Source organism: Rana temporaria, chromosome 12, assembly GCF_905171775.1.
Source record: "Rana temporaria chromosome 12, aRanTem1.1, whole genome shotgun sequence".
NCBI lineage: Eukaryota > Metazoa > Chordata > Amphibia > Anura > Ranidae > Rana > Rana temporaria.
In genome coordinates, this window is record NC_053500.1 from 24083012 (window position 1) to 24149859 (window position 66848).

At 45.8% G+C, this 66848-nt stretch overlaps 1 protein-coding gene across 1 annotated transcript; it reads right to left on the reverse strand.

Moving 5' to 3' along the window:
* Positions 1-1138: 1138 nt before the first annotated feature.
* Positions 1139-45537, reverse strand: VAPB (VAMP associated protein B and C). Its single transcript, XM_040331608.1, has 6 exons — positions 45376-45537; positions 17491-17643; positions 12131-12234; positions 11921-12001; positions 10382-10558; positions 1139-1427 (listed from the first exon to the last, which is right to left on the reverse strand). The coding sequence occupies exons 1-6, from the start codon at positions 45431-45433 to the stop codon at positions 1269-1271; spliced, it is 732 nt and encodes a 243-aa protein (XP_040187542.1). The 5' UTR covers positions 45434-45537; the 3' UTR covers positions 1139-1268.
* Between the last annotated feature and the right edge of the window lie 21311 nt (positions 45538-66848).

Genomic DNA, 66848 nt, shown 5'->3' on the forward strand with positions numbered 1-66848 from the left:
TCAGGAGATACGCAGTCGTATCTTCTTTCTGAATCCGGCCCAGTGTCTTTAACAATATAGACATATCACTGGTCTGTTTTTTATACATCAGAAGCAGTACCGCCGGCAACCACTGGGTGGCGCATGGATACACACAGTTGTACAGAACTGTGAGAAAGATAAATACATCAGAAGCAGCACCGCCGCCAACCACTGGGTGGCGCATGGATACACACTAGAGTTGTATTGAACTGTGAGAGAAGCCCAGGCTGCTGACGTCTGTTCCGATATCGGCGGCATTTGCGTTTCACGCTGGTTACGTGGAATGGCAGTGACGCATAAGAATCGCGGGTCATCCCGCGGGGAGATCGCAGGCGGGGAGAATCGAGACCGCGATTAATCGTGCAGCTCTACTTTATATGTTCATCAGACAGCCTAGAAAACAACTATTCTTGAGTCTACCACTTGGTCCCTTTTCAGATACAGTTCTGTAGCACCCCACGTTCAATATTAAGAGACAATCACTGTACAACACAGCCTTCATCTATTAGTAGGTACTGCCAAGGAGGACTGAACGCAAACCAAAGCAACGAAGCTCTGTAACTACACAACCTTGACAATTGCAATGCCCAACAGGTTCCTGAACTGGATGGCCTACCCTATCGGGAGAAAAAAAAAAAACACGATGGGCTTTGTGCAAATCCGAGCAGGCGCAAGATGGGCTGGACAACTCAGGAACGCTGGCACATGGGTTTCATTAATCATGAGCAGCAAGAAAGATTATTTTATTTATATATGTATATATGTATATATTTAAGAAAGTGAATCACCCCCCCCCCTCCAACCCCCCCTCCCAAACCCAACTACTGAACACTGGCGATGCCATGGCACCACCTAGAGAGATAAATTCATGAGAGATTGACATTTTTCTTAAAAGAGGTAAACCAGAAACACTTATCCGGAACTTTAAAAGTGTTTTTTTCTTTAAAATGACATTTTACAGTACGACGTTTTTTTTTTTTTTGAAGAATTAGTCGTGACAATACAGAATTGATCATGGTCTTTCTAATGAATTGTTCTGTACAACTGATCGGACCCTAGAAGCGGGGAAAAAAAAAAATTAAGCGGGAACGAACGTAAAAAGGCAGGACCTGTGAAGTGTGGTACGGTTTTTGTTTTTCTCTCGTTATGAATAAATTTAATTTTCTTGCTAAACCATCAACAGTATGATTTTTTTTTTTTTACATTTTTGTGTTTTGTTTTTCTCCTCTCGTTAAAGCATGCTCCGTCTACAAGACCACTTTCCCTAAAATGACACCGATGATAAAGAACACGACGATTATAGCGAGTATCCGGTTATTTAGGCCTTCCTCTTTTACAAGGCTAGAGGATGTAGACCCGAGGTTACTGGAGATCGGGCTCTTTCTCATCCTTGGACCTTCTTCCTCCTGAGAACAGAAAAGAGCAGGGTTATTGTACCACCTAGTGGTCAAAGATGAGAATCACAATCTAGAACAGTGCACCAAAACTTTTCTGTGTTAGAAAGAATAGAGATTGGTTAAAGCGGGAGTTCACCCGAATTTTTTTTTTTAACATTAAATTGATGCTCATTTTGTCAAGGGGAATCGGGTAGTTTTTTTTTAAATCGAAGCAGTACTTACCGTTTTAGAGAGCGATCTTCTCCGCCGCTTCCGGGTATGGTCTTCGGGACTGGGCGTTCCTATTTGATTGACAGTCTTCCGACAGTCGCATAGATCGCGTCACGAGTAGCCGAACGTCGGTGCAGCTCTATACGGCGCCTACGCTCCGACAATCGGCTACTTTCGGAAAATCGTGGACGCGATAGATGCGACCGTCAGAAGCCTGTCAATCAAGTAGGAACGCCCAGTCCCGCAGCCCATACCCGGAAGCGGCGGAGAAGATGCATCTCTAAAACGGCAAGTACTGCTTCGATTGTAAAAAAAAAAAAAAAAACGATTCCCCTTGACAAAACGAGCCTCAATCTAATATTAAAAAAAAAGGTTTTTGGGTGAACCTCCACTTTAACCACTTGCCAACCAGGCCGAATCTGACATTTCTCTCCTACATGTAAAAATCATAATTTTTTTGCTAGAAAATTACATAGAACCCCCAAACATTATATATGTTTTTTTTAGAAGAGACCCCAGACCAGGGGTCTTCAAACTATGGCCCTCCAGTTGTTCAGGGACTACAATTCCCATCATGCCTAGTCATGTGTGTGAATGTCAGAGTTTTACAATGCCTCATGGGATGTGTAATTCCGCAACAGCTTGAGGGCCGTAGTTTGAAGATCCCTGCCCTAGAAAATACAAGGGCTGTCATTGCAACTTTTTATGTTGCATGGTATTTGCGCATCAATTGTTCAAACGCATTTTTTGGGTGAAAAAAAAAAACAGTTTCAGGCTTTTTTTTTTAAATAATAATAATAATAAAAAAAAAAAACAGTAAAGTTAGCCCAATTTTTTTACATACCGTGAAAGATGAAGTTGCGCCGAGTAAATAGATAACCAACAAGGCACGCTTAAAAATTGCATTCGCCCGTGCAATGGTGCCAAACTTCAGTACTTAAAAATCCCAATAGGCGACACTTTACATTTTTTTTTACTGGTTACATGGTTTGAGTTACAGAGGAGGTCTAGGGCTTGAATTATTTCTCTCGCTCTAACGTTCGCGGCGACACCTCACATGTGTGGTTTGAACACCGTTTTCATATGTGGGCGGGACTTCTGCGTGCAAGCACACGTGGACAGGGGCACTTCAAAAAATTTGATTTTTTTTGTTAATTTTACTTACATTTTTTGATCACTTTTATTCCTATTACAAGGAATGTAAACATCCCTTGTAATAGGAATATGACATGACAGGTACTCTTTACAGTGAGATCTGAGGTCAATAAGACCCCACATCTCACCTCTAGACTGGGAAGCCTGAAATAAAAAAAACGATCTCCGCTTCCCAGCCGAGGCGGCACCTTTTTTGGAATGCAGAGGCCGGGCGTGATGTCATAACATCGTGCCCGGCCTCAGACGATCATAGAGACTCCGGCCACCATCTGGTCTGCCGGAAATCTCTATGGTGGACATCCGGGGACAGCGGATCAGTTCTCCGACTCACCGATCGCAGAGGTGAGTCGGTAGAAGCACCGGACGGCAACAGGAGGGGGCGTCCCCTTTCGCCGCCTGTAAGAACGATCAAGTGGCTGACCAGCTGCTATGATCGTTCTTATGGTGTAGAAAATCGCTGATATCTGAATGAGGTCTGTATCTTCAGGCATCATTCAGATATACCGCCACAAAGCCCAGAAGGTCTTTAGACGTCCAGCTGTCGGCAAGTGGATAAAAAACGGGGTTACTTACCGGTAACATCCCTTTTCCTGGAGTCTTTCAGGACAGGTACTGTAGAGAGACACAGGCTCCTCCCCTCACAGGAAACACCGCCTTCCAATTAAGAATTTAAGCCTCATCCTCCCTCAGCTCCTCAGTTTTTTCCAGAGTACCTCCGGCCAGCTGGGGAGACACAAGAACACGTCATAAAAGTATAAAATTACATCTTACCTGACGGCCTCGTCTGATGAGTTTCCATAATATCCCCTACAACAAAAGAGGGTGGGTACCAGTGCTGTCCTGAAAGACTCCAGGAAAAGGGATGTTACCGGTAAGTAACCCCGTTTTTCCCTGTTCGTCTTTCAGGACAGGTACTGTAGAGAGGATAAGCGAGCACCTTACCCTAGGGTGGGACAACTGCTTGCAGTACTTTGCGTCCAAAAGCCTGGTCTTTGGTTGAAAGTAGGTCCAGTCTGTAATGTTTTACAAACGTTGAGAAACTAGACCATGTTGCAGCCTTGCAGATCTGCTCCGGGGAAGCACCAGCACACTCTGCTTGGGAAGTTGCTACTGCCCTGGTGGAATGAGCCTTGATACCCTGTGGAGGCTCTACTCCCCTAGAAGAATAGGCTAGAACGATGGCTGCCCTTAACCACCTGGCTATCGTGCGTCTAGAAGCCCTAGACCCTTTCTTGGACCCAGAAAACAAAACAAATAGTGAATCAGCTTTCCTGAACTGACTTGTGTAATCCAAGTATTGTAGGACACACCTCCTAACATCTAGGTTGTGAAACTTGTGTTCCTGTTCCCTCACAGGATTTGAACAAAAAGAAGGCAATGTTATTTCTTGACTTCTGTGAAACTTAGAAGCTACCTTTGGTAGAAAAGCCGGATCTGTCTTAAAAATGATGCGATCCGGAAAAACTTGAAAAAAGGGGACCCTAATAGATAGGGCCTCGAGTTCGCTCACTCTCCTGGCAGTAGTGATCGCTACTAAAAACACTGTTTTGAGAGTGATCACTTTTAAACTACATTTGTCTAAAGGCTCAAATGGTTCTACTGTAAAGGCTTGAAGAACCAATGAGAGATCCCAAACTGGGAAGTTGGAGGTTTTAACAGGTCTCCGTCTACTCAAAGCCTTAAAAAATCTAGAGACCCAAGGGTCAAATGCTAGTTGTTTTTCAAAAAATACACTTAGCGCTGACACCTGACCCTTCAGCGTGCTAGTTGCCAACCCTTTATCAGCTCCAGCTTGAAGAAATTCTAAAACAGCCACAGAGCTGTTGACACTGAATGAGCTTTCTGCACACCAGATGTTAAACCGTTTCCACACTTTTTGGTAAATGGCTTGCGTCTCCTTCTTTCTACAGCTTAGGAGTGTTTCAACCAAGCGTTCTGAAAACCCTTTGCCCCTCAGCAGCTCTTCCTCAGAAGCCAGGCTGCCAGGTTCCATCTCTCTACCTGCGGGCAGCAGATTGGACCCTGCAAAAGGAGATCCTCCCGAATTGGTAGAATCCAAGGAGATTCTATCGATAGATTTTTTAGGATAGAGAACCATGGTCTCCTGGGCCAATGAGGTGCGATGAGAATGAGTGTTGTGTTCTCCCCCTGCAGTTTCCTCAGGACTGCTGGTATTAGAACCGGAGGGGGGAAAGCATAACACCTGGAGAACTTCCAGGTTTGGGCCAGAGCGTCCACCGCCAGAGCTCCATCCCATCTGTTTAGGGAAAAAAAGAGCCGAGTTTTGGCATTTTCTCTTGAGGCGAATAAATCCACCTCCGGAAGACCCCATCTTTGAGTGATCGCTCTGAAAACTTCCTGATTCAGAACCCAATCGCCCTCCCTCAGTTTCTTCCTGCTGAGGAAGTCTGCGACCTGATTTAATTCTCCCTTCAGATGTATGGCTGAGAGGGACAAGACATTGGCCTCCGCCCATATGAGAATAGATTTTGTCAGATCCCATAAGGACTTGCTCCTGGTGCCCCCCTGCTTGTTGACATAAGCTACTGCCGAGGAGTTGTCTGTCCTGATTCGAACATGCTGTCCCTGCAGCTCCTTCTGAAAGGCTTTGAGGGCTAACTCTATCGCTTTTAGTTCTCTCCAATTCGAAGATTTTTGCGAGTCCTCTTTTGCCCAGCGACCCTGTGTCAGAAGGGAGTCCAGGTGTGCTCCCCAACCGGAGCCACTGGCATCTGTTGTCACTGTTCTGGAAATCGGGGAGATCCAATCCAGGCCCTGTAAAAGGTTCGCCCCCTTCCTCCACCACCAAAGGGACCTCTTGATGTGAACCGGTATGGATATCAGGGAATCCAAGGATTCCGGTTTGTGGTCCCAAATGTTCAGTATGAACAGTTGTAGAGGTCGGAAATGCAGACCCGCCCACTGCACTGCAGGAAGACAAGATGTTAATAACCCCAGAGCTGACATGACTTTCCTTATCGGAAGCTGGCAACTGCTCTGAAGAAGTGATATTACGTTGTCCACCTTCTGAACTTTTTCTATTGGGAGAAAAGTCATCTGTCTGGTTGAGTCCAATACATATCCCAGAAAAGTGACTCTTTGGGAGGGTGTCAGGCTGGATTTTTCCAGATTGAGTAACCAACCTAGGTTCTCCAGAATCCCCTTTGCAACCTGGAGGTCCTGGGACAACCGTGTCGGAGAGTCTGCAAAGAATAGCAGATCGTCCAGGTAAGCTATCACCAGGATGCCCTTGAGACGTAGAAAGGCTAGTACCTCCACCATCACTTTGGTGAATATGCGGGGGGAAGAGGAGAGCCCGAAGGGGAGTGCTTTGAATTGCAGGTGAAACATCCCCTCTCTGGACCTCACGGCCAGTCTGAGAAATCTCTGATGGCATTCCGCTATTGGGATGTGTAGGTAGGCATCCTTTAAATCTATGGATGCCATGAAGCAGTTCGGAAGGAGGAGTGTCCTCACGGAATAGATGGAATCCATCCGAAACCGTTTGTACGTGACCGAGGTGTTTAGAGGTTTTAAATTCAGTATAAGCCTGAATTTCCCTGAAGGCTTGCGGACCACAAATATGTGGGAGTAGAAGCCCTTTCCTATCTCCTCCGATGGAACCCGAACTACCACCTCCTGATCCTCCAACTCCTGAAGAGAGGAGATCAGAGCCACAGATTTCTCTTTGCATTGGGGCAAATTGGTGACTAAGAGTCTGGATGGGGGGGGACTTGAGAACTCTAGTCTGTACCCTCTCCTTATGATCCCCAGCACAAATTGGTTGCTGGTGATCGTCTCCCATTGTGGGAGAAAGGCCCCCAACCTTCCTCCCACCTTGACTCCGTCATTGAGGTTTTTGGGGCTGTTCAGGAGCACGAAAAAGTGCCCCGGCACGGCCTTTCCCTTTTGGTCCCCAAAACTTTTTCTTTCCCTCAGGTTTGGGGACTTCCACCTTCTTTTGGGTCCAGAATTTTTTCTTTGTCTGTCCCCCAAATTTTTTCTTTAAGGGGAAAGCCTTCTTCTTGTCGGCTGTACGATCTAAGACAGCCTCCAAGCCTGGCCCAAATAATAAGTCTCCTGTAAGGGGGATCCCGCACAATTTAACCTTTGAGGCGCTATCCCCCTGCCATGTCTTGAGCCAGAGAGCTCTTCTTGCAGAATTAGATAGAGCTGCAGATCTGGCAGACATGCGGATTGACTCTGCTGAGGCGTCCGCTACATACCGTACGCCACTCAGTAAAGTTGGAAAAGAGGAAAGTATAGTCTCTTTTGGCGTTCCGGCCTCAATATGTGCCTTAATTTGTAAGAGCCAATGCTCTAAATTACGGGCCACCACTGTTGCTGCCATAGCTGGCTTAAGGTTCCCCTGGGAAGCATCCCAGGACTTTTTTAATAGCGAATCCATCCGCCTGTCCATGGGGTCTGAAAGGACCCCCATGTCCTCAAACGCCAAGTCCGTATGTCGGGATACCTGCGAAAAGGCGGCATCTAGTTTGGGGGATTTGTTCCACACTGAAGCCTCCTCTTCAGAAAAAGGAAACCTCCTCTTCAAAGAGTTTGAGAAGAAAGGTTTCCTCTCTGGGTCCTGCCATTCTTTTTTGATGGCATTGACCAGTACTTCATGGACTGGAAAAACCCTTTTCTTTTGTTCTCCCAAACCACTGTACATCTGGTCATGGAGTGACAGTGTCTTTTTCTCCTCAACTATCCCTAAAGTAGCGTGGATAGTTTCCAATAACTCTTCCACCTCTTCAAGGGAAAGCTTGTAGCGAGAGACCTTTGAGGACCCTGCCTCTGTCTTCTCACTATCTGACTCCTCTTGGGAGCTAGAAGCGGCACTGTCTTGCTCCTCCTCAGCATCCTCTCTGATATCCGCAGGTTTCTCTCTACTCCCAGAGGGAAGAACCTCAGGATTCGGTGGAATTACCTGTTGCGCTACAGAAGGGCTGCTTTGGGGCAATTGAAAATTAGCAAAAATATCTTTAAACGATTGAAAGGTGCCAGAAAGCTCTTTCATAGAAGCTGCTAATTCAGATGCCTGCTCTGCCTCCCTTTCTTTAACCAGCCCCTCAATACATCTCCTGCAAAGTGCTTTGTTCCAACTCTCACTAAGTGAAGATCTGCAGGAAGGGCATTTCTTCCTGCTGTGGGCTGATTTTTCTGTGGATTTCTGAAAAACACAGAAGAAAGTGGTAGATTAAAAGAGAGACCAGCGCATAACACAGGTAACCACCAGGAGTGTTCTAGGACCAACCACCACCAGGGTTCCAGACACACTACACTAACAAACTCCCCGACCACCAGGAGAAGAAAACAAAAAAATCACCAGTGAAGCTGTACAACATGATAAGGGAACACCACCCCAGGGTTCTCCTTACCTTAGAGTGGCTGGTGCTGTCGTCATCCGGAGGTGCACGGGAAGCCTCTGCTTCCGACATCTCGCTGAGGAATGTGGTCGCGACTGCCTGCCAAAACGCCGACCCTACGGCTGAGAAGAGAGAGGCCGCACCAGCCCAGCGTCAGGCCTTTTCACACTGCAGCGTCCGGGACCAGTGACGCGTATCCGGCGGAAGTGCCCGCCCCCCCCGGAACTGACGTCACTCGTCATCCGGTCCGGCCCAGCTCCTGGCCGACTGTGAAATCTCACAGGGAGCGTGCACCCCGCCTGCAGCGCCACCCCTGTGCATTGAGTGAATAGGCCTCCGCGGCTGAATCCACCCCAGGAATGTCCGCGGGACGCTACACGGCGATGTCCTGGGTAAGTGACTTCCCCAGTCAACCAGGACGCCATGCGTTTAAAAAATAGCCCTGAGCCCAGGGAGAACAGGTCCCCCCTCTCAGGAAAACTGGCCTCAGCTTCCCCAGCTGTCTGGCCCTTGGCCCCCAGCGGTGTCTCCCCTCCGGAGGAAACACCATAAACTGAGGAGCTGAGGGAGGATGAGGCTTAAATTCTTAATTGGAAGGCGGTGTTTCCTGTGAGGGGAGGAGCCTGTGTCTCTCTACAGTACCTGTCCTGAAAGACGAACAGGGAAAACCTATTTTTTTAAAGTGGAAGTTAACTCTCCTTGTGTTTTCAGGCAAGGAAGCTGTCATCTTGGCCTCTGTTTGATCTTCAACTGCCATGATGCTGCACATGTGATCAGTTATGACACCAGCCATTGGATGGTTTGACAATTCGGTTGGGAGCACAACCAATGGGACAGTTACATTTCTGGCACGTGTTGGGAATGTAACTGTTTTTTGACCACTTGACCTCCGAAATATGTACCCTTCTTCAGGACCAGGCCATTTTTTGGCGATGCGGCACTGAGTTACTTTAGCCACTTATGAACTGGAAGGATTTACCCCCTTGACCACTCAACGACCCCTTCACGCCGATATACGTCGGCAGAATGGTACGGCTGGGCACATCAACGTATAGGTACGTTGTCCTTTAAGCCCAACCGTGGGGGTCGCAGGCGGGCGCTCCTGCGACCCGGTCCGAAGCTGCGGGACTCGCGGACCCGATCGCCGCTGGAGTCCCGCTATCGGTCCCCGGAGCTTGAGAACGGGGAGAGCCGTGTATAAACACAGCTTTCCCGTTCTTCACTGTGGCGGCGCATCGATCGTGTGTTCCCTTTTACACAATCGATGACGTCACACCTACAGCCACACCCCCCTACAGTTGTAAACACACTTGAGGTCACACATAACCCCATCAGCGCCCCCTGTGGTTAACTCCCAAACTGCAATTATCATTTTCACAATAAACAATGCATTTTAAATGCATTTTTTGCTGTGAAAATGACAATGGTCCCAAAAATGTGTCAAAATTGTCCGAAGATGTTTATATCCCTTGTAATAGAAATAAATGCGACACAATTTTATTTTCAAAAGGACAGTGTAAAAAAAAAAAAAAAAAAATATATGAGTGTCCCATCTTGTGCGCACAAGCAAACTCATATGAAAACGGTGTTCAAACCACACATGAGATATCGCCGCAATCGTTAGAGTGAGAGCAATAATTCTAGCCCTAGACCTTCTCTGTAACTCTAAAAAAATTTAGAAATTTTAAACGTCACCTATGAAGACTTTTAAGGGTAAAAGTTTGTCACCATTCAATGAGCGGGCGCAATTTTGAAGCGTAACATGTTGGGTATCAATTAACTTGGCATAACATTATCTCTCACAAAAAAATAAAAAAAGGAGTTTAAACTTGTAAACACCGAGTCTAAAAAATTTCCCGGTCCTTAAGTGGTTAAAGGCTAAATTGACAGATTGAAAAGTGAAAAGCCTCTGTTTTTGGTTCTGAATGTTTTTTGTCAACTGCGCTTTTTCTACGAGTCATTGATGGCAGACAGGAGTTTTTTTTTACCAAAACTGGACTGAAAAATCTGGTGCAGTTCTGCATAGAAACCAATCAGCTTCCAGGTTTCATTGTCAAAGCTGATTGGCTACCATGCCCAGCTGCACCAGATTCCGAGTGCTCCAGTTTTAGTAAATCAACCCCAGCATGACATGCTCATATTCTGTCCTCTGTATAAATTAGAGGGGATATTTCTATAGCACCCCCTTAGCCACCCAAACCTCACGCTGAGCGATGGGGAACATCTTACCTTAAACGGTTTGGTCTCCTCCCGTAGCCTCTGGATTTCAGTCTGCAGTCTTTTGTTTTCGTCTAACACCTTCTTGTACTCGGAGTCGTCCAAAGTGGCGCTAAAGGATTTGAACATGGTAGTGGATTCTGTCTTTGTTACATTGCTAGATACAGACTTGTTTACTTCCCCTTCATGCTGAAAAACAAAACAAAGACAAAATGAACAGGCTGCATGGACTGAAAATTAAGTGGATCTCGAAGTATAACTTTTTTTTCTAGTTTGGAATAGAATGCCGACAATTGTTCCACTCACAATGGTCCAAGAGGGAATTTCCACTCACTTTTTGTCTTCTCCATGACCACTTAAAGTGATTGTAAATGCTTTTTTTTTTTTTATTATTAAAACAACAAACATGTTATACTTGCCTGCACTGTGCAATGGTATTGCACAGAGCAGCCCCGATCCTCCTCTTCTCGGTTCCCCCGGCTGACTGGCCCCATAGCAAGCTGCTTGCTCTAGGGGCACTTGTGTGCTCGTTCCTGAGCCCCGCACTGTGTGTCTATTGACACAGAGTGTGGCTCAGCCCTACTACCCCCCCTCTCTGTCTGTGATTAACAGCAGCAGAAACCAATGGCTCCCACTACTAGAGGGGGGGAGGAGCTGCATGAAAGGCCCCCCCCCCCCTTAACCACTTGCCGACCAGCCACCACAGTTATACTGCGGTAGGGCGGCTCCATTGCATGAATCACCGTACAGGTACAGCGTTTTGTGTTATAGATACAGCAGGGCGCATCCGATGTGCACGGCCTTGATGTCTGCCGGCCACCCAAGATCGCTTCACAGAGAGACAGAACGGGAATCTGACAATGTAAACAAAGAAGATCCTTGTTCTGTCAGGGGAGTACAGTGTGAACGTCTGTTCCTAGTGATCAGGAACAGCGATCACTCTCCTCCTCCAATCAGTAAACTCCCCCCCACAGTTATAAACACCTCCCAGGAAACACACCTAACCCCTTGATCGCCCCGCGTTAACACCTTCACTGCCATTTATACAGTAATCAGTGCATTTTTATAGCACCGATTGCTGTATAAATGTCACTGGTCCCAAAAAGGTTTCAAAAGTGTCCGATCTGTCCGCCGCAATGTCGCAGTCCCGTTAAAAATCGCTGATCACCGTCATTACTAGTAAAAAATAATTCCATAAATCTATCCCCCATTTTGTAGATGCTATAACCATTTTATGTGGGTACAACGTTGCACGACCAAGCAGATGTCAGTTAAAGCGACTCAGCGCCGTATCGCAAAAAATGGCCTGGTTAAGAGGGTAAATCCGTCCGGGCCTGAAGTGGTTAATGCAGAGTATACATTAAAAGGTACAAAACCTTCTGCCTTTAGAACCACTTTAAAAGTGGGTACCTTGCAGAGATCACAAGCTCCACCTTAATAGAAACTACTTTTAGCAACAGCTGTACAATCCATGAAGAGCTGCATCAGTAAACACACAAACTATTAGCCTGGGACACAAAAAAAAAACAGCAAGAGAAATTAAGTACTCACCGGTTTTTCATTCTCAGAGGGTAGCTCGAAGAGACACCGGAGTTTGGAGTCCATGAGGTCGTCCGGCTTTGCGTCTTTCCACTAAAAACATTAAAAATTACGATTTAGAAGCAACAAAACTATATTTTCAATATAATAAAGTTGTGTGATACCATTCAGGGCCTCCACACCCTCAGGTGCTACTGTTCTGCACTATGCATGCATACTTACTACAGCTTCCATATCGGTAATGTCTGATGGAGCAAAGATGGACTGCACCATAAACTTATGCTTGCTCTTCTCATTGGGGTCGTAGTCAAAAGGTTGGAGCATAACTGAAATAAAAGAAAAGAAAAATGCATCACTGTTTAGAGAAGAATGGATAAAAACAGACAGAAAGAACAGACAGGAGCTAAAAAGCTCAGGCTGGACTCCTCCTTGATCAGGAAGTCAGATTTACATGCAACAGCACTTTGTCTATATGTAAAGGCAGTATTGGGGCAGGCTAGGGTAGTATAAAGCAAGGCTAGGGTAGTATAGTATAGGGACAGGCTAGGGCAGGGTTTGACAAATTTGCTTGGAATCTAGGAGCCAGCTAAAAAAGTTAGGAGCCAGAAAACGCACCCCGTCCCGACGAGCTTGCGCGCAGAAGCGAACACATACGTGAGCAGCGCCCGCATATGTAAACGGTGTTCAAACCACACATGTGATGCATCGCCGCGATTGGTAGAGCGAGAGAAATAATTCTAGCCCTAGTCCTCCTCTGTAACTCAAAACCTGCAACCTGTAGATTTTTTTAAACGTCGCCTATGAAGATTTTAAAGGGTAAAAGTTTGTCGCCATTCCACAAGCGGACGCAATTTTGAAGCGTGGCATGTAGAGTATGAATTTACTCGGCGTAACATTAGCTTTCATAATATTAAAAAAAATGGGGATAACTTTACTGTTGTCTTATTTTTTTATTAAAAAAAAGTGTAATTGTTTCCCAAAAAAGTGCGCTTGTAAGACTGCTGTGCAAATACGGCGTGACAGAAAGTATTGCAATGATCGCCATTTTATTCTCTAGGGTGTTAGGATAAAAAATATATATAATGTTTGGGGGTTCTAATTAGAGGGAAGAAGATGGCAGTGAAAATAGTGAAAAATGACATTAGAATTGCTGTTTAACTTGTAATGCTTAACTTGTAACACCACCAGATGGCGCCAGCTCACACATCTGATGGTAATAACTTGTAATACCAACGGCCACCACCAGATGGCGCCAGCTCCAAGCCAAGTCGCCAGGATGCCATTTCTAGTCGCCATGGCGACCTGGCGCCCAGGATTTGTCGAGCCCTGGGCTAGGGTAGTATAGTATTGGGGCAGGCTAGGGTAGTATAGTGGCCGGCGAAGGGGGGGGGGGGGGGGGGCGTTTGTCATCATGACTGCTGGTAAAAAAAAATGTGGTCGTCAAATTGCTGGGTAAATATAAAAAGGAGAGGTGGCCATGGTTTAATTTGCTGCTCCTCTCAAAGTGCTGCCTGGGTCCAATGGACCCACTGGGACCCATAGTAGGGCCGGCCCTGAATACAGGCATTGAAACAAGAACTGTCTGTGCTTCACACCTGCATGAAACCTATGAAGACAAATCATTTGTCTAAACAACCAATCCTCCATTAGTGTGTACCCATATCAGTCGCTACAGATGGGAAACCTCCGATTCATGCTCAACACACATCCAACACATCCCATTGCCAGTGAGTTATGAAGACCAGAGGTCATCTAAAGTGAAGCAGTCAGTGACATTTTACACACAGTTACTTCCTCTAACAGTATAATTACCAAGCATGTCTCAGGGTTGCAGGAAGCTGCCGACTTGTTCACAAATTAGGCAAGAGTTCACTATCGTTTCTACCATAAATAAACCTTTGTTAAGCTTAAGCCTAGTACACACTATCATTTTTTTCCCCCGTTTAAACTAGCGGGCTGAATGAAAAAAAAACTGAAGAGCTCGGGAGGAGATCTGTACTAACTATGCAGTGTTAGTACAGCGATCTCCCCCGCTGAGCTATTGTGTTCTGACAGGGGACCCACCCTCCCCCCGCCAGAACACAACGGTCAGCGCCTTCAGCCATTGGTCAGCAGACCTTTTTCCGGTCATGCTCCTTCAACAGAAGCTGGACATTCGGTCGGCTTCTGTTGGACCGCCTGCCGTGCACACAGGCCGAACGTTGGCCGATTTCTACTGAACCAGCGGATGCAGCCTGACATACAGCCTGTCAGTGGCTACCATCGGCAAATCTTCAACACAATCTCTTTAAAGAATTCTGCTCTGATTAAAGATCAAGATATTGTTTTCAAATGAGGTGCTGAGGAAATTACAAAATACAATGGCTTTACCTGGGAAACAGAATGTAATGCTGTACTTTATGCATATGTACCCCACTGACACCTACCATTCATATTCTACTAAAGAAGTATTTTTTCTATTAGAGCAGTGATTCTCAATTGCTGAGTCAAGACCTTCCACTCTCACAGGCCTACAGCTAGCTATAGATCACTTAACCTCCCAAAGTTCCCCCCAAGCTACCATAGTAGCCTATGGGCCCCCTGAGAGCCCTGCTTCAGAGCATTCTGCCCTCTATAGTGCCCCCAGCCTCCCACAGTGACACCCTGCTTGCTTCAGAGCCTTGTGCCCTCTATAGTGCCCCAACCTTTCACAGTGGCACCCTGCCTGCTTCAGAGCCTCCTGCCCTCTATGGCGCCCCTAACCTTCCAAATAAACCTCATCCCCTAAAGAGCCACTAAGTCTGCTTCACTCCCCTAGTCCCACAACCTCCACCAGTGACACCAGACCATCCATGTTTTGATCACACTTTTACTTTCCCAATTAGACTGCTTCTCTGCCAGGAGCATCCTCGTGTGCTACCTGGAATTTCAGATTCAGTAGGCTTTAAAGGAGAGAAAGAGAGAACGAGAGAAAGAAAGAAATGAAAAGAAAGAGAAAGAAGGAAAGGAAAAGAAAAGAAAAGAAAGAGAAAGAGAGAAAAGAAGAAAGAAAGAAAGAAAGAAAGAAAGAAAGAAAGAAAGAAAGAAAGAAAGAAAGAAAGAAAGAAAGAAAGAAAGAAAGAAAAGAAAAGAAAAGAAAAGAAAAGAAAAGAAAAAGAAAAAAAAAAAAGAGAGAAGAAAAGAAAAAAGACAAGAAAAGAAAAAAAAGACAAGACAAGACAAGACAGAGAAAAGAAAGAGAAAGAAACGAAAAGAAAGAGAAAGAGAAAAGAAAGAGAAAGAGAAAAGAAAGAGAAAGAGAGAAAAGAAAGAGAAAGAGAGAAAAGAAAGAGAAAGATAGAAAAGAAAGAGAAAGATAGAAAAGAAAGAGAAAGAGAGAAAAGAAAGAGAAAGAGAGAAAAGAAAAGAAAAAGAAAAGAAAGAAAGAAAGAAAAGAAAAGAAACGAAAAGAAAGAAAGAAAGGAAAAGAAACGAAAAGAAAGAAAGAAAGGAAAAGAAACGAAAAGAAAGAAAGAAAGAAAGAAAGAAAAGAAAAGAAAAGAAGAGAAAGAGAAAGAAAAGAAGAAAGAAAGAGAAAGAAAAGAAAAGAAGAGAAAGAGAAAGAAAAGAAGAAAGAAAGAGAAAGAAAAGAAAGAGAAAGAGAGAAAATAAGAAAGAAAGAAAAGACAAGAAAAGAAAGAGAAAGAGAGAAAAGAAGAAAAGAAAGAAAAGACAAGAAAAGAAAAGAAAGAGAGAAAAGAAGAGAAAGAAAAGGAGAAAGAAAGGGAGAAAAGAAAAGAGAGAAAAGGGAGAAAAGAAAGGGAGAAAAGAAAAATAGAAACAAGGAGGGAGAGAAATAGTGAGAGAGATACACTGGAGGAAAAAAATAAGAGAGAAAAAGAGAAAGAAAGAAAGAAAGAAAGAAAGAAAGAAAGCGCGAGAGAGAGAGAGAAAAACAGAAACAAGGAGGGAGAGAAATAGTGAGAGAGATAGACTGAGGAAAAAAAATAAAAGAAAGAATGAGAAAAAAAAAAAAAAAAAAAAAAAAGGGGGAGGAGAGAGGGGGGAGACACGGATGTGAGAGATATGGGATCAAGAGAAAAGATCCATTTATGCTGGAAGGGTGAGCGGGTATCCGACCAGCACTGTACATAACCATCTCTATTCCTGCTGACAGCAGTTTTGCCCACTGGCCAAACGGTTCCTGGAAAATGCCGATGTGGTGGATTTGGGTAGGTGTAGCAATTACGCTTTAATTCCATTTTCATCTGTCTGTGATTGATTCAGTTTGAAGGTGTTCTTTCTGTAACCCTTTATTTAGCTTGGACTCTGCCTACCTTTCACCAGCTCAGTACACAGGGAGTTCCATCCTAGCAGTGTGTATGAGAGATACAAGAAGCCAATGCTTTGCGCGGTGGAGAGGAAACACACGATGAGGTGTTGTCCTCGAGTGCCGCTGCTCAGGAGTAAATGCCGAGCTCAGCAGATCTCCTCAGCCTGTGTAAAGTCAGATCACAAGACGCATGTAGTGCATCCATTTTGTACGCATTATCCTTTTCCACAACCAGCTCACTGCTCCATCTAATAATGTCACCAAATCCTGTCCAACAAAAATGGAGGAAGATTTCCCCAATAATTATCTGATCAACAGCCATTGAGGGGAGGAAGCAAAACCCTATCCTCTACCAAGATGGAAGCCTAGAATCAAAGACTCGGTGGTCAGCTTATTTCTGCATTAAAGCGGGGGTTCACCCTTAGAGGGCACTTTTCCCCCTTAGATTCCTGCTCGTTATTACTAGGGGAATCGGCTATTTATTTTAAAATATGTGCAGTACTTACCCGTTTACGAGACGCATCCTCTCCGTCGCTTCCGGGTATGGGCTTCGGGAATGGGCGTTCCTTCTTGATTGACAGGTTTCCGAGAGGCTTCCGACGGTCGCATCCATCGCGTCACGATTTTCCGAAAGAAGCCGAACGTCGGTGCGCAGGCGCAGTATAGAGCCGCGCCGACGTTCGGCTTCTTTCGGCTACGAGTGACGCGATGGATGCGACCGTCGGAAGCCTCTCGGAAGGCTGTCACTCAAGAAGGAACGCCGGCTCCCGAAGACCCATACCCGGAAGCGACGGAAGAAGATGCAGCTCGAAAACGGGTAAGTACTGCACATATTTTAATATAAATAGCCGATTCCCCTAGACCGAACGAGCAGGAAGCTAAGGGGAGATTTTTTTTTTTTTTTAAAATGGGTGAACTCCCGCTTTAACTTAGTGTATATTTGTTGCGAGGTCTACTATAAGGTCACGCAATGCCAGATTTCACCATTAGGTGGCAAGCAAGTCTTGTAATTACATGTTCTTGGAATGGAAAACCCTGGACCCGCGAAGGGTGTTCTCTTCATGCTGAAAACAGGGAGATGTCTGAAATGAGGACACAGAATTTCCAGCTTTTCTGGAATACTCATAACAGTCTACCTGCCTCAAGCGATGGGAGAAAAAAAAAAAAAAAATTTTTTTTTTCTTTGATCATGGAAAGTAGGAAAATAACAGTCTGTAACTAAGCCTGCATAACAAATAAAAACCAAGCGATGGGCAAGGTAGAAAACGGGAGCTCCTGGCACAGCACTTACCAGACACATTGACGGAGGAGCCGCCTTCAATGACCCCGCTGTTGGGCCTCACACAGTACCTACGAGGGGCCGTGGTCTTCACTTTGAAGCAGATGTTTTTCTCTGTGGGGTTCATGAGTTTCAGGTTTGTTGTAACGACATCTGTGAAAGGACCTGAAATGAGAAAAGACGCTTGTCAAGACGGCACAAGGATTACGTGGTGGCATGAAGATTGGCCTTACTGACAAGTAGCGCTCAGCTTCTGAATGGGAGCCCAAGCTAGGTCTCCGTCAACGTGGAGAAAGTCCTCCCCCTCTGAGTGTTCCCCCAGGGGCTTCTTGCATCTCCCACAAACATACTAGGCCTTGTTTATGAGACCATAGTGCAAGATTTAGATGCACTTCCAAGGACCAATAAAAATCTGTATTTTTTTTTTTTGCTAGAAAATTACTTAGAACCCCCAAACATTAAATATATATATTTTTTTAGCAGAGGCCCTAGAGAATAAAATGGCAGTCGCTGCAACTTTTTATGTCAATATGGTATTTGCGCAGCTGTTTTTCAAACGCAATATATATATATATATATATATATATATATATATATATATATATATATATATATATTTTTTTTTTTTTTAATGAATAAAAAAAATATAACACACCACAGTATATAACCCTTTTTTTTTTTTGTAAAATATGAAAGACGATGTTAGGCCAAGTAAATAGATACCCAATATGCCGCTTATAGAATGTCGCTTAAAATGTTTACAGGGTACCAGTTTAGTTACAAAGGAAATATTGCTCTCGCTAGAACGTTTGCGGCGATACCTCACGTGTGGTGCAAACACCGGTTACATTTGTGGGAGTGACCCAAGTATGTGTTTTCCACTGCACGGGACGCTTTAAAACATTTTTTAAATATTAAAAAAAAAAATTACACTGTCCCCTAAAAATGTATCACTTTTATTGCCGTCACAAGAAATGCAAACATCTCCTGACAATAAAGCATGACAGGTCACCGATATGGAGAGATCTGACCCCAGAGACCCCAAATCTCTTCTTCACAATAGAAAGCATAATAAAAAATAAAAAAAAGGGGGCTTGTTTATATCAGCCGTGAACTGGAAGCGACCTCGTCCCAGCCTCCTGGGCCATAGAGATGCGTGGAGGCCATCTTTCCTATGCTAATCTCTATGGCCAGTCACCGCCAGATTGGTTCCGGGGCGTCCTGATGAGCCAGGAAAGCCAGAGATCAACGGGAAAGTGGCAAAAAAAAGGGGGCTGCAAACCCACTCACTGCTAATCCAGTAGTTAGTTAGCCACTCGTATTACTTTTAGCAGAAAGAGCAGCGGCAGAGGAAAATGTTATCACCGGGGTTGCTGCAGCTATAGCCCTGGTATTTTACTGTAAATTAATGACATTTTCCCAGTTAGGCGGTCAGCAAGTGGTTCAATAACCCGACCCCAAACATATACTCACCTTTCTGCACCATTCCAGACCAGCAGCCTTAATCAGCCGTGAATCGGAAGCGACTTTGCTCCCAGCCTCCTAGGCCATAGAGATGCGTGGAGGCCATCTTTTCTCTGCTAATTTCTACGGTCAGCCACCGCAAGATTGGTTCCCAGGTGACCACCAAAAACTGAAGGGGGGGGGGGCTGCGACCCCTCTCACTGCTTTTAAAAGTGATCCAGCCGTTAGTTAGCCACTCGTATCACTGTTAGCAGGTGTGGAGGAATATGTGACAGCAGTGGGTGAATCAGTGGACTCCACAGGCCAATGCAAGCTACAAAAGGGCTTTCCTTTCACTTCCAGCAGCTGAACAGAGCGGTGTAAGAGAGAAATAAATCTAACTATGGAGTGCTGGGAAGGGATGAGTTAAACACAAAAACTGCATAGAAAAATCATATATTGTGTGTGTCCAGGTTGAATATTCCCCTCTATCTGCTTAGACATTTGCCATCATACATAGAGGAACACAAGGGCAGAAAAGAGCCGTTTAAGGCAATAAAGAGGCTTCCAGGACTAGCGCCGTTTTTAGAAAGTTCCCAAAAGCAGAACTAACTAAGTTAAAGATGGAAGAGGCCCTGGCTGGATCTTGTGACATAAGCGACTTCTCTTCTCCAGTCCTTCAAAAAATAATCTGGTCATACGCAGCAGCTAATGTAATTTGTGAGGCTCAGCAGGAACACATAAAAGTTGGAGCAGGCCTGAATTCGAAAAGTGAAGATTTTCTAAGCTATAGGAACATGTAGAAATGATTGTGGTGCCTAAACCGTACCCTAAAATTGTTCGGTTTAACCCCACCTTAAAAAAAGAAGGGCATTTCCCGTGCCTAGATAATCATCTGTTTATCTGCTGTGTGAGATAAGGCACTGCTGCCTTTGACTGCTAGTCCCACCAGATTAGTAAATGTCACTGCTATGCAGCTTACTGTTCTCCTTGCTGGAGAGGAGGATGTACCTGAGGATATGAAATGCAAGGATCTCCCTGCTTCATACATTACATAGTTACATGCCCTCTCCATCTGATGATTCTTGAAAAATGTTGCCGCTATTTATCAGATAACCAGTCATAGGAGATATGTTCATTTTTGAAGCTTTTTCAGAAAAAACACCTAAACCTGCCAAACGCTTGTTACAGTGTTTTTTGGCATTTTTACAGCCCCTGGACGCACATACTGTCGTTTATTTTCTACTGCCCCTAAATGCCTCTGAAAGTTTAATGTGTGTATGGACACATAGGCTAACATGGAGGGGTGTTTACAGGCAGTTAAAAAAAAAAAAAAAAAAAAATGTCAGACCATCCTAACAGCAGTTGTAAAAACGTCCTGTGTGCATGAACCCTTAAAGTGTTACTGAACCAAGGACCCTGCATTCACAATATGTGGCCCCCCACAGTACACAGAACATGAAAATATTAATTTTCACAAAGTCTGCTGCTTCAGTGTTTTTAGATCTTTTTGTCACTATGGTATACTGAAGTATAAATACCAGCATTTCATAAGTGTCAAAGGCTTTTTACGGACAATGACATGAAGTTTATGCAAAGTCAATATTTTCAGTGTTGATCCTTCTTTTTCAAGACCTCTGGCAATTCCTCCTGGCATTCTGTCAATCAACTTCTCGGCCACATCCTGACTGATGGCAGCTCATTCTTACATAATCAATGCTTTGAATTTGTCAGAATTTGTATTTTTTTGTTCACCTGCCTCTTGGCGATTGACCACAAGTTCTCAATGTGATTAAGGTCTGGGGCGTTTTCCTGGCCATGGACCCAAAATGTTGATGTTTTGGTCCCCCAAGCCACTTAGTTATCACGTTTGCTCCATCATGCTGGAAGAGGCATTGTTCTCCCAACCATCCAAGAACGGTTTGGTGAGGAAGTTCCTCTCAGAGGATGTTTTTATACCATTTCTTTTTAATCGCTTAGACAAGACCGCCATCAGGGGGGTACAGGCAGGACACCTGTAAGGGGCCCGGATGGCAACCCCCTTTAAAAAAAAATATTTTTTTTTAAATATATTTTTATTTTATTTATTACAGGGCCAATTTTTTTTTTTTTAGGTGGTCCGGAGGTCCCCAGGGGCCCGGATGACAACCCCCCTTTTTTTCATAAAAAAAAAAAAAAAAAAAAAATTATATATATATATATACACACACATACACATATATATATATATAATTATTAAAGGGTCCAGAGGTCACCAGGGCCCGAATGGCAACCCCCCTTTTTAAAAAAAAAAAAAAAAAAAAAAAAAAAAAATTATATATATATATATATATTATATATATATATATATATATATATATATATATATATATATATATATATATATATATATATATATATATATATATATATATATATATATATATATATATATATATATATATATATATATTTTATTAAAGGGCTCAGAGGTCACCATGTGGCAAACCGCCCCCTTTTTTTTTTTATATATTTGTTTTATCAAAGGGCCCAGAGCCCTGGATGGCAACCCCCCTTTTTTTTTTATTAAAGGGCACAGAGGTCCCATATGGCAACCCCCCTTTTTTTGCAATTTCTTTTCATTAAAAACAATTATTAAAGGGCCCAGAGGTCCCCAGATGGCAACCCCCCCTTTTAAAAATAAATATATATATATATATTTTTTTTTTATTTATTTATTTATTTAAGGGCCCAGAGGTCCCCATGGTCCTGGATGGCAACCCCCCTTTTTTTTATATATTTTTTTTTATTAAAGGGCACAGAGGTCCCATATGGCAACCCCCCTTTTTTTGCAATTTCTTTTCATTAAAAACAATTATTAAAGGGCCCAGAGGTCCCCAGATGGCAACTCCCCCTTTTAAAAAAAAAAAAAAAAATAATAATAATAATAATAATAATAATAATAATAATAATAATAATAATAATAATAATAATAATATATATATATATATATATATATATATATATATATATATATATATATATATATATATATATATATATATATATATATTTTTTTTTTTTTATTTATTTATTTATTTAAGGGCCCAGAGGTCCCCAGGGCCCCGAATGGCTACCCCTCACCCTTTTTTTTTTTTAATATATATTTTTCTTTATTTCTTATTTTTTTTGTAAAGGCCCCCCCACCCCCCCAATTCTCAATTTCAGACGGCAGGGGGCCCATGCCTGAAGCTGTGTAAGGGGCCCATAATTCCGGATGGCGGCCCTGTCCTTAGACAATATACATGATCGGTCTGGTGATGATGGTAGATCTCACCTTTTCTTCTCCGGACAAGATTTTTTCTGGATGCCCCAAACAATTGGAAAGGGGATTCATCAGAGAAAATGACTTTATCCCAGTCTTTAGCCGTCCAATCCCTGTGCCTTTTTCAGAATATCCGTCTGTCCCTGATGTTTTTCCTGGAGAGAAGTTGCTTCTTTGCTGCCCTTCTTGACACCAGGCCGTCCTCCAAATGTCTTCTACCCAGATACACCCACACCTGCCTGCTGCCATTCCTGAGCAAGCTCTGCCCAGGTGGCATCCCCAATCCCGCAGCAGAATCAACTGTAGGAAACAGTCTTGGCGCTTGCTGGACTTTCTTGGGCGCTCTGAAGCCTTCTTCACAAATGCAGTGGAAATGTTTTTTTTGGGATTAAGTTCATTTTCATGGCAAAGAGGGACATTGCGCTTAATTGCAATTCATCTGATCACTCAACCCCTTAGGTCCACAGTGAGTATAACAGGCATGCTTTACTGCATAATCATATACAGACTGATTTTACTGTTGTGGCTTTAGTAGCACTTTAAAAGTGGAGTTCCACCCAAAAATGGAACTTCCACTTTTTAAATTCCTCCCCCCCTCCCCACGGTGTCACATTTGGCACCTTTCAGGGGGGGAGGGGGGAGCAGATACCCGTGCAATACAGGCATTTGCTCCCACTTCTGGGCATAGATCACCGCGGTGATCGAGGTGACCTACACCACTTCCTGCGCCTACACTGTCCTCCCCCGCTGTCTTCTAGGAGACACACAGGTCCCAAAAGACAGCAGGGAACTGTGAGGACGCTCCTGATTCCCTTAAAGAGGATGGCGGGCGGCGGCAGCAGCCAAGAGACAGATCAATCGGCTTTGGCTGCCGACATCGCGGGCGCCCTGGACAGGTAAGTGTCCATATATTAAAAGCTTAAATGGCTTTTAATATTTTTTTTCGGCGGACCTCCTTGTGGCTTCACTTCCTGGTTCCCTACTGCACATGCGTGACTCGTGCTGCACGATCCAACTTGTCCCTGCTGTCTTCTGGGACCTGTGTGTCTCCCAGAAGGCAGCGGGGGGGGGGGGTGTAGAAGGTGCCGGAAGTGGCGCAGATACCCACGGGTGGGTCGGGTATCTATGCCTGGAAGTGGGAGCAAAATACCTGTATTTCGAAAAGCGGAAGTTTAGTTTTTGGGTGGAACTCTGCTTTTATTTCCCTTTCCTGATCCATCCCATCTGTTAGTGTATAGGTCAAGTTTAAAGAATTCCAGCAAAAGCCAGTTTCTAGTTTTGATGTTTTTGTTGCCCACAGCAACCAATCAGCTTCCAACTGCCATTTGCAGGTTAGACAATGGAAGAACTAGCCGGTTTGTTTTTATTCTCAGAAAACATCAGGGAAGCCCAATCAAAACTTGTTCCCCTGGAATGCAATCTCACTTCAGGAACCAGTAATACAAAGAATAGGCTGGCCGTACCCACGTTGCAATTTTTTTTCCATATTTTTTTTGGAGACGATTTATTTGAAACAATGTTCATGCAGAGTCAGCCAAAAAGAAAAAAATAATACAAACCATTGCTAATTGCCAACAAAGGATTGAAAGATTAGCGCACACATACTGAGATCTACAATCCCACTGCCTGCCAATGGGAAGAGAATGTAGAATTTACATCCACACCATGTGCTCTAATCAGCTTAAACAGATCTCTTCCACCTTTTCACAGCCCACATCCCATGAATGTGATGTCTACATTGTGTCAGCGTCCTCTACAACGCTGTGATCCCGATCTACGTATGAAGCCTTTTCTTGTAGAAGAGGAGCGGCATTCTAAACAAAGCCTGGTATAGTTTACATAGATACCAGCGACCTCCAGTGTGTGGAATATGCCTTCCGAAGCCTTAAGAATGCCAAACCTGTCAGACTAGATCTTCAGCCTCATCACCCGTTTCACCAGATACAAATTCCACACTTTCCTGACCGTACAGCACGCTGCATTCAGTTCCAACTGGATACAATTTCCTGATTGGGAGGACATTGCTGTGCTGTCCAACAGGGATGTACCAATATATATCAGCTGCCGAAAATAGGGTTATCAGCATTTTTCCACAAGAATAAATAAAAAAGGCGCTTATAAAATGGCATGCTGTGTCCCACTGACCTAAAGGCAAAACCCCGCCCCACTGACCTAAAGGCAAAACCCCGCCCCACTGACCTAAAGGCAAAACCCCGCCCCACTGACCTAAAAGGCAAAACCCCGCCCCACTGACCTAAAGGCAAAACCCTGCCCCACTGACCTAAAAGGCAAAACCCCGCCCCACTGACCTAAAAGGCAAAACCCCGCCCCACTGACCTAAAAGGCAAAACCCCGCCCCACTGACCTAAAGGCAAAACCCCGCCCCACTGACCTAAAGGCAAAACCCCGCCCCACTGACCTAAAAGGCAAAACCTCGCCCCACTGACCTAAAGGCAAAACCCCGCCCCACTGACCTAAAGGCAAAACCCCGCCCCACTGACCTAAAGGCAAAACCCCGCCCCACTGACCTAAAGGCAAAACCCCGCCCCACTGACCTAAAGGCAAAACCCCGCCCCACTGACCTAAAAGGCAAAACCCCGCCCCACTGACCTAAAAGGCAAAACCCCGCCCCACTGACCTAAAAGGCAAAACCCCGCCCCACTGACCTAAAAGGCAAAACCCCGCCCCACTGACCTAAAGGCAAAACCCCGCCCCACTGACCTAAAGGCAAAACCCCGCCCCACTGACCTAAAGGCAAAACCCCGCCCCACTGACCTAAAGGCAAAACCCCGCCCCACTGACCTAAAAGGCAAAACCTCGCCCCACTGACCTAAAGGCAAAACCCCGCCCCACTGACCTAAAGGCAAAACCCCGCCCCACTGACCTAAAGGCAAAACCCCGCCCCACTGACCTAAAGGCAAAACCCCGCCCCACTGACCTAAAAGGCAAAACCCCGCCCCACTGACCTAAAAGGCAAAACCCCGCCCCACTGACCTAAAAGGCAAAACCCCGCCCCACTGACCTAAAAGGCAAAACCCCGCCCCACTGACCTAAAAGGCAAAAATCCCGCTCCGCTGACCAAAAAGGCAAAATCCCGCTCCGCTGACCAAAAAGGCAAAATCCCGCCACACTGACTAAAACGCAAAAATATAAAAACGCCAGCGGAGTTCCAGCCTTTTACTGTTTATTAAAAGTCAGCAGCTACACTTTTTGATAAACAAGACACTTACCTTCTCCACGGTCCAGCGACGCGGCCGCCCGGAGCTCCGCTCCTCCCCCCCCCCCCCCCACTCTGCCGGCGCCACCATTCATAGTGTGGGCACCCGGCCGTGACAGCTTTCGGGTTCACGGCTGGGCACTCCCTGCGCGAGTCGCGCTGCTCTCTGAGTGGACAGGCGATCTCCTGGGACCCGGTCACATGTCCCAGTAGATCACCTAAAGGGAGGAGCCGCCTAGGGCAAGAGGAGTCGTTGTCTAGGCGGTCCCTGGGTGGAAGTAGGATAGAAAGTCCCTCTCCTACCGAAAGCCCCCCCCCCCTCCAAAAAATACATGCCAAATGTGGCATGTAAGGGGGCGAGGAGTGCTTAAAGCGAAAGTTCCACTTTTGGGTGGAACTCCGCTTTAAGTTTTTGGCCAAGTGCATCCTGAATTTTCATTTCGGTGCACTGCTACTGTCCAGGGATAGGTTGGGAAGGAGAGGTTGGGGGAATGGGGCGGTAAAAGCACATGGTTGAGCAAGGTATATGTAGAACTAAATTTTAGTTCTGGAATAGTTAGGATCCATGTACCATTTTAACGGCTGTCTGTGTTCCATGGTGGAGCTTTCTACCTGCATCATGACCCAGAGGTACAACAGGAAGGGAGAGGAAACTTCCCCAGAACAAGAGTTCTCCTCTATTCCTGTTCAGATTCCCCATCACTTTCTTCCCCCAGGTGACAATGTCTTCCCATATATCTGCATGTAGTCACTGCATCTACCTAGAGCTATAAAAAGGTGGAAAACAAAAAAATAATAATTAAAAAAAATATATATTTTATTAAGAAAGAGTTGGCTGACCCCCTAAATTTCCTCTTGATGCAACCAGCACCCCAAGTCCCATCACACAAGTAACCAGAGACGAGTGGTATTATCGATGTTCCTGCACACCTCAGCAATGTATGGCCTATTTATAATCTGGGAAGATCCTCCAGATGGAAAAAGCGCAGACTAAATTAGAAGCAACCAAGTCCGGCCCGGCGTCAACATTTTCTCATGTCAGAAAATAAAACCAAATATCAAAATGAGAGAGATAGATATATATATATATATATATATATATATATATATATATATTTTTTTTTATTTTATTTTTTATTTAAAAACACATGCATGCAAACACGCTGATCTATCTTCATGACCTACAGACCTAGTGCCATGGGTTCCTGGATCAAAACGGTTTATAAATAGAACTGGACTTATTCCAAGATCAGGTAGCCAAAGCACTAGAGAGAGAGAAAAAAAGCTGGAGCCTACATTTATAAACCCGTTTTCCTGCTGTCAGTAAAGTACGTTTCACTGCTGCTCCGATTTCCTGTGGGCCCCAAGACTGGGCTGACTGCCCGCCGGGCCCCAAATTAATTCGCCCTTTGTTTTTAACGCCATTTCAATTACTTACACAGCACTGTTGCAGAGCCCTGTTACCCAGGAGCTTACACTCTAATATTCCTATGAGTCACATGCAAGGACCAATTCTGGGGAGCGGATTTGACCACTGTGATGATTTGAAAACAAGGAGACAATAGAGGGAACACATACATACTTAAAGTGGATGTAAACCTGAAATGTGTTATTTATTTTTTTGCTGTCACAATGTAGAATATAGGATTTCCCATCTGTGCCCAGTCTTGCCACAAAGAGTTAATCCAGCTCTGAGCAATCCTTTCTTTTTTCAGTGAGATAAACAGGAGAAAACTTGTGTCCCTTCTTCCCCCTTGCTGTGAGTGACAGTTTATTTACATATCTCATGCACTAGCTTGAGACGGGCATTATTTTTTAAATTCGCACCCCCACTCCTTTTCTGAAGTCATGTGGTTACTTTTCTGGATTTTGACTGGACGTTAGTGATCATAGCAGAAATTAGTGTAAGGAATACACAGGAGAAAATGCACGTTGCAAGAAGAGAGGAGATTGCGCTAAGTAAATATAAACCATAAATGATTGAGTGATAAAAACACATAAATGTTCAAATGGTGTTCATAGAAGATGAGTCCGTCAGAAAAACAAATACTGCATAGACAATCTCCCAAGTGTATACAGCGAATCCACACGAGAAAGTGCTTGAAAGGAAAAAACCTCCACCACAGTCAAATAAAGCCTCTTACCGAATGGAGATGATCCCCAAATTATAAGAGATCAAAAACAGCCTGGTAAGAGACATGGTTCGATGGCATTCAATATGGAACCCAGATGATGATAGCCTGGTAACCCTTATCCTTGTTATAGGTAAGTGACTCCTGATGTGCCATCCGAGGGTATGTAGGAATAAAAGGAGCTCACATAGTGTAAAACCTTAATTTATTCCATAAAAATAAGTGAAATAACACTTACAAATTGTTCAAATATGCAGAGCATATAAAAGCCGGCAAGCTTGGAAACACACAGCCCGTATCCGGGAAGAGAAAATGCGCGGTGACGTCAGCACGCCGCCTCCCTACGTTTCGTCACGACAGGACTTGGTCACGGGATCAAGATGCATGTTGACAAGGGGAGTGTAGAGGAGGGTGGGGAGTCTACTGACATCACGACTCCACCCACCGAGCTCCAGACAACAGACCCATCCATAGAATCCGCAGTTTTTCAGTTCTTTTAACAGACAGAGGGGAGACATTTGACAGGTAAGGATACATGCAGGAGGCATCTATATCCTTATAGATCAGCACTATGGCAGTGTTTTAGAAAGGATGGGAGTGGGATTACATCCACTTTAAAGTGTATCAGCTACATCTGAGCACTACAAACCAAAACACTGCTTAATTCATGTTTAATATTCAAAGCCAACTCCCCCATCTATCCATGTCTCCATGCTTTGAAATCACTTAGAAAAGCCGCCCCCTAGCATTTCTGACCGTGGCCATTTTGAGTAAGGGTAACGGATTCATGTAGAAGTTACTTCCTGGAATCCATCTGCCCTTAGCTCAAGCATGCATGCAGGAGAGTGTGCTTAGCTGCAAAAGACCCTCCTCCTCTCCTGAAGACTTCTGGGATGTATGACATCATTCGCCCAGGCAAGAAGCCAGCAAATGACTAAAGAAATGTAAATAAAATGTAAATTTGATATACTTTTCTATCTTTTTAATAATGCTAGCAGCATGAGGATTAAAAAAAAATAATGTTGATTGAGAAAGTGAGGTTCCACTTATATATCTATAGGGATCACAATACTCTCTGGTGTTGGAAAAGAGGTGCGTTATTTTTTTTTTGTTACTTATAAAAAGAGAGATAACATAAAAAAGGAATGAGAAGAGTTAAAGGGACAGGGCACCACACCGCACAGTCTAAATTTCAACATGGAGGAACCCTTGAAATACTCTTTCCAGTCTTAAAACAGTGTTCCATCCACGATTTTTATTTTTTTCAAAAGTCAGCAGCTACAAACACTGTAGCTGCTGAATTTTAATAAGGACACTTACCTGTCCTAGGCGCCCGTGATGTCGCCCCCCCCCCCCCCCGAGGCCGATCATGGCAGGTCCTGGCGCCGCCATCCTCAGTAAGGGAAACAGGCAGTGGAGCCAGATGCCCCTGTCCCTTTCTCAACAGCCTCCGCTGCACTGAAAATGAATGGAGTAAATACAGCGGCTCCTCTCCATTCATAAACTGAAACATTGTAAACACAGTTTACGATGTTTCAGTGATCACTGACTCTGTACATTTAGAAAAGTAAGGAGCCCGATTTACCAGCTCCTACCTACGCTCTCCATCCTGACCGATCGAGGGGGTGGAGGAGGAGAAAGGAGGAGGACACCAGTACGGAGGGAGACGGCGGCGTGGAGGGGGGACACGGAGGGAGACGGCGGCGTGGAGGGGGGACACGGAGGGAGACGGCGGCGTGGAGGGGGGACACACGGAGGGAGACGGCGGCGTGGAGGGGGGACACACGGAGGGAGACGGCGGCGTGGAGGGGGGACACACGGAGGGAGACGGCGGCGTGGAGGGGGGACACACGGAGGGAGACGGCGGCGTGGAGGGGGGACACACGGAGGGAGACGGCGGCGTGGAGGGGGGACACGGAGGGAGACGGCGGCGTGGAGGGGGGACACGGAGGGAGACGGCGGCGTGGAGGGGGGACACGGAGGGAGACGGCGGCGTGGAGGGGGGACACGGAGGGAGACGGCGGCGTGGAGGGGGGACACGGAGGGAGACAGCGGCGTGGAGGGGGAGACAGCGGCGTGGAGGGGGACACGGAGGGAGACAGCGGCGTGGAGGGGGACACGGAGGGAGACAGCGGCGTGGAGGGGGACACGGAGGGAGACAGCGGCGTGGAGGGGGACACGGAGGAGAATGGAGGGGGGACAGTAGCAGAACGGAGGGGGGCTGAAGGAGGATACAGGGACAGTCAGCGGTGATTGTGTGTGGGAGAGCGTGCATGTTTATACCCAAGGACGGGGGAGATCCTTGGCCTGGCTATCTTGAATGAACTCTACAATGGGTTTGGCTTCTCAGGCAGATTTGGGCATTGGCTTGTCTTGCTGTGTCCCTCACACTTCATAAATAATCAGCAGTTGATCTCACACAAGCTGCAGTATGGTAATAAAGCCAGTGAAGTAATGTAATTAGCATTGACAAGGCTTGGCTTCAATTACAAGAGCTGGCAAGGCGAGTCAAGTTTATTTATATTATGGAAGGCTCTTTTACACTCCAGCCCTTCCTGACTGGTTTATCTGGGAGAAACACAATCGTGTAACCTCAGCCCGGAGCCGCAGGTGAAGCCACACATCCAGCAGAACAGGACAGACATATACCATTTGACTGAATGCAGATGAATGCGGATAAGGCGGCCGTGTGCGTCTCTTATCTGGCCATGGGAGCAGAGAGGAGCTCATTTATCAATGTCTAAGGGAACCCAATCTCACTAGGCCTCAAGTCTGTAAATGAAGCACATTCAGCATTGTCCATAGCAACCAGAATACTATGTTATGTTTCCTGTGCTGTATGAAGGGATGGTGGGACAAATGGCTGACACAAAAAACAGCAGCAGATCACTGCCAAGGCCCCAAGTTTCCTCAGTAGGCCCCAAGTTTCCTCAGTAGGCCCCAAGTTTCCTCAGTAGGCCCCAAGTTTCCTCAGTAGGCCCTGTGTGACAGTAGCAGCCAATCAGACCCCTCCTTTTAGTTTTTAGCCTGTGAAACAAAATGGCGACACACGCACAGCCCCGTCCTTGGAGTATGGAAGTATTAAATCCCCTAATAGACGAGCTTACAATCTTAGTTTAATTACATGTTAGTCAATGAGAGCCGTCTTAATGTACACTACTGAAGTCACTCCGACTTCAGAAAAGGTTCCTGTACTACTTCAAGGCGACTTGTACCCACTGATTTCAATGGAAGTCGCTTCCAACCAAGTCGGATCCCCTGTCTTAACTGAAGCAACTTTCCAGGAAGTGAAAATAGTTTTCTAAGGCAAACCCCTCCCTCCCACAGAGCAGCTTTATGTGATTGGCCACTGGCAAAGTTGCCTGTCCTGGAGGCGACTTGAAGTCACCCTCAAGTCGCTCTCCAAGTTGCCTTGTAAGTCGCGCTGGAAGTCCTGTTGCCCCAGTGGGAACCGGCACTTAATGCATTGTTTGCATCAAGGAAAAAAAACATTTTCAGTTCCTGTGCCCCCCTTCCTGTGTGAAGGGGAAGAGAGGGGAGAAGAGACCAGCACTGTGCACGGCTGCATCTATTCTCCCCATTGGCTCTTGCTGCTGTCAATCAGATGCAGAGAGGAGGAATTGGGGGCGGGCCTAAGTCCTGCTGTGTAAGTCTATGGAGCACGGGACTACCTCTCCCCATAGCCAGCAGCTGGCTATGGTAGTCCCCCAAAAGAAGAGGAGGAGGAGCTGTTGTGTTCTGACAGGGGGATGTTGTGCCGCTGCCCCCCCAAGAACACTCCGATCAGCGCTCTCCACCATTGGCTGAGTTTTCCAACATGTAGGGCCGGCTTCGGTTGGACAGACCAACGTACACACGGGCAGAATGTTGGCTGGTTTTGTTTAAACCGGCTGTTAGTCTCTTGACATTAAGCTTGCCCCATCATCTGGCTGGGGGTTAGTCAGCCAGAACAGCTTACTGAGGAGGAACAGGAAGTGAGAAATTCAGACAAAGAAAAAAAACATTTAGAAGGGAAATGGAAGGAAAAGGTAAGTGAACCAACAATGCACTAGCTTAATGGAACCCATTTAGAAAATAAACACAAACCTTTTTCAACCCCCCCCCCCCTTTAAGCTTGCAATCCAAGGTTTTACTGTATGTGCTTCCTGACACTGGACCGCTGTACAGAAAACGTTCTCCTAGGAATCTCTGCTATTGAATCAGCCAGGTAAGAGAAAGACTATAATTTAAAAAGGTGTAAACTCAAAAATGACAGGTTAAAGCGGAGTGGAACTTCCGCTCATCCAATTCCTCCCCTCCTCCGGTGCCACAATTGGCACCTTTCGGGCGGGAGGGGGGGGACAGGATACCAGGTATTCTTTCCCACTTCCGGGAGTCTGGGCCGCAGCACGTGACGTCACAGTGGGGCTCCCTCCTCCTCTCCGGGCCACCAGGAGCCTCGCACATGCGCAGTAGGGTTCCCGGCGTGAAGCCGAAAGGCTACACTGCCGGGTTCCCTTACCCGCAATGGCGGCGACAGCACCCGACAGCCGATGGAAACTTTAGCTGCGGGTGCCGACATCGAGGGACTCCAGAACAGTCAAGTGTCCTATTATTAAAAGCCAGCAGCTGCAGTATGTGTAGCTTTTAATCTTTATGTTTTTTGGTCGGAAAACCGCTAAAATGTCGAGGGAGAAATATTTGCCTGCTTGTATATGGCATCCCTCACCAGCTGGATCAGCAAGGCATTTCTCATTTACAGCCAATAACGCTGCAGAGTGTAAGTCGCCAGACAGACAGCAATGACTCAATCATCAAGCTGGTGAAGGAGCGACATATGCAAGCAAGAGAACTTGCCAAGAGGCAGGACTGCAAGTGTGACATCCAACCTACATCCAAAACCATTTATGAAGCTTTATGGGCCCAACAAGCGAAGGCCAGTAGCACTACAGGACCTCCAACACTGACTTGGTATAGTAAAACCTTTGTATTAGGGTTGTCACGATACCACTTTTCTAGGATACCGAATACCAATACTTTTTTTTTTAAATGTGTCCCCATATGCAGCCATGTCCCCCCCACATATGCAGCCATGTCCCCCCCACATATGCAGCCATGTCCCCCCCCACATATGCAGCCATGTCTCGCCATACCTAGATGCCGCCGACCTAGTTAATCAGCGTGCGGGGAACATTAAAGCTTTCATTTGAATAGCTGTGTGTTCCCCGCCGCGCATAGACACTCCCCTTTGTTCGGGATTGGACGGGTGATCTGCACTTTGATAGACAGATCACCCGTCCAATCCCGAGCAAGGGGGAGTGTCTATACGCGGTGCGGCGGGGAACACAAAGATATCCAAATGAAAGCTGTAATGTTCCCCGCGCGCTGATTAAATAGGCGGCAGGGGCGTTGCGGTATGCAGCGGCATTGCGGCGACAAGTACTCCCGCAAATGCTCAGTATCTGTCCCGATACCGATACTAGGGTTCATACCATGTGCATGTAAAGTGGGCCTGTGCAAATGTGATGGATACTAAACGGCAATAACACGTCTAGCATGATCACTTTTAATGGAGAAAAGGCTGCTCTCGGCTCCCTACAATGCTGCTCACATCATAAAAAGATCTGGTCATGTGACCTGTGCTGATAAGAAGGGTTAGCCAATCAGAATATTGATCCACCTGATATCACGTGACCTAATGCCGAGGATTTTCTCCCATAAGAAGCACTGTAGGAAACGAGAAGCGGCATTTTCTTCTAAAAAAGTTCTATTGCAGCGTGACTACAGACATCGCTTCACATTAGAGTATAGATCCGAGGAAAACGCAAAATAAAACGTGTATGAAGTTGTGACTGTTTGATATTCTGTTCATCATTTGAAATGTGATCCAGAGAAGTGCCTGACGCGTACCACTTTCCCAGCTGCTATACGGATTAGTGCTGTTGAGTATTGGGTGGGCATACTGTTGGCACAGATCACACAGTCTGTAATGTCCAGTGGGGTCCTAAAGAGAAATCTCCCAATCATACAAGTATACCGCTAATATGGCCTTATTAACTGCCACAGTCTTAACCACTTTCTTACTGGGCACATATACCCCCCTCCTGCCCAGGTGAAATTTCAGCTTCCGGCACTGTCGCTTTAACTGACAATTGCGCGGTCGTGCAAAATTTACGCCCTTTTTCCCCCCAAAAATAGAGCTTTCTTTTGGTGGTATTTGATCACCTCTGCGGTTTTTATTTTTTGCGCTATAAACAAAAAAAGCAACAATTTTGAAAAAAAATTCAATATTTTTTACTTGTTGCTATAATAAATAGCCCAATTAAAATAAAAAATAAAAAAATTCTCAGTTTAGGTCGATACGTATTCTACATTTTTTTTTTTTTTTACCAAAAATATGTAGAAGAATACGTATCGACCTAAACTGAGAATTTTTTTTTTTTTTACCAAAAATATCGCAATAAGCGCTTACAAAATATGGGACAGAATTATTATTATTATTTTTTTTTTACTAGTGATGGCGGCGATCTGCGATTTTTTATTGGGACTGCGACATTATGGCGGACACATCGGACACTTTTGACGCCATTCACATTTATACAGCGATCAGTGCTATAAATATGCACCAATTGCTGTATAAATGTGACTGGCATTGAAGGGGTTAACACTAGGGGGAAAGGGTGAGAGTGGCTTTACATCCACTCAGGGCCGATCCGCCCTATAGGCTCACTATGCAAGCCGCATAGGGCCCTGCAAAGCTGTGGAGGGCCCCCCAAATTACTAGAGGCCCGCCTGGTGAGAAGTAATTTTCGGCCCCTCACCCTGCTTCTCAACTCGCTGGCTGCATGGGAGAAGAGGTAAGCAGTCAGCACCCCCTGCACAGAAGATTTGACTTTAAATGTGTTCCTAGCTTGAGCTTTACTAAACTGTAATAGGTGCTTGTACCAGGGAAAGGCAGAGATCCGTGTTCCTGCTTATAATATTTATTTGCCATCTTTTTCCAATGAAAGTGGAGTTACCCTTTAAGGCAGCATTGGCTCCTGGGTTTGTGCCACCTCGCCATACTCGTGTGTAATACAAAAAGCGGGTCTATGGAACCAGATTCCAAAGCTGCCGCATTCTCATCTTGCCCATCAGATGCCATACCGTCCAATGAACGATCCAGACGTCAGCGGCACAATCATTGAAGCACTTTGACTCAGATACCATCTCCAATAACACCGGGGCCATAGGACACTTCTCTGATAACAGGCCTGCTCTGCAGAACACATGGCCAGGCCTTTGCTCGGTACAAAGGCTGAAGTTGCATCAGAATACTGTACTATAACAATGAGAAGTACACCAATACCTGCACAGGTAGGACAGAGATCTCTGTAGAGCAGGGATAGGCAACCTGGGGCCCTCCAGCTGTTGCAGAACTTTTTTGGCCACCACCAATATATATTTTTTTCATATAGGCTGTAACATTTAATGCCTTTTTAAATAATTTTGATACTAATAAATTAAATTAAACGTATCATTGTTTCCTCCCATTGATCACTACAGTGTTGCTAAAAGTAATCCCTTTAAGCCAACTGGCTGATTTTCCATCTTTCTTATTTCTATTTCACCGTCTTCCTTTTTCTAAAACCCCCCCCCCCCTCTTTTCTTTCCTCTTTTTCCCACCTTAATTTTTTGTGTTTTGCAGAACTACAAGTCCCATCATGCCTCTGGGAGTAATTGTAACTGCCAGCGTTGCAATGTCTCATGGGAAATGTAGTTCCACAACTGCTAGAGGGCCCCAGGTTGCCTACCCCTGCTGTAGAGCAATGGACTGCAAATATCTACGTAACGGGGCTTATTCTATAGGAAAACAGAAAAGGATCACTCTGGATGATGTACAGTGAAAAATGCGTCAGGCCTTGTACACACGGGCGTATCTATGCGCCCGATTCTTAGAATCAGTTACGCATAGATATCCATTAGATCCGACAGGCGTAAGTCTCTTACGCCGTCGGATCTTAACTGCATTTTTTTTGACCGCTAGGTGGCGCTTCCGTCGAATTCCGCGTTGAGTATGCAAATTAGCTAGATACGCGAATTTCCGAACGTACGCGCGGCCGACGCAGTAAAGTTACAACGTTTACGTTAGGCTTTTCCCGGCGTATAGTTGCCCCTGCTATATGAGGCATAAGTGCGGCGTACCAACGTGGCTGTCGTTCCCGCGTCGAAATTTGAAAAAGTTACGTCGTTTGCGCAAATGGTCCGTGAATGGGGCTGGACGTCATTTACGTTCACGTTGAAACCAATGACGTCCTTGTGGCGTACTTTGGAGCAATGCACACTGGGAAATTCCACAGACGGCGCATGCGCCGTTCCGCAAAAACGTCAATCATGTCGGGTCACAGTAGTTTTACATAAAACACGCCCCCCTGATCCAAATTTGAATTAGGCGGGCTTACGCCGGCCGATTTACGCTACGTTTCCGCAACTTACGGAGCAAGTGCTTTGAGAATACAGCACTTGCCCGTCTAAGTTGTGGAGGCGTAACGTAAATCGGATACGTTACGCCCGGGCAAAGATACACCACTGACTGAGAATCTGGCCTGCGGTTCTTTTGAAAGGCGAGAACGCGGTGACGTCATCGCGTACGACGAGCACTCGCTCATCACATTCGATGCCGTCGCCGCCATCTTGCTTCACCCTACCTATGCCGTGGAAGCTACCGCGCATGCGTCAAAGTAATTTCAAGCATGCGCAGGTTTCCACGGGGACAAGCAAGTATACACACACTCTCGGGTTTCTCGTCGGGAAACCGGCCGAAAAGAATCCAGACGAGAAAATAGAGAGCAGGATCTCCATTTTTCTCGTCGAGATTCTGGCCAGATTTCCAGACGAGAAACCTGAAAGCCTTGTACACACGCTCGGTTCTTGCCGAGAAAACCGAGCGTGTGTACGAGGCTTTAGCCTGTAGTGGCCAATCAATCCGCTAATAAAGAAGTCATCTTTAATGAAGTTACCCTAAATGTGCGCCAAGGGTGATATTTTGGTTTCTAGGGCATTAGTGCTTGGGCTGCCAAGGGTAATATCTTGGTCTCTAGGGGTTAGTGCTTGGGCTGCTATGGGTAATATCTTGGTCTCTAGGGGTTAGTGCTTGGGCTGCTATGGGTAATATCTTGGTCTCTAGGGGTTAGTGCTTGGGCTGCTATGGGTAATATCTTGGTTTCTAGGGGATTAGTGTTTGGGCTGCTATGGGCAATACCTTGGTTTCTAGGGGTTAGTGCTTGGGCTGCTATGGGCAATATTTTGGTTTCTAGGGGTTAGTGCTTGGGCTGCTATGGGTAATATCTTGGTCTCTAGGGGTTAGTGCTTGGGCTGCTATGGGTAATATCTTGGTTTCTAGGGGATTAGTGTTTGGGCTGCTATGGGCAATACCTTGGTTTCTAGGGGTTAGTGCTTGGGCTGCTATGGGCAATATTTTGGTTTCTAGGGGTTAGTGCTTGGGTGGCTAAGGTTGATATCTTGGTTTCTAGGGGATTAGTGTTTGGGCTGCTATGGGCAATATCTTGGTTTCTAGGGGTTAGTGCTTGGGCTGCTATGGGTAATATCTTGGTTTCTAGGGGTTAGTGCTTGGGCTGCTATGGGTAATATCTTGGTTTCTAGGGGTTAGTGCTTGGGCTGCTATGGGCAATATCTTGGTTTCTAGGGGATTAGTGCGTGGGCTGCCAAGGGTAATATCTTGGTCTCTAGGGGTTAGTGCTTGGGTGGATTAGGGTGATATCTTGGTTTCTAGGGGATTAGTGTTTGGGCTGCCAAGGGTAATATCCTGGTCTCTAGGGGTTGGTGCTTGGGTGGCTAAGGTTGATATCTTGGTTTCTAGGGGTTAGTGCTTGGGCTGCTATAGGCAATATCTTGGTTCCCGGGGGTTAGCGTTTGGGCTGTTATTATATTATACAGGATTTATATAGCGCCAACAGTTTACGCAGCGCTTTACAACATCAGGGAAGACATTATAGTTACAATACAATTCAATACAGGAAGGATCAGAGTGCCCTTCTCGTTAGAGCTTACAATCTAGAAGGGAGGGTCAAGTGGAACAGAGGGCAGTAGATGTGGGGGGTGATCAGATGGACATAAAGGTTATGGGTAATTTATTGGTTTCTAGGGGTGAGTGCTTTGGTTGCTAAGGGTGATATTTTGGTTTCTAGGGGTTAGTGCTTGGGCTGCTAAAAGTGTTATCTTGGTAGCCAAGAGTTACCGCTTTAGCTACGAAGGAAAATATCTTGGTTGCTACTGTAAGATTTCCTAAGGGTAATATCTTGGTTGCTAGGTATTACTGCTTGTCTTACTAAGAGTAATATCTTTGTTACTAGGAGTTACTGATCTGTACACAATTTTTTTCAGCTTTGGATTTCCATTACTTAGAACATAATAATTCCAGTTAAAGAATGATAAAGTGACCCCACTGACTTCCTAGTGGAGGTCAGAATCTGCATAATAGCACATCAAGGGGGCTTCAGAAAGTAACCAGGACGCTCAACCTCCACTGGGATTATAATATAATCACTAGTCCCTCCCACACCTATAATTTTTCCTATCTGTAGACTTCGCGCTACTATACTCCTTGTAATATCTACATATAATCATTGGATCTTCGGTATGTAATTCATGTACATTGCCATGACACATTGTATAATATATTCTGTATGTAATGCACTTCTGTCATGATTTAATCTTCCAATAAAGCTTTCGTAAAAAAAAAAAAAAAAAAAAGAAAGTAACCAGGACAGAGCAGAGGAAGGTTTGGGCCTGTATTAAGCCTTGATTTGTGGCCTGCATCCCAGTAGAGTAGACTTCCCCCTCACTTCCTGTCTAGACAGGAAGTGTGGGGAAAAATCTCTCCAGCAGGGACAGACTCCCCCAAAAAAAACATTATTTTAGTAAAAACGAGAAGGGTTAGGTCTTTCATCCCTCACTTCTCATCTTGTCACATTACGTGAGGGTAAGTCTCAATGGTGGCATCAATAAAAATTGATATAATAGGACTGCTAAAGAGCCCATTGAAACGCTCCCTCTGTAGCCCGACACAGCAAGATGTCCGACGCTGGCTCAGGCCCTGCTGACTCTCCATCGGTAGGAGCAATATCTCCCTGTCACTCCCAATTCACCTTTATGGCACCATGTTGGCACAGGCTCAACCCAGGGTTGCTAGGGGTTACCGTTTTGGTTGCCAAGGAAAAATCTTGGTTGTTAGGGGTTATTGCTTGGTCTGCTTAGGGTTACTGCATTGGTTACTAAGGGAGGTATCTTGTTGCTAGGGGTCACCGTTACAACTTTGTTTACCAAGAGAAATATATTGTTGCTAGGCACCCCAGTGGTTTCAATAGTAATATCTTGGTTGCCAGGGATTACTGTGTTCGTTAATAATGGAAATATCTTGTTGCTTTGGGTTACTGTTACATCTTTGTTAACCAATAGAAATATCTTGGTTTCTAGGCGCTTCACTTTTGGTTTTGAGGGTAATATCTTGGTTGCTAGGAGTTACTGTACAGGTTCCTAAGTGCAATCTATTGGTTGCTAGGGGTTACTGCATTGGGAAATATATTTGTTGCTACAAGTAACTGCTTTAGTTCTTTAAAAGGCAATATATTAATTGCTAGAGGTTACTGTTACAGTTGTGTTTACCAAGGGAAATATCTTGGTTGCTAGGCGCTTCAGTTTTGGTTTTAAGGGTAAAATCTTGGTTGTTAGACGTTAATGCATTGGTTACCAAGGAAAATATATGGTTGCCAGGGGTTAGTATTACTGTTTTGTTTACAAAGGGAAATACTTCCTTGCTAGGGCTTACTGATTGGGTTGCAAAGGGTAATATCTCGGTTTCTAGGTGGATACTGCTTGAGTTGCTAAGGGCAATATCTTGGTATCTAGGGGGTTACTGCTTGGGTTGCTATGGATAATATCTAGGTTTTTAGGGGGTTTTTGCTTGGGTTGCTAAGAGCGATGTCTTGGTTTCAAGGGTGTTTTCCTTGCTTGGTTTGCTAAAAGCAATATCTTGGTATCTAAAGGGGTTACTTATTGGGTTGCTATGGGTGATATCTTGGTTTCTAGGGGGTTATTGCTTGGTTTGCTAAAAGCAATATCTTGGTATTTAAGAGGTTATTTCCTGGGTTGCTAAGGGCAATATCTTGGTATCTAGGGGGTTTTTGCTTGGGTTGCCAAGGGTGATATCTTGGTTTCAAGGGGGTTTTTGCTTGGGTTGCCAAGAGTGATATCTTGGTTTCAAGAGGGTTTTTGCTTGGGTTGCCAAGAGTGATATCTTGGTTTCAATGTTTTTTTTGCTTGGGTTGCCAAGGGTGATATCTTGGTTTCTAGGGGCGTTACTGCTTTGGTTGCTAAGGCTGACATATTGGTAGCTAAGAGTTACTGCTTTAGCTACCAAGGAAAATATCTTGGTTGCTACTGTAAGATTTCCTAAGGGTAATATCTTGGTTGCTAGGTATTACTGCTCGTGTTACTAAGGGCAATATGTTGGTTGCTAGGGGTTACTGATCTGTACACAATTGTATTCACCGTTTTGGATTTCCATTAGTTAGAACATAATTCCAGCTACAGAATGATAAAGTGACCCCACTGGCAACGCTTTCGATCGCCCAGTTCAGCAAAGCGCGGTGGGTACATCATAGATACATTCAGTAATGGAGCACAAAGAGCGACCCATCCAATCAGATTGCAGATAGGTGATAAAAGCATTGCCAGCGGTCTGATATCCCCGTTTTTATTGATATCATTGTGATGACACATCGATCTGATCTATGGAGTGTGATAACTCACCTCCCCCGACACACTTACTGTACCCCACTCTATACATCAGACCCCCCCACCCGGTGACCTTTCCTCCATCACCGGATGCCTGTACTATGTACAGCGATGGAGTGTTATAAATATTTAATGATCATCATTTTCAGGCCACTTAGTCCCGATGGGATAGCGGCGGAAGCCGGCCGAGGAGGTTGCCCCCCCCCCCCATTCCCTAGGTACTGGTGGCCAAAGCTCAATTCCGAACAGCTAAACACCCCAATGGAATGCACATGTGGCAGCCATTTTACTTGCCAAAGGTTATGTATCTCTGTCTATCCAGTCCTGAGATTTACACAACTCTGCCACATGGTACAGCAAAAGACTTGATTTTTAGCCGCTGTGATTGAGCCGGCGCAGAACAAGCCCAGAGATCGGGAGTTTCTACTTTAGCTGCATGTTTATTCCAGGCCTATGATTGGGGCTCCTATCTTCTTATGACAGGTTCTCTTTAGTTCTACTTTTTATGTTTCCTTATTCTGGGGTCACACGGGGTTAACTCCCCCACATCAGATTATGTCAGTAATTATTCATGAGAGGCGTGGGTTGATCTCCCAATCCTGCGCCTTATCGCCATTCCGGGCCTACTTTAGGGAAATATTTCCTGGCTCCTCCGTACATCTGGAGCTCCTACCAGGGAATACCATTCCCCAATTGTATTCCGAAGCCGGAGATATTCCTGGACGGGAGCCTATCAATGCGTCTCGCCGCACGCAGCAATCGCAACCCTATCTGCACAATCGTGATTTTCATTCACCTCGAAGACACAATAATCTCTGAGGACAAGAGAGGCCAAAGAATTCAACTAAATATAGTGCCTGGATGTTCCGATATTAGCGCCATGAATCACAGCTTTTATTAGCCCTTTCAGAGCCTTTGGGGTAACGTCCTGCTCCCAAAATACCCTCAATTCAGGGGGGGGGGCAGGGTGATGAAAGGGTGACGGGGAAGCTGGAAGGGGCCTGGCCTGGTGCATGGCTCCTGGTACAGTGGCGAGCCAGGGAAGCAGGATAGGCCCGGCTTGCTGCATGGCTCCTGGTACCGGTACAGTGGCGAGCCAGGGAAGCAGGATAGGCCCGGCTTGCTGCATGGCTCCTGGTACCGGTACAGTGGCGAGCCAGGGAAGCAGGATAGGCCCGGCTTGCTGCATGGCCCCTGGTACCAGTACAGTGGCGAGCCAGGAAGCAGGATAGGCCCGGCTTGCTGCATGGCTCCTGGTACCGGTACAGTGGCGAGCCAGGAAGCAGGATAGGCCCGGCTTGCTGCATGGCTCCTGGTAGGGGGACTATGGTTGGCCAGGGAGGCTGCAAAGGACCGGCTTGATGCATGGCTCCTGGTACCAGTAACGTTGCGAGCCAGGGAAGCAGAATAGGCCCGGCTTGCTGCATGGCTCCTGGAACAGGTAATGTGGTTGGCCAGGGAGGCTGAAAAGGGCCCAGCTTGGTGCATGGCTCCTGGTACCTGTACAGTAGCCAGACAGTCAGCCAGGAAGCAGGATAGGCCCGGCTTGCTGCATGGCTCCTGGTACCGGTACAGTGGTGAGCCAGAAAGCAGGATAGGCCCGGCTTGCTGCATTGCTCCTGGTACCGGTACAGTGGCGAGCCAGGAAGCAGGATAGGCCCGGCTTGCTGCATGGCTCCTGGTACCGGTACAGTGGCGAGCCAGGAAGCAGGATAGGCCCGGCTTGCTGCATGGCTCCTGGTACCGGTACAGTGGCGAGCCAGGAAGCAGGATAGGCCCGGCTTGCTGCATGGCTCCTGGTACCGGTACAGTGGCGAGCCAGGAAGCAGGATAGGCCCGGCTTGCTGCATGGCCCCTGGTACCGGTACAGTGGCGAGCCAGGAAGCAGGATAGGCCCGGCTTGATGCATGGCCCCTGGTACCAGTACAGTGGTGAGCCAGGAAATCAGCATAGGCCCGGCTTGGTGCATGGCTCCTGGTACCAGTACAGTGGCGAGCCAGGGAAGTAGGATAGGCCCAGCTTGGTGCATGGCTCCTGGTACAGTGGCGAGCCAGGGAAGCGGGATAGGCCTGGCTTGCTGCATGGCTCCTGGTAGGGGGACTATGGTTGGCCAGGGAGGCTGCAAAGGACCGGCTTGATGCATGGCTCCTGGTACCAGTAACGTTGCGAGCCAGGGAAGCAGAATAGGCCTGGCTTGCTGCATGGCTCCTGGAACAGGTACTGTGGTAGGCCATGGAGGCTGAAAAGGGCCCAGCTTGGTGCATGGCTCCTGGTACAGTGGCCAGACAGTCAGCCAGGGAAGCTGGAAGGGGCCTGGCTTGCTGCATGGCTCATGGTACTGGTATGGTGGTTAGCCAGGGATATTGGAACGTTCCTGGCTTGGTGCATGGCTCCTGGTACCAGTACAGTGACCAGCCAGTAGCCAGGGAAGCTGGAAGAGGCCCAGCTTGGTGCATGGCTCCTGGTACTGGTACAGTGACCAGCCAGTAACCAGGGAAGCTGGAAGAGGCCCAGCTTGGTGCATGGCTCCTGGTACCAGTACAGTGGCCAGCCAGTAAGCCAGGAAAGCTGGAAGGGGCCCACCTGGGTGCATGGCTCCTGGTACCAGTACAGTCACCAGCCAGTCACGCAGGGAAGCTGGAAGGGGCCCACCTGGGTGCATGGCTCCTGGTACCAATACGGGGACCTGCCAGCCTCGCACCTTTCAGTTCTGGGTGAATACGCTCTGATTTCGGGGTTATTTCAGGTTTCCAATAGAGAATCCCATACCACAGCCAAATACTCTTCTAAAAAATGACAGCATTAGATATACACAAAGAGGAGAACACAACTGTACATGAGATCCGATGTCTGTCATATCCTAGAGATGTAGTCACATTATATAAAAGATCAAATTATAAGAAGAGATCATGTGAGTACAATGTTGTGTGTGTGTGTATTTATATATGTCATGTGAATGCTCCTATATTATACTGTATATATGGTGTCATGTGAACACAGTGTTATGTGTACAATGTGTGATGGGACACACACACACACACCTCTGATCTGTGTACAATGTGTGATGGGGACAGACACACACACACACCTCTAATGTGTGTACAATGTGTGATGGAGACACACAAACACAGACACCTCTAATGTGTGTACAATGTGTGATGGAGACACACAAACACAGACCTCTAATTTGTGTACAATGTGTGATGGAGACACACACACACACACACCTCTGATCTGTGTACAATGTGTGATGGAGACACACACACACACACACACACCTCTGATCTGTGTACAATGTGTGATGGAGACACACACACACACACCTCTGATCTGTGTACAATGTGTGATGGAGACACACACACACACACACCTCTGATCTGTGTACAATGTGTGATGGAGACACACACACACACACACCTCTGATCTGTGTACAATGTGTGATGGGGGACACACACACACCTCTGATTTGTGTACAATGTGTTATGGGACACACACACCTCTGATCTGTGTACAATGTGTGATGGAGACACACACACACACACACACACCTCTGATCTGTGTACAATGTGTGATGGGGGACACACACACACACACACACACCTCTGATCTGTGTACAATGTGTGATGGGGGACACACACACACACACACCTCTGATCTGTGTACAATGTGTGATGGGGGACACACACACACACCTCTGATCTGTGTACAATGTGTGATGGGGGACACACACACACACACCTCTGATCTGTGTACAATGTGTGATGGGGGACACACACACACACACACCTGATTTGTGTACAATGTGTGATGGGGACACACACACACACCTCTAATCTGTGTACAATGTGTTATGGGGACGGACACACACACACACACACACACGTCTGATTTGTGTACAATGTGTTATGGGGGACACACACACACGTCTGATTTGTGTACAATGTGTTATGGGGACACACACACACACACACACACACCTCTGATTTGTGTACAATGTGTTATGGGGACACACACACACACACCTCTGATTTGTGTATAATGTGTTATGGGGACACACACACACACCTCTGCTTTGTGTATAATGTGTTATGGGGACACACACACACACACCTCTGCTTTGTGTATAATGTGTTATGGGGACACACACACACACACACACCTCTGCTTTGTGTACAATGTGTTATGGGGGACACACACACCTCTGATTTGTGTACAATGTGTTATGGGGGACACACACACACACACCTCTGATTTGTGTACAATGTGTGATGGGGACACACACACCTCTGATTTGTGTACAATGTGTGATGGGGACACACACACACACCTCTAATCTGTGTACAATGTGTTATGGGGACGGACACACACACACACACGTCTGATTTGTGTACAATGTGTTATGGGGGACACACACACACACGTCTGATTTGTGTACAATGTGTTATGGGGACACACACACACACCTCTGATTTGTGTACAATGTGTTATGGACACACACACACACCTCTGATTTGTGTACAATGTGTTATGGGGGACACACACACCTCTGATTTGTGTACAATGTGTTATGGGACGGACACACACACACACACACACACACACCTCTGATTTGTGTACAATGTGTTATGGGACACACACACAGACACCTCTGATTTGTGTACAATGTGTTATGGGACACACACCTCTGATTTGTGTACAATGTGTTATGGGGGACACACACACACACACACCTCTGATTTGTGTACAATGTGTTATGGGACACACACCTCTGATTTGAGTACAATGTGTTATGGGGGACACACACACACCTCTGATTTGAGTACAATGTGTTATGGGGGACACACACTAGGACTGTAGAGGATTGTATGGCCCTCCCCTAGTTGTGTAGTGTGATGGTGTCATTCTGTGTGCACAGTGCTTTGATCACACACAGCCCCATCCGGACAGCAGGGTCCGATCACATCCGGCACACACAGTCCGATCTGTGGATATTGTGTAATCCTCCCCCCACCCCCGGGGGTCCTTACCTTTGAATTTGAGCTCATGCTGGGGCTCCAGGACGAGGACCTGCTCGGATTTGGCCATGTCTCCTCCGGTGCGGGCAGTGCATGCAGTGCTGGGGGTGCTCGGGGCCTGGGCACTCAGCTGGTGATGCAGCAAAGCGGCGGAGGGCGGAGGCTGCTGACGTCACGTACTGCAAGGCCCGGAGGAGGCTGCGCCCGGGCGCGCATGCGCAGTCTACGGGAGGAGGAGAAGGAGGGGGAGGGTGACTGCAGGGGACAGGCAGGGCGTGCTCTGTGCATGGCTGACAGGGGCTGGACGTGGCCTGGGAAGTGTCCCTGGCTGACATGGTTCCCTGTATACCTGTGTGGGCCTCTGTGACAGGCACACTGGGGTCTGAGGGCTGCTTCCTCCATTATTGTGTCCTGCCTGGGCCCTGACATCACCTCAGTATTAATAAAAGAGGACCTTTACCTCATAAAATAACTCATTTATGTATTGCTGCATGCTGACATAAAATCATCACACAGACCATGATAAAATAAAGACAATGGATGTTGTTTATATTTGCCCACTTCCTGGTCTGGGGGCATAGACAGGTCCTCACTCTGAGAGGGTTACCTCACTAGTGCCTTCCAGGACCTCTCACACAGCTTCCTGCTTCATTGAAACCAATAGGCCATGTTTCTTTTCAGTGGTGCAATATTCATTTCAGTAGGCCAAGAGTTGCCGTGTGTGAAAACGAACATGTCCCAATAGTTTCAATAGACCGAGACCCAGAGTGTGTGAAAACTAACATGGCCAATAGTTTCAATAGACCGAGAACCCGCCGTGTGTGAAAACGAACATGGCTCAATAGTTTCAATAGACCAAGAACCCGCCGTGTGTGAAAACGAACAAGGCCCAATAGTTTCAATAGACCAAGAACCTGCCGTGTGTGAAAACGAACAAGGCCCAATAGTTTCAATAGACCGAGAACCCACCGTGTGTGAAAACGAACATGGCCTAATAGTTTCGATAGAACAAGAACCAGCGTGTGTGAAAACTAACATGTCCCAATAGACCAAGACCCGACGCATGTGAAAACGAACATGTCCCAATACTTTCAATAGACCAAGAACCCGCCGTGTGTGAAAACGAACAAGGCCTAATAGTTTCAATAGACCAAGAACCCGCCGTGTGTGAAAACGAACATGTCTTAATAGTTTCAATAGACCAAGACCCGGCGTGTGTGAAAACTAACATGTCCCAATAGTTTCAATAGACCAAGAACCTGCCGTGTGTGAAAACGAACAAGGCCCAATAGTTTCAATAGACCGAGAACCCACCGTGTGTGAAAACGAACATGGCCTAATAGTTTCGATAGAACAAGAACCAGCGTGTGTGAAAACTAACATGTCCCAATAGACCAAGACCCGACGCATGTGAAAACGAACATGTCCCAATACTTTCAATAGACCAAGAAACCGCCGTGTGTGAAAACGAACAAGGCCTAATAGTTTCAATAGAGCAAGAACCCGCCGTGTGTGAAAACGAACATGGCCTAATAGTTTCGATAGAACAAGAACCCGCCGTGTGTGAAAACGAACATGTCCCAATACTTTCAATAGACCAAGAACCCGCCGTGTGTGAAAACGAACAAGGCCTAATAGTTTTAATAGAGCAAGAACCAGCGTGTGTGAAAACTAACATGTCCTAATAGTTTCAATAGAACAAGAACCCGCTGTGTGTGAAAACAAACATGGCTCAATAGTTTCAGTAGAACAAGACCCAGCCAGGGCCGGCCTTTGGGGTGTGCGAGCTGTGCGGCCGCACAGGGCGCCATGTGCAACAGGGGCGCCGTGCGGCCATCAGAGCTCGCAGAATGTGAGTCGCAGTCAGTTTCTCACATGATTATGACAGGAGTCTGACTCCTACGAGTCACAGCAGTAGGCGCTGCCCTGGGACTGGGTGAGGAGCAACGCGTCGGCTGCGGCACCTGAAAAAAAATGGCTGCTGCCAGCCCTGACAGGCACACTGCGCATGAACCGCCGCTGCTCAGGAAAGCCCAAAAATGCTCGGCTATTCTCGGGCAGACGGCGCATGCGCAGTGGCGTCTAAGCTCCGGGCGGCGCCATTTTTAAATGCAAAGCCGCACCGTCCACCGAAAGGTAAGTCACACTGAGCCCCTGGCCCTGCATGCATCTACTTTATCAGATAAAAATAAAAAATAAAAAGTATTTACTTTTTAGAGCCAGCCTACACACAGAAGGGGAGGAGGATAATTGTTTGTACATGCACTTAAATGAACTGTTATTAAAACAAATTTGTTACAAATATCGTTTTACCTCTTTGTGTATGTTTAGGTGTCCTGGGGGCAAGGGATAAAGATGGGGGGGGGGGGGCGCCACAGGATTAGCTCGCACAGGGCACCTGAACACCTAAGGCCGGCCCTGGACCCAGCGCATGTGGAAACTAACATGACCCAATAGTTTGAAGAGACCCGGAGACTGTACAGGGCAAAAGGGAACATGTGCTATTAGTGTCACCTTCACTTAGGGTTGTCACCTGTCCGGGATTCACCTGGACACTCCGGGTTTTGTGGCCATTGGGAGTAGAAAATGTCCCGTTATCAGTTGGAGAAAACAATAACCGATCTTTGGTGTCAGGGGGAGGAACCGTGCCCCATTTTTGGGAGTAATTGTGCCCCATCATTGGTGTCATTGGGAGGCACTGTGCCTCATTGTTAGTGTTATTGGTAGAAATTGTGCCCTATCTTTGGTATTTTTGGATCGCTTTTTAAGAAGGACTGGATTCTTTCCTAAACGTATATAATATACAGTAACTGGGTACTGACATTTATAGGTAAAGTTGATCCAGGGAATATCCGATTGCCTCTCAGGGGATCAGAAAGGATTTTTTTCCCCTGCGGGAGTAAATTGGATCATTCTTTTTGCATTTATCTGGGTCAACTGTGGGTATAGGATTGTGTATGTGGAATTGTAAGATTTTTTTTTTTATTATTGGTTGAACTGGATGGACGTGTGTCTTCTTTCAACCTGACTGTTATTGGGAGGAATTGTGCCCCATGGTTCTTGTCAGTGGATGAAAAAATGCCCAAAGGGTCGGATAAAAGCATGCAGCCCACATTTTGGAGACCAGTAGAAGCTGGAAATAGAGGCCACTACTCCAATGATCTCCAGTAGCTTTTAGGTTGAAGGTCCAGCCACTGCCCTGCTGCACTGTGAACGCGGGAGGTCAGCCTCTTAGCATTGGTGCCATTCAGCGATCTCTTAAATTTTCTCAATAAATGCAAAGCATCTCTGATTGTACAAAATTGGCGCCTGTGCCCAGAGGGGCAGCTTCTCATCGCAAGACATGGAAGCAAGTGGAGATGACTGAAGTAGTGGTGTGCACTACAGTAATTTCCAGGGGGATCCCACAGGTTTCCTGGTCCATTGTAACTAAGTAAAAATGTTTATACCCGGAACTCTTCTTTTAATCAAAACTGAGATGATATAATACATTTTACAGATATAAAAAAAATATATTTAATATATAATAAAAAGAACTCCTGTTTCACAGAATGCTAGAAAACGTCAGGTTTTAGGTTGACTTTACACCTATGCGCAGGGGGGCCGGATTAACATAGGGGCTATTGGAGCTGCAGCTCCAGGCCCCTTTCTCAAGATAGGCCTATTTGCCCCCCCCAAAAAAAAAATGTGAAAAAAAAAGATAGACTTCGGGGGTTGTAGCTCGACGATCAGAGGTCACAGAAACCCCACATTTGGAGGGTAGGCAGGGGAAGACCTACCACACAACTGGTCAAAATATGGGACGGCTATCATTTATGGTTCTGGAGATATGGGCCTGCTTGCACAGCCTTTCAGAAGCTACATACAGAGTGGCCAGTATAAATACAAGCTGACACACTGCAGCAGACTGAGAGGATAACAGTGCTTATAATAATTATTTGTATATTACTTATGGTAATTAACCCCTTACCACCCAGGCCAATTCTGACACTTCTCTACTACATGTAAAAATCATAATTTCTTTTTTGCTAGAAAATTACTCTATGGTGGTCTTTGCAACTTTTTATGTTGGACGGTATAGAGCTGCACGATTATGGCTAAAATGAGAATTTAATTTTTTTTTGCTTAGAAGATAGATCACGATTCTTGTGGCGTAACATCATCTTTCACATTAAAACAAAAAAAAAAAAATGGGCTAACTTTACTGTTTTGTTTTTTTGGTTTTTATTATTCATTGAATATCAAAGACCGCTGGGCAAATGCAGTGTGACATAACATATTGCAGCAATTGCCATTTTATTCCCTAGGGTCTCTGCTAAAATATATATAGGGGCAGATCCACAAAGATCTGCCCCGGCGCAGCGTATCTGAGATACGCTACGCCGCCGTAACTTACTTTTGTTGGTTTGAATCCTGAAAGAATTTGCATCGTAAGTTACGGCGGCGTAGTGTATCTCTCGCGGCGTAAGGCCGCAGAATTCAAATTGGGCGGGTAGGGGGCGTGTTTCATTTAAATGAAGCGCATCCCCGCGCTGAACGAACTGCGCATACGCCGTCCCTAAATTTCCCGCCGTGCATTGCGCTAAATGACGTCGCAAGGACGTCATTGTTTTGACATGGATGTAAATTACGTCCATCCCGATTCACGGACGACTTACGCAAACGAAAAAAATTCAAATTATACGCGGGAACGACGGCCATACTTAACATTGCGTACGCCACCAAATAGCAGCTTTAACTATACGCCGAAAAAAGCCGACTAGAGACAACGTAAAAGAATGCGACAGGCCGCTCGTACGTTCGTGGATCATCGGAAATAGCTAATTTGCATACGCAAAATACGACGGAAACGCCACCCAGCGGGCGCCGAATAATTGCATCTTAGATCCAAAGGCGCACAAAGACGTACGCCTGTCGGATCTAACCCAGATGCCGTCGTATCTTGTTTTGAGGATTCAAAACAAAGATACGACGCGGGAAATTTGAAAGTACGCCGGCGTATCAGTAGATACGCCGGCGTACTTCCTTTGTGGATCTGCCCCATAATGTTTGGGGGTTTCAAGTAATTTTCTAGCAAAAAATATTGATTTTAACTTAAGAAACAAATGTTGGACTTTAAGTGGTTACATTTCCTGCATTTACACACAGAAGTTTGATCTAAAAAGGAAGTTGGTTACAATGTTTAATGTTGTTACAAACTTGGCAGACTGCCCAGATTTTTTCTTTACACACAGAAGTGTATCCCTTTGATCTAAGAAGAAAGTGTTAGTTAGGCTGGGTTCACACTGCGGTTTTCCCGTCCGTCAGCCGCATACGATTTCAGTATTGAAAACGTACAGGCACGGACGGGAAAACGTATAGATAGACAATGCATTGCAAATCGTATGCACTCAGATGCATCCGGGTGCGTACGATTTGCTGGCAAAACGTTTTTTAAACGTACGCAAAACCGTGTTCAACCACGGTTTTGCGGTCGTTTTTAAAACAGTATGGCAACCGCATACGTTTTCCTTTAACATTAATGTCAATGGAAAACGCACATATGTGCGGTTCCATACGTTCCCGTCCGTTTCAGCCGCATACGGTTTTCCATATAAATCGTATGCGGCTGACGGACGGGAAAACCGTAGTGTGAACCCAGCCTAACAATGTTTCCTGTTAAAAACTTGGCAGACTCCCCAGATATTTTCTTTTGACAGCTGAAAGTCTCTCCACTTATATGAAAGAATCGGCGAACTCTGCATTGGAGATCGTCAGGGGGGTTGAATCGAGATCATGATTTTTTAACGATTAATTGTGCAGCTCTAGCACGGTTTTTTGCGCAGCAATTTTTCAAACATGTTTTTTTTTTGGAAATAAACTGTTTCATTCATTAAAAAAAACACTAAATTTAGCACTATTTTTTTTTTTGGTATCCTAAGCGATGCTTTAAAACATTTTTAGGTTACATGTTTAGAGTTTAGGTCTAGTGCTAGAATTATTGTTCTCGCTCTAACGATCGTGGCGTATGTAACCTGTGTGTATTTGGCTCTGATACAAGCCAGTGCCTACCCAGCCACTGACTAGTATCTCTCCCCAGTCTGTCCCCACACACCCTCTCACCTGCTGACCTGTGGATGGGGGAATCACTTCTGCAGTGTTATTTTGTTCTGCCAGTGAGTACAATGATTAGTGTTGCTAACTATAGCTGGCAGCACTGATTGTTTTGGGAAAAACCTAACAGGCTGGTTGTACTCAAGTCAGATAATAGATTGACTTGTGTAAAGCCAGCTAGCCCATACATAGATCGACTATGGCTGGTCTCTGCATAATTGGTGTAATTTCAATCCATGTATGTACCGCTTAACCACTACGCAGTCCCTAAATATCCTTCCACAAACCTTTTTAAATTTTTCCTTCCCAGATTCCTTCATCCTCCTCTCCTGTACGCAGTGCTCACTGTCCTACTCTCCACATTCCTCTCCTGTACATAGTGCCCACTGTCATACTCTCCACACTTCTCTCCTATACATAGTACCCACTGTCATACCCTACACACTTCTCTCCTGTACATAGTGCCCACTGTCATACCCTCCACACTCCTCTCCTATACATAGCGCCCACTGTCATACCCTTCACACTCCTCTCCTGTACATAGTGCCTGCTGTCATACATTTCTCTCCTGTACATAGTGCCCACCGTCATACCCGCCACACTCCTCTCCTGTACATACTGTTCACTGTTATACCCTCCACACTCCTCTCCTATACATAGTGCCCACTATCATACCCTCCAAAATCCTCTCCTGTACATACTGCCCACTGTCATACCCTCCACACTCCTCTCCTGTACATACTGCCCACTGTCATACCCTCCACACTCCTCTCCTGTACATACTGCCCCATCATACCCTCCACACTTCTCTCTGGTACATACTACCCTCTGCCATACCCCCACACTCCTTTCCTGTACATACTGCCCACTGTCATACCCTTCACACTCCTCTCCTGTACATAGTGCCTGCTTTCTTACACTTCTCTCCTGTACATAGTGCCCACGGTTGCACCCTCCACACTCCTCTCCTGTACATACTGCTCACGGTCATACCCTCCACACTCCTCTCCTATACACAGTGCTCACTGTCATACCCTCCACACTTCTCTCCTATACATAGTGACCACCGTCATACCCTCCACGCTCCTCTCCTGTACATACTGTTCACTGTCATACCCTCCACACTCCTCTCCTGTACATACTGCCCCATCATACCCTCCACACTTCTCTCTGGTACATACTACCCTCTGTCATACCCCCACACTCCTCTCCTGTACATACTGCCCACTGTCACACTCCTTTCCTGTACATGGTGCCTGCTGTCCTACACTTCTCTCCTGTACATACTGCCCACTGTGGTACCCTCCACACTTCTCTCCTGTACATACTACTCACTGTCATCCCCTCCAAACTTCTCTTGTATACATAGTGCCCACCGTCATACCCTCCACACTCCTCTCCTGTACATACTGCCCACTGTCATACCCTTCACACTCCTCTCCTGTACATAGTGCCTTTTGCCGTACCCTTCGCACTCCTCTCCTGTACGTACTGCTCACTGTCATACCCTCCACACTCCTCTCCTGTACATAGTGCCCAAAGTTCCTCTCCCTCACCTGCACATACTTCCCACTTATATACCGTCCATACTCCTCCCCTATGTCGCTTACCCACAAAAACAGTTATTTTACTGAATACCCTCAATGTTACCAGCTCTAGAATGGGCACACTTTTGTTAGCTCAACTAAAGGAAATCTCAGTCCTCATATTTGTTCTGCCCCATTATTTGTACCTTTTTAATTTTGTGATTACTACTGTGATGTATAGAGGAACATAGCGGATCTCAGCTACTCTAAATATAGCACATGAAAATATTTTTTACATGTTGGCAACTATGCACTTATGGGTTCTTTTTAAAGAACTGGTCTATACAGTATTTCAAAGTGACAAAACCTACATAAAATAGGACACTGATTTGGAGAAGATGTGCCATTACACTACAGGAGAGTCAGGACGCTCTCTACGTTGCAGATAGAGAAAGGAGCTGTGTGTCAGTGGGCATCCTGACTCTCCTTTAGTCCAAGGGAGGGGGGAGCACGTCACTCCACACCAGGTAGAAAGCCTCACATTACTGTGTGGAGTTACAGACAGAAGAACAGGAAGTGAGGATTTCTAAGAAGAAATAAGTACATTTAAAAGCAAAATGGAAGGATGAGGTAAGTGAAGGAGGACTGCACTAAGGGAAAGGAAGCTATTTAGGAAAAAAAATTTGTACCTTTACAACCCCCTTCCTTTAAGATGTACAAATTACATTTGTGGGAAGTTCTGTGGAACCTGATAGGCAATTAAAAAGGAATTGTAGAACCTGCGCCTCTGGGGTCTCCCAGAATCCGTAGAGGACCTCACCTCCACTGCAACCGTAGCTAATGACTAAGCACTGACCCGAAGTGTGAAACGCGTTGGCTGCTATCCCTACTTTTGTAGTGCATTTTCTGTTCTGATTTTACAATAAAGACAACCGAAAGGTCTGTTGGAGTGCGGCTGCCCATTTTTCTTAGCCTTCGTCTATTGCCTCGTGCAGTGCCGGCACCCTTGATTTCCTAAGAAGCCACCGATTGCTCAGCTTACCCACCTGGAGCGGTGACTCCTTCCTTCTCTGTCCACTGCAACCGTCTTGTTCCAGGAGCTGTCTAATCAATATTCCAATCGCACATGTTCCTGGTAAAGTGGCTCATAAAAATGGTGGGTGCTGAAACGATTACCAGTTGGGTCCTGGAGACATCAAACAATCGAACATATTCGCCAGCATACCTCGGATCGTCCAATTACGTCCAAAAAAGTTTTATCGCAGAAAAATCACAAAAGTGCAAAGCATGGCACTTTTGTGATGTGAATTTTCTGCAATAAAACTTTTTTGGACGTAATTGGACGAATATGTTCAAGGAGCTGGTCCCTGCGTTCCCGATTGATCACCTTGTGTTTGAGCGACATCATGATTAAATTCACATATTTCTGCACCAAAGAGACCTTGCCTGATGAAACCCTCCACAACAGCTCTCTCCCGCCATCACATCCGCTACCACTGGGGTTTCCCTTTCAAATTGTCCTTTGCTTACCAGGGACGCTTGCGCACCATGACCTCCATGGAGGAAGCTGGATCCACTCCACCTACTGCCATCGGGTAAGAAAGCCTTTGGCCCGTCAGGATCTTTTTGTCGCTGTACAAATCATTAGTAAGACCTCATCTGGAATATGCAGTTCAGTTTTAGGCACCAGTTCTCAAAAAAGGATATCGGGGAACTGGAGAAAGTGCAGAGAAGGGCAACCAAACTGATAAGAGGCATGGAGGAGCTCAGCTACGCGGAAAGATTAGTGGACCTGAATTTAGAGCCCCCAGGCTCTGTTGTATCGGCAGATGGATAGGGGGACAGTAAAAGGCGAGGATCAGAAGACAGGATCAAACAGCCTTTTTTTTTTACACAATGCAGAGGATTAACCCCTTAGGCTCTACAGTGAGTATAACAAGTATGCTTTACTGCATATACAGACTGATATTACTGTTTTAATAACACTTTAATGTAATATACCTTATTGATCAGTGTTAGGTTTGAAAACCTTCTATATAAATATTGGAGCTGTGCATACATGGGGCAGACATGTTTGCTCACGACATATACATTCGGATCTTCCTGTTTGGTAGTGTTCACAATGGTTGTAGCCTTACTGTCCTCCTATCTCGGGAGTAGTAAGCAGATACAGCATACCCTTTGCTTTACCAAATCTCATTTAGGGACAATCAAGGGGTAAATTGTGTGCCTATCAATGTTTACTGTGTGTTGTTTTTACTAAGCAATGTACCGTTTAAACACACACACACACACACACACACACACATCACTGCTGCCAGTACAGAGCTCTGTGTTGTTTACCTACACAAGGCTCTTTTCTTTCATTCGTTCAGCGGGTTCCGGCCATAAATCACTAGACTTGCTGATTGGCATGTGCTGCAGCGAATGACAGCACGTGATATAGTGCTGCAGGGCCACCCTGACACAGTATAGGTGCAGTGGGTGGTCCTGAAGAGGTTAAGGTGGTGGTGGGGGAGCTGATAAAGGTAAAAAAAAAAAACACCTTATGCCTTTAGGCTGGATTCACACCTATGCATTTTTAGCGCTTTTTGCATTTTGAAGATTTGCACTACAGTCCATTTTCCTATGGAACAAGTTCTGTAGTGCAAATCTGCAAAATGCAAAAATCACTAAAAATTTATAGGTGTGAATCCAGCCTTAGAACCGCTTTAAAACCAGCTAAATACTATATATTTTTTTTTTAAGTGTATTTTGTGCGTGTACTTGAGAGAGGAGCCGGACTGCAGGAGTTGGGAGTAGGCAGGCCTCCCCCAGAGGCAATCTGCCACCTTTCTCCATGCCCCGGGTGGCAATGGCGGGTGTGTGAGGGGGTCCTCCCACACAGCCCGCCCTACCTGCTCCGCTTTGAAGCCCAACGGGGGAGAGGGACTCCCTATAAGGGAGTGAGAGGATCTAGCCCGCTCAACCAGCCCTGTTAGTCCTTTGCCTCTCTTTTTAGAGACTGCGTGGTCAAAGTGCGTGCATGTTAAGCCAATTTCGAGTGCGTGTAAGTGTGGTGGTTTTTGTGGGAGGGGGGTGGGCGTACTAAGCGCAGGCTTACCTCGCATAGCACACCCACCGGGACCCAGGCTGAGACCACCAAACTCAATTCACATGTAGCTGAGACCGGGATCCAAACCCCTAGCTGCAGAGGTGAATGGCTTGTCAGCGCAGTGCCAATCGCGTTGAGCCACCGCAGCTCCGTGCCCAGCATTTATACATTGGCCTGAACTCTACCTGAATTCTTTAGTACACACAATAAAAAGTTCAAACACACAAAATGCATTTATTAGAAATTATTTTACTTTTTTAGCAAGGAACAGAGAAAATGAAAATAGTTCGCAGTCAAAAAGCTTAATCTTTTCTTCCCACGTAAATGCTAATACACACAAAACAGAGAGACACAAATAACACATTAACAATGGATTACATTTTCCTTGGGGCCAGCCCAAGTCTGCAGTACAAAAATTACATTTTCTTCTCTAGCTCTGTGGTTTAAAAATATGAACAAAAAAATATAAGTTGTTGGTCAAGCAGAAGATTGGCAAATAGAACATATCAATTAAATAGAATTATTAGTTATCAATGCAGATACTTCATATTATCAATACTTTACCAAGGCTATTAATACAAATAAAAATATGCCTTAGCTCCTAAATAAGAACCTTCAACAGCTGTAGTGTTGATAGCTGGCTTTATATTAAAAACAATGGCCCAGATTCTCGTATCTGGGCGTAAAACTGCGGCGGCGTAACGTATGTCATTTACGTTACGCCGCCGCACGTTTTACAGGCAAGTGCTTTATTCACAAAGAACTTGCCTGTAAAGTTGCGGCGGCGTAGCGTAAATCCCCCGGCGCAAGCCCGCCTAATTCAAATGATCCGGGTAGGGGGCGTGGATCATTTAAATTAGGCGCATTCCCGCGCCGAACGTACTGCGCATGCGCCGTCCCTAAAATTTCCCAATGTGCATTGCACTAAATGACGTCGCAAGGACGTCATTGGTTTCGACGTGAACGTAAATGGCGTCCAGCCCCATTCATGGACGACTTACGCAAACAACGTAAATTTTTAAATTTCGACACGGGAACGACGGCCATACTTAACATTGGTTGCCCCTCATATAGCATGGGCAACTTTACTTGTCGCAAATCTAACGTAAACGTCATAACTTCACTGCGTCGACCGCGCGTACGTTCGGGAATTCGCGTATTTTGCATACTCGACCGGGAAAACGACGGAGGCGACACCTAGCGGCGAAAAAAATAATTGCATTTAAGATCCGACAGCGTAAGAGCCTTACGCCTGTCGGATCTAATGGTTATCTTTGCGTAACTGATTCTAAGAATCAGTCGCATAGATACGACGGCCCAGATTAGGACTTTACTACGGCGCACATTGCGTTGCGCCGTCGTAAGCCCTTTGAGAATCTGGGCCCAATGATTACACATTTAGAATTTGGGGGTTAAGCACACAACTCAAACCATAAGTGACAATGCTCTTGAAAAGGAAGGTACACTTTTCCAAAAATATTTTAATAAAATTAAATTAGGCTTGGACATAAACACGTTTCCCTCAATAGACTCTCTAAGAAAAGGATTTTATAGCGAGTACAAAAACAATTGAGTACTGCCCATGATATTTTTTTATTTGCACCAACATCCTAATTTTCAGGGTGTACATGACCTGAAAAGTTCGATGTTCATGCAAATGGAAAGAAAAAAAAAAAAAAGTATCACGCACATTACTCAGTTGATTTTGGTATAAGTGTATTAATACGGCTCCAATCACCTCAAGCACAGGGAGTACAAAGATTGGATTTTCTTTTGCGGCCAATAAAAGAAAATATTTAGATTTCAGGATGTCCAAAAACAGCCCAATTAAAGCCTTGTACACACGATCAGATTTTCGGACGAACGTTTATCCGTTTTTTTTGTTGCACGCTAGTCTCCTATAGAAAGTGAAGAGGTTACTCACCATATGAAAATTCTCGTACGACAGAATTCAACTTCAGAAGTGATGTAACGTGTTGACTAGTTTTGGATGCAGTCTTTAGTTTCTGCGCATGCGTAGATTTTTTTGGATGAAAACCGTACAATTAAACAAAAATCAGACGTTGTGTTCACGTTCCATTAAAATTTTTATAGGAAACAAAAAGAAGAATGGCGGCACATCCGGAAGTAAAAATCAAAAGAATTTATTGGAAGTCCATAAAATCAAGCGACCATGACAAACATCGTCCAAAAAAAAGGTGCTCAGTGGAAGCGTTTTACACAGACGTGCTTACTCATCGCTGGATGAACAAAATTTTATAGTCTGCACATCCAGCTTTTGTCTTACGAACAATCGGAATCGGCTGTCGAAAGCACCATACTAACAATCCGAAAATCGTCAGATCGTTCGTCGGACAAAATTTTCTATCCAATTTTCGTATCGTCCTTAAGGGGGTAGGCAACACAGCAAACAAAGGCTAACGGGCCCAAGAAAACAGAACTGAGGACTGCCTGCAGGTCAAGGAGCCACCTGAAGAGCCTTGCGCCTTATACTCGTTTTAGATGATGACGCAACGTCCACCTGGTAGAATTTAGAGAACAGAAGACTGGGTGGCAGCCACAGACCTACACATCTGGGAAACAGTTCCTTGATGCCAAGAAGCCCTCAATAATCCAGTCAAGTGTGCTTTCATATCAAGGCTTGGATCCAGATCCTTGAGACTATTGACTTGGATGATGTTTGCCCAAGCCAACTAGAGATGGCTGAAAAAGAAGCCGGTACATCCTTACAGTGTCAATCAGTAATTACAAAAAGGGAACTCGATATGGGGGCATTTACTAAAAAGGCGATTATAGGAGCCCTTTTTCAGCCACACAAGTTGATACCGGTTAACTGGAAATCTGAGGACCCGCCTATCACAAGGGAATGGTTAAAACGCACTGGTGACACCTCAAGGTTGGAGAAACGTATATCTACATAGAGAGTGCACGGGTAAATTTGAAAAGATATGGGCAAATTGGTTGGATATTCCTAGGCCAACGTCCATGTACCTGACCATGGATAGGCTTTTAAGGGATAATGCTGTGCGAAGGGTGTCAAATATGGGTTTGTTTCCTGTATACTCAATGCTATTGTTTTGGTAATGCTTTATGTACATATGGCTTGGACATGTAGCCATGCAACGCACTGTATTATCTTACTCTTTGTACTCCCTTATCTTTGAGTTTATCTGGAATATGGTCTTGTCGGGCTCTGTATTGTATTGTTGTCTATTGGTTTTCTTTTTCAATTTAGTTTGGTTGCGGAATACAAAAAAAATTATAAGAGACTAACAGCTTAAAGCACATCCAGGCAATGGAGGACAATTTCCTTTTGGTCAACTGATGCTGGACAGAGGGACAGGAGAACAATGCCTTGGTGGGGGTGAAAGGGCAGAAACGATCGTAGGCAAGAAGGAATTCCAGGGCCTCAACACTACCTTGTTACTATCAGGGCTGTCTTAATGAGAGGGCACACCTGGGCACTGCCCAGGAGCCCCAGCTGCATGGGGGGCCCCTGTCCTCCTGCCCTTTACCCAAAGCAGCTGATCCTTGAGCCTGGCTGCACTTCCACATCCCAGATATCCCCCCAGAACTCTGACCTCTCTACACCCCAGATATCCCCTCAGCACTCTGACCCCTCTACACCCCAGATACCCCCCCCCCAGCACTCTGACCCCTCTACACCCCAGCACTCTGACCCCTCTACATCCTAGATATCCTCTACCTCCTACCTATTTTATTTCTGTTTACCTGCACTGTCTCCATTGTAGGGGGCCCCAGAGCATCACTTTGCCCAGGGGCCCATGATGCTATGAAGACGGCCCTGGTTACTATGCGGATCCAAAAAGGGTTGCTTATTGGATAAGGCCACCAGTTCAGACACTTGCTTTGCAGAGGTGATGGCTACAAAGAAACACCACCTTATTGGTGGGAGTAGTAGAAAGGTAGGTCTCTAATGTGTTAAAACAGTGGTTTCTGAAGAGCAGAGAGAGACAGATTTAGATTCCATGAAGTCACTGGGAAATGGACAGCAGATATTTTATGAAAAGTTCTTAAATCAGAGTGAGAGGCTAATGATCTTTGAAACAGAATAGAAAGGGCAGAAGCCTGATCCTTGATAATACGGAGAGCCAGGAACTATTCCAAAAGACTTTATTGTCCGATAATAGATCCTATAAGAAGTAGACTTCCCAGCTTTTAGGATCATAGCAACCGCAGACTCAGTGCCCCTGTCCCTCAGAAGGTGGGCTTCAACAACCATGCTATTAAAGCCATCAACCATGAAGCAGGATAGAAATTAATTCCTTGGGACAGAAGGTTCTGACAATCTGGTAGAGCCCATGGGATGTTTGCCAGGAGTCTTACCGGGTCAGCATACCACATCCACTTGGGCCAGTAAAAAGCTATGGGGACCAATGGAATGCCTTCCATTTTGATCCTGCAAGGCAGATGAGAAGGATTATAAGGGAGGGATGGCATAGATGGCCAAATCCACTGAGCCACCAGAGCATCACTGCTTCACTTGCTCTGAATCAAGTACGAGACGGAAGCGTTCGGTCTGGTAAAACTAGCGTTCTTAATGGAGATAGCACATTTGTCATGCTGTAACAGACTGAAAGGTGCAAATCGTCTCTCACCAATACTTCTACTAACACGACTAGTACTGAACTTCCCTTTAATAGTGCCATCGTACGTGTTGTACGTGACCCATTTCTTGCCGTTTGGAATTTCCGACAACATTTGTGCGCCCGTGTGTATGCAAGACAAGTTTGAGCCAAAATCCGTTGGAAAAAAAATCCACGGTTTTGTTGTCGGAATGTCCGTTCGTTTGTACGCAGCATAAGAGTAGAGTATAAAGGCCTCATTGACCGGAGTAACTCATGTTGCTCTCAATGCACGGCCGACCTGCCTACTCGTTCAGTCTTCAGAAACACACCAAGCAATGAAGCAAGGCCAGTGTCTCTGAATCTCGCATGTCCAGTCCAGTGGTGTCTGGAAGCAGAATTTAAAAAGCCTGGCGGAAGACAATGTAACGGCTACCCAGCTAGGGAGAGGGTCTCAGCCGTTGGAGAAGTCCTTTTCCCTGGCAAGCTGCGATATGCAAGTACCGCCGGTATCCCCGTCCAATAGATCCAGAGAGAGAGAGAGAGAGAGAGAATTCCCCTTCACGAACGAGCCAAGGCTACCACTCCAGAAAGCTGCAATCAAATTATAAAGTTTCCCTCTAGGACAGGGGTGGCCAACCAGTGGCCCGGGGGCCACATGTGGCCCGCGGAACCCTCTGATGTGGCCCGCAACCTCCTGCTCTGGAATAGTGGGTTGGCAAGCCCAGATCGCAGGTTGCCGACCCGCCATACCACAGCATCAGTGTTGTGAATGAAGCTGGTGGTAGAGGAAGAAAAAGCCATAAGCCAATGCTTCCTCTACAGCGCCGGCTTTTGCCACAGGTGGAGTCTATGGCAAAGTTCAGCTAACCCGCAGGATAGACGCAGGTGCACTACGCTGCGCCCGCGGTGTGGGTAAACCGAAGCACATCAGTGTGAAAGCAGTCTTAGGTCCTTTTCACACGATCAGCCCGACCAAATGGGACCCTCAATTCACCTCTATAGAGTGACAGATGTCCATTTACGCCCGCCTACCTCAACAGAAGGGAATTCGTCCCCTTCCATTTGGGCGGATCGTAGGGCCTATAGTGTAGCCGTGACCTGTCATCCGCCCGCTCTGCTCATTGTGGCCCTCGACTGGTTACCAAGTTGCTTAAGTGGCCCTCGCTCTTCAAAAAGTTGGGCACCCCTGCTCTAGGATTACCAGGTGATGAAGTTGTTTGGACTTTCCCCTCTCAAATCCATCAGTATAACCATACATGATCTGGTGATCCATGAATAAATGTTTATATACAAAAATGTAATTAAAACGGCCAGCCTCTAATGTTTTTGGACACCTTAAAAAATCTATTTATTTTTTACCTGTACCTTTTAGACCTCGTTTCTCTAAATAATCTCAAAAGTTTTTTTTTTCTGACTAGTAAAACGCCAGTCCACAAAAAACAGAATTGGGTAGATGCCAGGTTTGCCAGCTCATCCATAATTCTCTCGAGCGTCGGTTTCTTATTTTCAGTAATTGACTCTAATGATTTCTCTCGATCCACAAGCTAAAAATGTTGGATTTTCAGTACACAAGTGGCACAAATGAGTCAGCTAACTTTATGTGAGGGTAAACGTGTCCGGCCTGGTTTTCAGTTGCAGCTTTTAGCGCCGGAGACAAAAGGCGGGGAAGTGACTCCAGTGGCTATTTGTTCTGCAGCTGCTATGGCAACTTTGCTAGCTCTTATGTAAATAAAAGCACATTAAACATTAATAAAGTTATACGAAAAAAAATATTGATTTCCCCAGTAAGCAGTTTTTTTTTTTATGCACTGTTCAGCTCTTAAACATTAACCATAGACTTGATAATATCGAGTAATAAAGGGTCAGTCCTCTAAAAACGTTTATTTCTGTGCTGGGTAGATCACGTGACACATGAGTCGCCCACCAGCTGTTTAATATCTCCCAAGGATGCAAAGGACACCTGAGTTCCCAGCTCCGCCCACATGTTTTGTCTTCTACAAGCATCCAATTATCCCTATTGTATTTTTTATTATTGTTCAGAACATGTAACAAAAAAGGTGTGATGCTTTGAGGTTGATGTACTAAAGACAAATAGACTGTGCACTTTGCAAAGTGCAGTTGCACTATAGCGGCTGGTGCTCAATCAATATATTGGGGGGGTGTCAAACCAACGCCAAAGCCCCCCGTGGGAGACGGACAGAAAGATGGCGACCCTCACCCCATGGGAGATCAGAGACCTCCTTACTTTAGGAGGCAGCAGATGGTAGGGCCAGGGCTGTCTTAATGAGAGGGCACACCTGCCCAGGGGCCCCCCATGCAGCTGGGGCCCCTGGGCAGTGCGCCCTTTCCCCAAAGCAGCTGGTCCTTGAGCCTGGGCTGCCCCTTTATATCCCAGATATCTCCCCAGCACTTTGACCCCTCTACACCCTAGATATCCCCTACCTCCTAGATTTCTGTTTACCTGCACTGTATGCATTGTAGGGGCCCCAGAGCATTACTTTGCCTAGGGGCCCATGATGCCATTAAGACGGCCCTGGGCAGGGCTGCTAAGACCCCCTGGCCAATCGGGTCTCATGACCCGCTTCCTGACTGGCCGCGAGGAGAATCAAGAAGCCGATAGCGAATATTAATTCACTACTGTCACACATCTGGGCAGGGCCGATCCACCCTATAGGCTCACTATGCAAGCCGCGGAGAGCCCCCCAAATTACTAGAGGCCCCGTCTGGTGAGAAGTAATTTTCAGCCCCTCACCCCGCTTCTCAACTCTCTGGCTGCATGGGAGAAGAGGTAAGAAGTCAGCACCCCCCCACTTCTCACAAGATGTCATTTCCGACAGCAGAACACCCCCTCCTCCCACTTCTCAACTTTAATGTGATATGTCACTGTCAGCAGTGCCCCCCCCCCCCCATCCGCTTCTCATCTTTAATGTGACATGTCATTTTGCTTAGGGCCCCAGGGAGGTCAGGATCGGCACTGCATCTGGGAGGGCTCAGGGCGCAGTGCTGAGCCAACTCTTTTTTGAAGCCAGTTAGAGCCTCTGGCACTAATCATGTGCTTCTTAAAAACAAAAAACATTGGAATCCATGCATCTGGCACCTTGCATGTAGCTTAGGGGCCGGGCGCATGGTTTAGGGGGGCGGCCCCCCTGACGGGCCACCACTGCTCCAGAGCTTAGTAAATGAGCTGAAGCTCTGCTGACTTCCATCATCCAATCATTTTTAAGTTTTCCTTGCACGTCATTGGGTATTCTTTGCAAAGTAAAGCATTACCTCATTTACTAAGCTCTGGAGCAACTGCAAAGTGCACAGTCTATTTGCCTTTAGTAAATCAACCCCTTTGTGTCCGATCAAAGTGGGAGCTTTAAAACACATCATTAGAGTTTGACAAATACCAGGAGCCAAAGTTTTTTCCACCCACCGCCACAGATCCAAAACCACATCTTTTGGGTGAACTTAAAGTGGAGCTCCACCCTAAAGTGGAACTCCCGCTGATTGGAACCCTCCCCCCCACTCCGGTGTCACATTTGACACCTTTCAGGGGGGTGCAGATACCTGTCTAAAGGCAGGTATTTGCACCCACTTCTGGCCGAGCAGAACGTCTACTTCCACCCCCCCCCCCCCGTTGTGTGCTGGGAACACTCGGTTCCCAGAGCACAGCAGGAGCCAATCAGCAGGCGCAGCGCAACTGCGCCGTAGGGAACCGGGCAGTGAAGCCGAAGCGCTTCACTTCCTGGTTCCCTCACCGAGGATGGCGGTGGGGGCAGCAGAGTGACGAGCGATCGCTTGTCCTCTGCTGCGGACGGCGCCGGACTCCAGGACAGGTAAGTGTGCCGATATTAAAAGTCAGCAGCTGCAGTATTTGTAGCTGCTGATTTTTAATATTTTTTTTTCCAGCGGACATCCTCTTTAACACTTAAATGTTCCTCTAGCCTGCTAATATTCCAACATCTAAGGTAGCCAATCTCATATCAGTAAGGAATTCTCTCAAGTTGATCAAGGGGGAGCTGTTTCTAGAGATAACTTGCTCAGAAACAAGACAAACTTGCAACTTGTGTGAACAAACTAGAAATGTATAGTATCAAAACATTTATTTTTATCACAAGTACATGGGATTAAAAGTACTACCAGCCACCAAAGGAAGAACAGACCAGCTATTCTTCATGAGTGACTTACTAACTAGACGCTCCATCAATCAACAATCTGTACCAATCCACGTAACCACATTGTAATACTCCGAATGTACGTGATAAAAGCGCACAATCGAGCAAGTGCCGCAATTGGCCCTTTATTATACGATGCTAAAGCATTTCACAGAGGTCAATGGAAAAAGATTAGTAATTTTTTTATTTATTTTTTAAAATAAAAATCAACCTGTGTGCAATTGCAAGTGGATTGGCAACACGAAAAATGCATATAGTTTACTAAAAAAAATAATGCCTAAAAAGGGCACATGAATAAAATCTGCAAATTGCATAAATTTTTAAATAGGAAATGTGCAAACTTAGCCTCGCTTAATATGGCCGTTCTCTGTAATGTGTTAGGTGGGTTTTAGATAACATTAGCTCAGTGATCACAAGGGTTCATAAAAATACATGCCCACTGGCTATTCCACCTTTCTGAACTTCCCTTTATTTCTTGTTTGATTAAAAAAAAAAAAAAAAAAAAAAGATTTGTCAGCACTCAAAAAAATAAAAAAATAAAAAATAAAAAAGGAATCTTCAGGTGGGTTAGATTCCCCAAATCAATTCCAATACTAGGCAGACATGCGGATCTTAAAGTGTGGACCGTAGCATGCGTCGGTGCCTTTACGCAGAAACTTTGACATCAATAAATCAAGCCAACGAAACGCACGGATATAACATAAATATGTGCAATAAAAAAACATGACATCGCTTTTGAGGAACAAGAATACACTTTTCCTAGAAGGAAGAGTGGTACTTCCCTTTAGGAGGTAACACATTGGGTGGCACACATAGACAAAATAAAAAGTGGTAATTGCAATGATTCCAGATAAAGTGCACCTGTCACCTATTCCACTCTGCCAGAACATGCTGGAAATTGTAGTTCTGTACATGTCAACGCCTCCATTACAAATATCGCAGCAATATAAGTCAGTTAAGCCCGTTCCAACAATGCATTTTGGACCAGTTGGCTTAATGGATAAGTTCACCTTTCTAAAAAAATAAAATAAATGCAAATTTATTTGCAGGAAAAAAAAAAATGTGCATTTATTATTATCATTTTTATTTAGGAGCCTATAAAGCATTGTACCCACGATCGTCAGATCACGGGTGCAATCTCAGGCTCCTACACATTTTCAGTGTATCTGTCTGCTCATACCTCATACGGGCAGGCAGTTACACAATGACAGGAACACTCAATGAACTACCGTATTTTTCGCCGTATAAGACGCACTTTTTCTTCCCCAAAACTGGAGGAGAAAAGTTGGTGCGTCTTATTTGGCGAATACACGGTTTCGCCTGACCGATCCGTGTTCCGTGGAACGCACCGCCGCCGCGGCCTTAGGAAAGACCGCGGCTTTGGCCTAGCTCCGGAGCGGTCGGCCATCTTAGTACACCCGGCGCGCTGACGTCATCACTGCTCTGCTCGTGGATCTGTTTATTCCTAGCAGAGCGCGCGCCGCGATCTTGCCATGCATCTGCAACAACAGTGAGTTGTGGCGGCAATGTTACTAGCTATAATTACTATGTGGGGGCAATGTTACTGGCTGCTATTACTATGTGGGGGCAATGTTACTGGCTGCTATTACTAATGTGGGGGCAATGTTACTGGCTGTTATTACTATGTTGAGCAATGTTACTGGCTGCTATTACTAATGTGGGGGCAATGTTACTGGCTATTATTACTATGTGGGGGCACTGTTACTGGCTATTATTACTATGTGGGGGCAATGTTACTGGCTGCTATTACTAATGTGGGGGCAAGGTTACTGGCTATTACTAATGTGGGGGCAATGTTACTGGCTATTACTAATGTGGGGGCAATGTTACTGGCTATTACTAATGTGGGGGTGGGGTGATGGTCATGACGAGTGGGGGGCAAATATTTTACTACAGTATTTGGCTCAGAATCTTTTTTTCTAGATTTTCCTCCTTTAAAATTGGGTGCGTCTTATATGCCGGAGCGTCTTATATGGCGAAAAATACGGTACTTAGAGTGCGC

Coding starts and splice junctions, on each gene's coding strand:
- VAPB (XM_040331608.1), bottom strand. CDS start 45,433: ATGGCCAAATCCGAGCAGGTCCTCGTCCTGGAGCCCCAGCATGAGCTC. Junction 12,235..17,490: donor CTCCTCCGTCAATGTGTCTG/GTAAGTGCTGTG, acceptor CTTTTATTTCAG/TTATGCTCCAACCTTTTGAC. Junction 10,559..11,920: donor CCTCTGAGAATGAAAAACCG/GTGAGTACTTAA, acceptor TTTGTTTTTCAG/CATGAAGGGGAAGTAAACAA.